Genomic DNA, 62,472 nt, shown 5'->3' on the forward strand with positions numbered 1-62,472 from the left:
GTAGGCTGGAAGTGAGCATTAAGGGTGATAAACTGGAGGAAGTGGATAATTTCAAATACTCGGGTGTGAATGTGACAGGAAAGGGAGGAGTGGGGGTGGAGGTAGAATGTAGATTGAGAGAAGCGAGTAAATGCCTTGGTGGATTAAAAAGTGTAATGAAAAATAGACATCTGGGAATGGATGCTAAGAGGAGGTTATATGAAGAAATGATTGTGCCAACAGAAATGTATGGGGCAGAGACATGGAACATGAGAGAGGAAGAGAGAAGGAGTTTGAATGTGTTTGAGATGAAATGTCTGAGAAGTATGATAGGGGTTACTAGGCTAGATAGAGTGAGAAGTGAGGAGGAGAACAGGGGTGGAAAAGGAGCTGATGAAAGAGTATTAGGATGGTTTGGACACATGGAAAGAATGAGTGAAGAAAGATTAGTAAAAGAAGTGTGGAAGGCGGAGGTGGAAGGAGTGAATATGAGGGGGCGTCCTAGGATGAGATGGATGGATGGGGTGAAAGGGGCTTTACAAAAGAGAGGAATGTCTGTAGAGGAAGGATGGGAGAGGACAGAAGATAGGGGTGAATGGAGAAGGGTTGTGTATAGATGAGGCTGTGATGCATGTGGGGGAGTGGGTGGGGGAGGGAGGTAAGGAAGTATGTATGAGAAAAAATTTAAAGCATCCCAAAGTGATTTCTCTCCGTCTTCTTCTTTTTTGCATGAGGGGACGTAGAGGGGGGGTCGCCGAATTTATGAAGAGGCCTTGCTGTGGATATGCTGTCTTGCGACACTGCTTCTGACCCAAGGCAGTGGACAGGATGCAGGGATGACCTGTCATCCAGGAGGTGCCAAGATAGGAAGGTGGAGGGGAGTGGAATATGTGGGAAATGAAATCGGTGGGAGTGATTTCTATGCCTTTTTCTTTTTGGCTACCCCCTGTGTAAGGGGGAAAGAGCCTTTGGTATATGTATGTATGTACCATTTTCTCAGTCTCAGATCTAGCACTCTCCGAATTTTTTTTTTTTTTTTTCCCATCTCCATTCTTTTCTCTTTTTTTTTTTTTTTTTTTTTCCCTTTGCCTCACTTCTCAGTTCCCTATCTTTTTCTAATTCCTCAGCATTCCTTTTTTATCCATACATTTTTTTTATTTTTCACATTTAGCTAGTTTTGCCGCTTTTGATAGTACTTCTGCTATCATTTGTGTTCTTAGTTTGATTTTCATTGGTCTGTGATTTTTTTCTTTTGAGTATGTACCCATCCTGTGTACGTCATCGATTTCTGTATCTAGACTTTGTCCTTCTTCTTGGACCGCTTTTAGAATCTCTTTTGCAATTTCTCTTCCCTTTCCCTTTGGTATTTGTGTACATTATGTTTTTCATTTATACCATAAACCACAATGGATTTCTTTTTGTCTACTGTGTCTCTCACCCAATTTTCCTTTTCTTTGATCACCTTGATCTCTGTTTCCTTTGCATTCTCTTCTACCTGCTGCTGTACAGATAGTTTTTGACTTTCGCATTCCTTTTTCCACTGGTTTTTTTATTTCGTTTAGGTCAGTCTCTGATTCTTCCATTTTTTCTGTTACTGCTTTCAATTGTTCTTTTACCTCTTTTTTCAGTTCATCATTTGCAATCTTAACCTTGATTTTGTTTCTTTCATTTTCTCTTTTTATCGCACTTAGTTCACTTTTTAGTACATTTAATTCTCTTAGTATTACCTCGTTCGTTGTACGTAGGTTGATTACTTCTAGTTGCAAGGCTTTGTAGTCTAATCTTAAATCGATGACTTCATCTGCTAAGTTGTTAATTTCTCTGTTTCGTATTGCTCTGCTAATCCTAAAATCTCTCTCAGTGTCCAAGGTTTTCTCCAGTTTCCCTTTGCCTCTGAAACCCTGAGAAATACTCATCACTTACGTACCTGCTGGTTGCTTTGGGAGTGTTGTTTAAGCATGTTTTTTTCCTGTGTATTACCCCCCACGGGGACTCAATCCTAGATTCGTCTAGTCCTCTCTTCGTTGGTTCATTGATCCTTCCTTCTTCTTTAATACTTTCCATTTTGTATTAAACTAATCACTCAAGAACTGGAGCAGATACAAACCCCGACAGTCCCACGAAAACATACTGTTACTCTCAGGCAATACCAACAAGGCATTTTTCCTGGTGAGCAGTAAATCGCTCGTTTGGAGCACTAATCGTAGTGAAACTTGGAGCAGCTGTTGACACTTCCTTTCTCCTCGACTGCTTACGAGCAAATATATATATACATATGTTCCCAGGGCTCAGTGTTGGGTCCTTTATTGTTCATTTTATATATAAATGACTTGGACAGTGGGGATTAATAGTGATGTTAGGAAGTTTGTGGATGACACTAAAATAGGATGCCATATTAGGTCAGAGGAAGACTCTGGGATACTGTCAGATGATCTTAATTAATTATTTGCATGGTCGGTGAAATGGCAAATGAACTTCAATAACTCAAAATGCAGTGTGTTAAACATTGGTTTATACAACCCAAAAAACGGGTATAGCTTAGATAATACCATTTTAGAGAGAGTGTGAAAATGACTTTGGAGTGTTAGTGAGTCTTGACCTTAAATCTAGGAAGCAGTGCATTAGTGCCAGGAATAGAGCCAATGGGGCATTATGGTTATAGGCAAAAATGCAAATATTCTATCTGGTATTAGACCCATTCTTCTTAACTATACAGTAAAGTTTTGGTCTCTGTTTTATGGAATGGATATTGATTCACTAGAATCAGTACAGAGGAGAATGACCAAAATGATAATGGGCTCAGAAATTTATATTACAAAGACAGACTTAGGCACCTTTATTTACAATCTCTGGAAAAATATAGAGTGTGTGATTTAAAATAGATATGTGGGCTTTAGCAAGGGTGATGCAGACAAAGTCATCATATTAAGGCAGCAGGGCATGACTCACAATAATGGATTCAGATTGGGTAAATTTAGATTTAAGAAGGAAAATAGCAAGAATTGGTTTACCAATAGAGTGGTTAAAGAATGGAATAGGCTTAATCATGTAGTGAATGCTGATTTTTTTTTTTTTTTTTTTAAAGAGGTTACATAACTATGGATAGTAATGATAGGTGGTAATTGACATGGAACTGCCCAGTGTAGGCCTTATGGTCTCATGCCATCTCCTTCATTCTTTTGATATATATACACACACACAGACACACATACATATACCAACAGCTTTTTCCCCCTTACAAGAAAGGTAGCCAAAGTCAAAGGCATAAATCCACTCCCACCCATTTCATCCCCACATACTCCACTCCCATTCACCATCCCTCCTTCCCTCTGTTCTTGGCTCCTAAATGATGGGTCATTCCCTGCATCTCACTGCGCTGGATCAGAAGCAATGTAGCTAAACACAGCACATCCATAGCATGGCCATTTCATTTAATCAGCAACCCCTTCTCAGTCCCCTCATACAGAAAAAGAGAAGACAGGAAGAAATCCCTTCAGGCTGCATCAAAATATCATTCACACATACTCTCTCAACCCCCATCTCCCACCCACTCCCATGCATCACAGCATCATCTATACACAACCATTCCCCACTCACTCCTATCTTCTGTCTTCTCCTTTCATTCCTCAACAGACATTCCCCTCTGTCCTAATGCCCCTTTTACCCCATCCATCCATCTCATTCTTGGTCACCCCCTCATGTTCACTCCTTCCACCTCTGCCTTTCACACCTCTTTTACTAATCTTTCTTCACTCCTTCGTTCCATGTGTCCAAACCATCCCAGTACTCTTTCATCAGTACTATCTCCCAACTCCCTTTCCACCCCCAGTCTCCTCCTCACCTCTTTGTTTCTCACTCTATCCAACCTAGTAACCCCTACCAATCTTCCTCTCTTATGTTCTATGTTTCTGCCCCATACAGTGCTGTTGGCACAATCACCTTTCATGCAATCTCTTCTTAGCATCCATTCCCAAATGTCTATTTGTCATTACATTTTTTAATCCCCCAAGGTATTTACTTGCTTCTCTCAATCTGCATTCTACCTCCACCTCCAGTCCTCCCTTTCCCACCACATTCACACCCAAGTATCTAAAGCTATCCACTTCCTCCAATCTATCTCCCTTAACCCCTTCCATATGGTGACACCTGCATTGGTGTCATGATGCGTGAGTGGGTATGTGAGGATGCTGGCATTGGCATCTTGATTATATTTATGTTGTAGTTGTAGCTGAGTGACCCCCATATTCTGTGGCCTGTCCAGATCATATTTTGTGTGGTTACTGATATTCAGAGTGAAAGAGAATGAGTATTACAGCTGTAACTTTATATTCTATAATGCCAATGTTGTGATGCATCATTGTACATCAGGCAGCTGATGCTGCCTGCAAGAATTTGACTTGTATTGAAGAAGTTAATAATCACTTCCAATTTGTTGCCATCCTTGTACATCTGGTCACCTTACTTTTACCCACATTTATCTTCAACTTCCTTCTTTTGCACACCTTCCCAAACTACGTCACTAACTTCCTTAATCCCTCCTCAAATCGTGCCGCAAGCACTATGTCGTCAGCAAACAACAACAGACTTATCTCCCAATTTTCTCCATTTTTTTACCATCTCCAATCCCCGGCCCATTACCCTTGCATTTTTTTACAATAAAAATAATAGAAACATGTGTTCACAAATGCAGGAGTAATCATCAGCAAAGATGAACTAGAAAGCAGAGCACTTTAGTGTATTTACATCTTCACTACTAGTACAGAGGAGAAATTACAATAGGATGAAAGAAATTACAAAAATGTATGGATGAACAAGCCATGGTGAAGATGAAATGCAGAGAGGTAGGAGAGGCATGCAGGGCACATTACCAATATGGCAGCAAGACCATGTGTACCTCTCCTCCTTTCCCAGGTTTTTTCTTCACTATGGCTTGTTCACCCATGTATTTTTGTAATTTCTTTCTTCATATATATATATATATATATATATAGATATATATATATATATATATATATATATATATACATACACATATATATATATATACATATATACACATATACATATACACAAAGGGCTTTTTCCTCCATACAAGCAAGGACCCACTAGAGGTATGAGAAAACAGTGATGAATTTTGTGAATTTATATCTCTATTTCAGACTATAGCCCTTCATCAGAGACTTGATATGATTATCTTGTAAAATTTCATAGGGTGAAGAAGAACTATGGTCATCTGAAACATTACAAAAGTAAACTGGCACAAGCTCTGTGTTTCCTCATGATGATGATGATATGGTTTAACATTACAAACTCCTCCCTGTCAGGAGGGTAGGACAGTGCCCCATTGTAGTTTGGAATTTAATAAACCCTTTGGTTTGACTTTGCCAGTGGCAGGATATGAACTGCCATCCCTTTGACCCTTGCCCGAAGTAACAGTATCCTAACTCACTCAGTCAGTGAGCTTTGGTCTCATACCTCCACTATTACTTTTCAAAATGTATCTGTCTTGTATCAATCAGTCCTTTGTGTTTTCTCCTACAGAAGACCTATGACCTTTAGGTAACTGGCACTAGCCTCTGGTTCAGGACCATAAGTCACTAAGAGAAGATATATTGTGTTGTCAAGGGAGTGTTGGTGTGGAGATGTTCTTTGATCTGTGTTTGGTAGTTACCCCTGGGAGAATCTGAATCTGTGGCCAGACCTATTCTGTGTACTGTGTTAATGATGGATGGTGTCCAGAGTGGAGACATGCCTGTGTGGTTCTTCTCGGGTGTGGGATTTTTTTCTTTTCTTTTCACTCTCACACACACACACACACACACTCATACTCTCTCTTTCTCTCTCTCTTTCTCTCTTTTTTGGGCTTATGCCCAAATGTTGAAGTTTTGAGTTTGGTGGTCTGTCTTGAAGGGCTTATTTACTGATTATTCATGTATTTTTGTATGAATGTGTTATTTGGTATAGGGATTTTTTTTCTGCATTCTGTTGGTGGTGCCTGTGAAATATATTGCAAATTGTGTGTGGTGTTATGGGCTCTGGTGAAGAATTTTGTTCCAGTCATTTTTATGTGTTCTGTGGGGAAGAATTTTGGTTTCTGGTATTCAATAGGGGTGGTTTATGGACATCCTGTTATAACTCTCAATGCACCATTTTATATATATATATATATATATATTATATATATATATATATATATATATATATATATATATATATATATATATATATATATATATATATATATATATATATATATATATATATATATATCTGTGTGGAGAAAGGAATCTTGTGATGGTTAATTCATGTTGTGTGATCATCTATCACAAAACAACACCTTGAAACTAACACTACAATTATTCACAGAGAACCAAACAGAAACTAGCTAACAAGAGCAGATAAATTAACAAATAAAAAATTAACACATAGCTCCAACTTGAAACAAACTTCCCATCTCTATGCAGAATAGTAACCATAGAAATTCCATCCCATTGCTCTGATTGACCAAGCTCTCACCACCCACCATAGTGCTCTGATTGGCTGAGAAGCCTCGTTATTTTTTGGAATGCACAGCAGGCTGCTACCTCCGCATGTGTATCTTCCACATGAAAGGAAGTCCCCTTACCACGAGAACTCGTCTTGAAATTGGTCTCATGCAGACTGAACTTGAGAACTGGAAATGGATATTGGAATTATTCATTGTCTTACCAGAAAAAGTTGAAGAACAAACTAAAATAAACAGTGCAGTCACTGCTGTAGCCATTAATAGAACCTGCATTTTAAATGGCCTTCTTGCAATAGATATATATGTATGTATATATATATTATATTAAATATATATATATATATATATATATATATATATATATATATATATATATATATATATATATATATATACCTGTGGTACAGGAGAAAGAATACTGCCACTGAGTGACAGACTGGAAAAAGTACAACGGCGAGCCACAAAACTGATTCCAAATATAAAAAATAAATCATACAAAAATCGACTAAAACACATGAATCTGTTTTCCCTTAAAAAGCGTAGACTCAGAGGTGACTTGATACAGGTCTTTAAGATTTTAAAGGGAATTGACAACAAAAGTGACAAAATTTTCACATTGAATGAGAATCAGACAAGAAACAATGGTCTCAAACTGTCCGGAAATAGATTCAATTTGGAAGTGGGTAGAAACAACTTTGCCAACCGTGTAGTTAATGAATGGAATAAACTTCCTGCACAGGTAGTGCAATGTAGTTCAGTTCGAAGCTTTAAGAATCATTTAGATAAATACCTAAGTAAGATGCTGTAATGATTATAATTTATCTTATATTATTTGTTTTTGTTTTGTTATCATTTGTCTGTCTGATTTTCATTTATTATTAGTTATATGTCAATTTATTATTATTTACTATTTACCTGTTTGTTTATTATTTAACTACCTATGCATTTATTTATGTATTTTATTTGTTTACATTATTATAGTTTTTATTTATCATTTTATTATTAATATGATTTTTTTTCGCATCTGACCTAGATATGAATCAAAAGGTCTCCTGTCGGTATGCTCCGCCTTTGTAATCCTTTGAGTGTTTCCACTTAAGTCGTAAAAGGCGACAAAAATGGGGCAGGAATTAGGACTAGGTATCCTACTCTCTGTAGCCCCAAAGGGGACATTCCTAAAAAAAGCAAAAGCATAAGAGGGTCTGGGGGGAGCTTTCCAACCAGAACCCTAAGGTTTGGGTCTTTTAATGTGTGTGGATGTGGTACAGACAAGAGTAAAAGGGAAGAGTTAGACATTATGTTTGTGAGAAGAAAGATGGAAGTGTTGGCATTAAGTGAAACTAAGTTGAAAGTGAGAGCTCAGTTTGAATTCGGAAGTACAGTTGGTAGGGTGTCAGGAGTGAAAAGAGGACAAGGGAGAGAAAGGGTGGCTATACTAATAAGTGAAGAGATGGATAAGCATGTGGTGGAGTGGAAGGAGGTTTCTTCAAGGTTAATGTGGATGATGGTGAAACTGGGAAGAGAGATGTGGGCAATCTCCCTCTAATTTTTTGCTGTGAGTGTGTATTTACCTAGTTGTAATATACGGGAGGGGAGCTATGCTCGTGGTGACCCGTCTTTGTATCTCTCCGCATCAAGTTTTATCTTAAATTCTTGTATAGTGTTTGCACATACTGTTTTGTTGTCTAATTTGTTCCATGTATTAATCGCTCTGTGTGGGAAACTGTTCCTTTTCAAGTTTTTTCTATAGTTATCTTTTTTCAGTTTTTTTCCGTGTCTCATTTTACTGTTGTCCCACACTAACAGGTCGTTCCTGTCTAAAACTTCCATTCCTTTCATTATTCTGTAGATAGTCAGCAAATCTCCTCTTTCTCTTCTTTGTTCCAGAGTTGGTAGGTTCAGTTTGGATAGTCTTTGCTCATATGTTAGTTCGGCGAGAGTCGGTGATAGTTTTTTCTTGCTCTTTGTAATCTTTCTAGTTTCTTAATATTCTTTTTGGTACTGGGTGTCCAAAGTGATGCTGCGTACTCAAGTTTTGGTCTTATTAGTGTAGTTAGTATTTTCTTTATCATTTCTTCATCCATATAAGTAAATGCCACTTTGATTGACCTCAATAAATTGTAGGTTTCTCCGAATATTTTATTTATATACTTATCAGGTTTCATGTCCTTTCCAATTATCACTCCAAGATCTTTTTCAGAGTTTCCTTTTTTTATTTTTTCTTCTCCAATTCTGTAATCTTTTGATATTCTGTTTTTACTCTTTCCAAATTCCATTATACTGCATTTCTTTATATTAAATTTCACTTCCCACTTTTGAGTCCAATTCCATATCGCACTCCACGCCTTCATTCATGTTATTAATGTATACAGCTAACATGATTGGGGCCAGTACCGATCCTTGCGGGACACCGCGTTTTACTTCTTCCCAGTTGGAGAATTTTTCTCTAATTACAACTCTCATTTTCCTCCCAATCAGGAAGTCTTTCATCCATTCCAATAATTTTCCTCTGATGCCCTTTGATTCTATCTTATTTATTAATTTCCTATGAGGTACCTTATCGAATGCCTTTTGCAGGTCCAGAAAAGCACAGTCCACCCATCCATCTCTTGTATTATGTCTACTAATCTTGAGTAAAAGCAGATCAGATTTGTTGTACATGATCTCCCTTGTCTGAATCAAAATTGATTTGGGTTCAGTATATTTTTCTTCCAGGCATTTAACCCATCTGTTTTTGACAACTCTTTCACAAATTTTTGCTATTTTGCTTGTTAGTGAGACCAGTCTGTAGTTAGATGGATCTTCTTTATCACCTCCCTTATAAATTGGTACAATGTTTGCCTTTTTCCAGTCCAATGGTACTTTTCCTTCTTTAAGTGAGGATTTAATTATATATATTTTGTCAGTTAATTCTTCCATACATTCCTTCAGTTTCCAGTTTGCAATTCCGTCTGGGCCATGTGATTTTCTGACATCAAGGGTAATTTGATCACTTATTTCTTTTTGTGTTACATTTATTTCTTCCATTGCTGGGGATAATTCTCTCTCTCTATCTACACTGTTAGGCGAGTTTTCTATTGTGAATACTGATCTGAAGTGGTGGTTCATAATTTCAGCCATTTCCAGTTCTTCTGTATATTCCTTTTTATCTTGGCGCAGTTTTTCTATTTCTTGTTTGTTTTTTAGTTTTCCATTTACATATTTGTAAAATAGTTTGGGTTCTTCCTTACATTTGTCTATTATCTTTTTTTCATAATTCCTCTTTACATCTCTGCGTATTTTTACATATCGAGAAGGCATAAGAGGGTCTGGAAGTTCTCGGACCAGCACCCTAAGGTTTGGGTCTTTTAATGTGTGTGGATGTGGTACAGATGAGAGTAAAAGGGAAGAGATAGGTAGTATGTTTGTGAGAAGAAAGATGGATGTGTTGGCTTTGAGTGAAACTAAGTTGAAAGGGAAGGGTGAGTGTAAGTTTGGGAGTGTAAGTGGGAGGTTATCAGGAGTGAAGAGAGGGCGAGGGAGGGAAGGGGTGGCTATTCTAGTAAGTGAAGAGATAGGTAAACAGGTAGTGGAGTGGAAGGAGGTTTCCTCAAGGATAATGTGGATGAAGGTAAAACTGGGGAAGGAGATGCGAGTCTTTGTAAGTGCATATGGGCCTGGCAGTGAGAAGAGTGTAGAAGAAAGGGAGGCCTTTTGGATAGATCTAAATGAGTGCATAGAGGATTTAGGAAGAAATGTCAATGTAATAGTACTGGGAGACCTTAATGCTAGGGTAGGAAATGGTCCAATCGATGGAGTGGTTGGGAAATGTGGAGTTACAGGAAAGAATCGTAGTGGAGAGTTGATGGTGGAAATGTGTCTAGAGAGTTGATGATAGCAAATACAGTGTTTCGGAAGAAAGTCAAGCATAAATACACATGGGAGAGGGTGGTGGAGTGAAGGGTGGTAGATAGAGCACTAATGGATTATGTAGTGGTAAATAGGATTATGATAGGAAGAGTTAAGGATGTACATGTGCTAGGAGAAGGAGTATGGAAAGAAGCTGAAGGAGGAATGGGAGGGAGTAAAGGATAGAGTAGAGCTGGGTGTGGAGGAGGAATGGGGATGGTTCAAGGAGGGAGTCATAAAGTGTGCAAGGATGGTGTGTGGAACAAGAAGGACAGGGGGAAATAGAAGAAAGGGTAGTGAATGGTGGGATGAGGAAACAAAGAAGGTTGTAGAAGAGAAGAAGCGAGCTTTCACAGATTGGTTACAAAATAGGACGAGGGAGTCATATGAGAGGTACAAAGAAAAGAGAAGAGAAGTAAAGCAAAAGGTAAAGGTTGCAAAGAGGAGAGCAGATGTGAAATGGGGTAAGAGTGACAGAAAATTTTGAAAGTAATAAAAAGATGTTTTGGAAAGAAATTAAAAGAGGAAGAGGAGGCAAATCAAGTAGAGAAGAAATGGTAAATGGTGCAGATGGAGAGATAATAATGGAAGAGAAGGCAGTAAGGGGAAGATGAGCAGAATATTTTAGGGAGCTGCTAAATGTGAAGGAGGATAGGGAAGGAAAGATGCAGTGGGAAATGCAAAGAAAATGAGAGTGAGGAGTGAGGAGAAATAAGGAAGGATGAGGTGAACGCAGTTGTTAAGGTGATGAAAGCAGTTAAGGCACCTGGTCTGGATGGATGCCATGTAGAATGTCTGAATAAGGGAGGTACAGTGATGGTGGACTGGTTGGTGAGGTTATTTAATGTTTGCTGGAGAGAGGGTAGAGTGCCGGAAGACTGGAGGAGTGCCTGTATAGTTCCTCTTTACAAGGGAAAAGGGGACAAGTGTGAATGTAGTAGTTTCAGAGGGATTAGCTTGTTAAGTGTAGTTGGGAAGGTTTATGGGAGGATCTTGATTGAGATGATTAGGAGAGGAACAGAAGGAGTAATTGGTGAGGAACAGTGTGGATTTAGGACAGGTAGAGGTTGTGTAGATCAGATCTTTGTGGTAAGACAGATATGTGAGAAAGCTATAGGAAAGGGGAAGGATGTTTTTTGGACTTTTATGGATCTGGAAAAGGCTTATGCTAGGGTAGACAGGAAGGCACTGTGGGAGGTTATGCAGATATACGGGATAGGAGGAAAGCTTCTGGGAGCTGTCAAGAGTTTTTATGAGAGTAGTAGAGCTTGTGTCAGGATTGGAAATGAAGAGAGTGAGTGGTTCGTGGTAAAGGTGGGACTTCATCAAGGATGCATTATGTCGCCCTGGCTGTTCAACTTATACATGGATGGGGTGGTGCGAGAGGTAAATGCAAGGGTAGTGGGCAAGGGATTGGAGATGGTTAAAGAAAATGGAGAAAAGTGGGAGGTGAGCCAGCTGTTGTTTGCGGACGACACTGCACTTGTGGCAGGATCGGAGGAGGGATTGAGGAACTTGGTGGCAGAGTTTGGGAGAGTATGTGATAGGAGAAAGCTAAAGATATATGTGGGTAAAAGTAAGGTGATGAGATGTACAAGGGGTGAAAGTGGCAGTAGACTGGAAGTGAGCAGTAAAGGAGAGCGACTGGAGGAAGTGGATAGTTTTAGATACTTGGGTGCAAATGTGGCAGGGAAAGGTGGAGTGAAAGTGGAGGTAGAATGTAGATTGAGAGAAGCGAGTAAATGCCTTGGTGGATTAAAGAGTGTAATGAGGAATAGACATTTGGGAATGGATGCTAAGAGGAGACTGTATGAAGGAGTGATTGTGCCAACAGCACTGTATGGAGCAGAAACATGGAACATAAGAGAAGAAGAGAGAAGGAGTTTGAATGTGTTTGAGATGAGGTGTCTGAGAAGTATGATGGGGGTTACTAGGCTAGATAGAGTGAGGAATGAGGAGGTGAGGAGGAGAACAGGGGTGGAAAAGGAGCTGGGAGATAGGGTTGATGAAAGAATATTAGGATGGTTTGGACACATGGAAAGAATGAGTGAAGAAAGACTAGTAAAAGAGGTATGGAAGGCAGATGTGGAGGGAGTGAACATGAGGGGACGTCCTAGGATGAGGTGGATGGATGGGGTGAAGGGGGCTTTGGGGAAGAGGGGAATGTCTGTTGAGGAAGGACGGGAGAGAACAGAAGACAGGGGTGAATGAAGAATGGTTGTATATGGATGATGTTGTGATTGCATGAGGTGCAATGGGCGGGGGGATGGGGGGTGAGGTAGTATGTGTGAGCAAATTTTGACACAGCCCAAAGGGATTTCTCCCCGTCCTCTCCTTTTATGCAATGGGGGGACGGAGAGGGGGGTCGCCGATTTAATGAAGTGGCCTTGCTGTGGATGTGCTGTGTCTTGCGACACTACTTCTGACCCAGGGCAGTGGACAAGGTGCAGGGATGACCCGTCATTCAGGAGGTGCTCAGATGGGAGGGAGGGTGGAGGGGTGTGGAGTGTATTCAGGGATGGAATGGGTGGGAATGAGTTCATGCCTTTTTCTTTTTGGGTACCTCCCTGGTAAGGGGGAAAAAGCCTTGGTATATGTATGTATGTTTCTTAGTTTGATGTACATTTGCCATTTGCTTTGTTTCTTATCTCTTTTCCACTTTTTCCAAGCTTTGTCTCTTTTTTCCTTAGCTTCACTACATCTTTTGTTGTACCAGCTCTTTATGTATGCCTTTTCCATTTTTTGTTGTGGTACATATTTGTTCACTCCTTCATTATAAATTTCTTTTAATATGTTCCATTTTTCTTCTATCCCTGTATCTTCGTTTTGGAATTTTTCCCAGTTTGCATTGCGAAAGAATGTTTTAAGTTTCTCAAAGTTTGTTTTGTTATACATAGGTCTTCCTATTCTATGTTTATCATTTTTGCTTTGGTCCATTTGTTCTTTCAATTCCATTTCTATTAGTACGTGGTCACTTTTTCCTATCGGAGTTTTATAATCAATTTTTTCAATAATCTCAGGTTCTGTTGTAAGTATTAAGTCCAATTTTGAGGGTTCTTCATTTCCTCTGTATCTAGTATTTTCTTTAATCCACTGGGTCATTGTGTATTCAATGGTCAGGTCAAGGACTACATTGCCTCAGTGTTTCTCTCCCCCCTTCACTGTCATTTCTTCCCAGCATATTTCTTTTGAATTAAAGTCACCCATAATTACTGTATTTCCTCCATCTTTCAGTGTTTCAATTAATTCATCTTTTGTATCTTCTAGTAACTCGGAATGATCCCTTTCTGTCCAGGCTTGTGTTTTAGGAAGTACATATACCACTGCAAATTTTCTTTTCTTCATTTGTTTACCTTCGACTTGTACTGTAATTGATTCTACATTGTTTTTTCCTTCAGTTATTTTAGTTACAATCAAATCTTTCTTGGTTAATACTAGAACTCCTCCGCCCTGTTTGTTCTTTCAATTCTTTGTCCAACAGTTGTATACACCTTGTCCCACAGTGTGCAGAAATTTGTTTGTGTGCAAACTTTGCCTTCTCTGAAAAGTATGTGTGCACCCATGTGAGTCACTTCAGCCAGGTGGCAAAGTTATTTTGTTTGCAATGGAAGCACTAGAGTTAGAAGAGGAAAAAACAGACCAATTATTGGTTTGATGGTTGGCAAGTTACCATATTTTTAGAGAATTTATAAGTTGATGTTTGGGTGGAACTTCTTTATTGAATGGCTTATCATTTGAAAACCTTGTGTGCCTACATTTTTTCTTTATGTATGCTAGTTGTAAAACATGTGCACTCACACATGCGCACAGCTTAGAGGGAATGTTGGATGTGGGTCTTTGTAAGTGCATATGGGCTTGGTAGTGAGAAGAGTGTAGAGGAAATGGACACTTTTTGGATAGATTTAAATGAATGGATAGAGGGTTTAGGGAGGAATGTCAATGGAGTGGTATTTGGAGATTTCATTGCTAGAGTAGGAGACGAACCAATAGATGGAGTGGTTGGGAAGTGTGGAGTTCCAGGAAAAAATTGAAGTGGAGAATTGATGGAGATGTGTCCAGAAAGAGGTGATGATAGCAAATACAGTGTGTAGGAAGTCAAGCATAAATACACATGGGAGAGGGTTGTGGATGGAAGGGTGGTTGATAGTGCTTTAATGGACTATATAGTGGTAACCAGGTGAAGAGTAGGAAGATTTTTGGATCTACATATTCTAAGGGGAGAGAGTAGGGAAATATCAGATAATTTTTTGGTGGAAGGTAAGTTGAGAGTGGAGGATAGATGGAGAAAGAGAAAAAGGACAGAAGGTAGGGAGGTGCTTAGAGTAAACTGGTTAAATGAGAAAGAAAAGAAGTACAAGATGAAGCTGAGAGAAGAGTGGGAGGGAGTGAAGGATGGTAGAACAAAGAGTGGAGGAGGAATGGGGATGTTTCAAGGAAAGAGTCGCAATGTGTGCGAAGATGGTGTGGGGAACAAAGAGGATAGGAGGAAATAGAAGGAAGGGTATTGAGTGGTGGGATGATGAAGCAAAGGAGGTTGAAGAAGAGAAGAAACTAGTAATCACAGATTGGTTACAAAATAGGATGAGGGAATCACATGAGAGGTATAAAGAAAAGAGAAGCAAAGCATAAGATAAAGGAGGCAAAGAGGAAAACAGTGTGAAATGAGGTAAGATTATGACAGAAATTTTTTAAAGTAATAAAAAGATGTTTTGGAAAGAAATTAAAAGGATGGGGAGGCAAACCAAGTATAGAAGAAAAAGTAAAAGGTGCAGACAGAGAAATGATAATGGAAGAGATGGCAGTAGGAGAAAGATGGGTAGAGTATTTTAGAGCTGCTGAATATGAAAGAGGATAGGGAGGGATGAATGAGGAAGATGGAGGAGAAATAAAGAAGGATGAGGGGAAACCAGTTATGTAAATGATGAGAGTAGGTAAGGCACCTGGGTTAGATAGGTGTCATGCAGAGTGTCTAAAAAAGGGAGGTACAGTGACGGAAGACTTGCTAGTGAGGTTGTTTATGTTCGTCTAAAAGAGGTAGAGGACTGGAGGAATGGATGTATAGTTCCACTTTACAAGGGAAAAAACGACAATTGTGTAGTGGTTTCAGAAGGATCAGTTTGCTGAGTGTAGTTGGGAAGGTTTTGATTGAAGGGATTAAGAGAGAAGCGGAGGGAGTAATTGGTGAGGAGTAGTGTGTGTTTAGGAAAGGTAGGGGTTGCATAGATCAGATTTTTGTGGTAAGGCAGATATGTGAGAAAACTTTAGGGAAAGGTAAGATGTTTTTTGGGACTTTATGGATTTGGAAAAGGCTTATGACAGGGTAGACAGTGAAGCACTGTGTGAAGTATTGCAGATGTATGGGATAGGAAGAAAGCTGTTAAGAGCAGTCAATTTTTTACAATAGCAGTAGAGCCTGTGTTAGAAATGGAGAGAGTGAGTGGTTCGAAGTAAAGGTGGGACTTTGCCAGGAATGTGTTATGTCACCTTGGTTGTTCAATTTATATATGGATGGGGTGATACAAGAGGTAAATGCAAGGGATTAGAGATGGTTAAAGAAAATGGAGAAAAATGGGAGATAAGTCAGTTCTTGTTTGATGACGACATTACTTGTAGCGGGATCAGAGGAGGAATTAAGGAAGTTAGTCATGAAGTTTGGAAAGGTGTGTGAAAGAAGGAAGTTGAAGATAAATGTGGGTAAAAGTAAGGTGATGAGATGTACAAGGGAAGACGATGGCAGCAAATTGGAAGTGAGTATTAAGGGAAAGAGACTGGAGGAATGGATAGCTTTAGATACTCAGTTGTGAATGTGGCAGGAAAGGGAGGATTGGAGGTAGAATATAGATTGAGAGAAGCAAGTAAATGCCTTGGTGGTATTAAAAAGTGTAATAAGAAATAGACATTTGGGAATGGATGCTAAGAGAAAATTGTATTTACCTAGTATTACATGGGAAGGGAGCTGTGCTCATAGTGACCTGTCTTTGTATCTTTCAGCAGGAAGTTTGTTCTTTGATTCTTGAATATGTTTCCACACACTGTTGCCTTATCTAATTTATTCCAGGTATCTACCACTCTGTGTGGGAAGCTATTCTTTTTCAGATCTCTTCTATAATTATCATTTTTGGGTTTCTTTTTATGTCCTCTTGATTTTCTGTTGTGCCAGCAGCACTGTATGGAGCAGAAACATGGAAAATGTGAGAGGAAGAGTTTCAATGTGTTTGAGATGAAGTGCCTGAGAAGTGTGGTAGGGATTGCTAAGCTGGATAGAGTGAGAAATGGGGAGGTTAGGAAAAGAGCGGGGGTGGAAAGGGAGTTGGAAGGTAAGGTTGATGAAAAAGTATTGAGATAGTTTGGACACATGGAAAGAGTGAGTGAAGAAAGAGGTGTGGAAGGCAGAGGTAGAGGGAGTGAACATAAGTGGGTGAGCAAGGATGAGATGGATGGATGGGGTAAAAGGGGCATTGGGAAAGTGGTGACTATCTATAGAGGAAGGGAGAAGACAGAAATTAGAAGTGAATGGAGAAAGGTTGTGTATGGATGATGCTGTGATGCATGGAAGGGAGTGGATGGGCAATGGTGTGGTGAGGGAGTATGTGATTCACCATGTTCTTGGATCACATGTTTGACATGTGATCGACAGCTATTACCCTCTCAAAAAAGAGCTCATATATGACTGAACTATAGGTAATGTTATGACCTTACATGCACCCCCTAACTCCATGCCCACGAGAGTTGGAGTAACGACTCACAGTGCAGTGATTTTAAAATTATTTCAGCCCTAGGTAGGATTCAAACCTGGACCACCATAGTGGCAGCTGTGAATGCTACCACTGTGCCATCAAATCATATGTGAATGATATTTTGACACAGCACAAAGTGATTTCTCCCCATCTTCTCTTTTTCTGCATGAGATATTGGAGAGGGTAGGGTTGTGGTTTAAATGAAGTGGCCTTGCTGTTGATGTGCTGTGTCTTGCTGTGTTGTTTCTGACCCAGGGCAGTGGGTAAGGTGTAGGAATGACCCATCATTGAAGAGGAGCCAAGAAAAGAGGGAGGGAGGGGTGGTGAATGGGAGTGGAGTATGTGGGGGCAAAATGATGAGAGTAGATTTATTATTTTAACTTTGGCTACCTCCCTTGTAAGGGGGAAAAATCTGTTGGTATATGTATGTATATATATATATTATGGAACAATACATATATATAATATATATTGGATGGGGTGGTGTAAGAGGTGAATGCAAGGCTGGTGGGTTGGGGATTGGAGGTGGTTAAAGAAAATGGAGAAAAGTGGGAGATAACCCAGTTGTTGTTTGCTGACGACACTGCGCTTGTAGAAGGATCAGAGGAGGGATTGAGGAAGTTAGTGACAGAGTTTGGGAAGGTGTGCGAAAGAAGGAAGTTGAAGATAAATGTGGGTAAAAGTAAGGTGATGAGATGTACAAGAGGAGAGAGTGGCAGCAGGCTGGAAGTGAGTATTAAGGGAGAGAGACTGGAGGAAGTGGATAGTTTTAGATACTTGGGTGCGAATGTGGCAGGAAAGGGAGGAGTGGGGGTGGAGGTAGAATGTAGATTGAGAGAAGTGAGTAAATGCCTTGGGGAATTAAAAAATGTAATTAGAAATAGACATTTGGGAATGGATGCTAAGAGGAGATTGTATGAAGGAGTGATTGTGCCAACAGCACTCTATGGAGCAGATTCATGGAGCATAAGAGAGGAAGAGAAGGAGTTTGAATGTGAGATGAAATCCCTGAGAAGTATGATAGGGGGGTTACTAGGCTAGATAGAGTGAGAAATGAGGAGGTGAGGAGGAGAACAGGGGTGGAAAGGGAGTTGAGAGATAGGCTTGATGAAAGAGTATTAGGATAGTTTGGACCCATGGAAAGAATGAGTGAAGAAAAATTAGTAAAAGAGGTGTGGAAGGCAGAGGTGGAAGGAGTGAACATGAGGGGGCGTCCTAGGATGAGATGGATGGATGGGGTAAAAGGGGCATTGGGAAAAAGGGGAATGTCTATTGAGTAAGGATATAAGATAAGGGTGAATGGAGAATGGTTGTGTGTGGATGATGCTGTGATGCATGAGGGGGAGTGGGTGGGGGATGGGGATGAGGGAGTATGTATGAGAAATAAATTGACAGAGCCTGAAGGGATTTCTCCTCGTCTTCTCCTTTTCTGCATGAGGGGATGAAGAGAGGGGGTCGACAAATTTTACGAAGGGGCCTTGCTGTGGATGTGCTGTGTCTTGCAACACTTCTTCTGACCCAGGGCAGTGGACAAGATGCAGAGATGACCCATCATCCAGGAGGTGCCAAGATAAGAGGGAGGGAAGAGGGTAGAAGAGAAGTGGAGTATGTAGGGGATGGAATGGGTGGGAGTGGTTTCTATGCCTTGTCTTTTGGCTACCTTGCGTGTAAGGGGGAAAAAAGCCTTTGGTATATGTATGTATATATGTATACAAATACATATATATATATATATTCTTCTTTTCATGGGGATGATGAAAGTTTACTGGAATCATTTGGATATATGAAAAGAATGAGTGGAGAAAGATAAATAAAAGAGGTGTGGAAAGCAGAGGTGGGTGGAGTGAACTTGATGGGCTGACCGAGGATGAAATGGATGAATGGGGTGAAAGGAGCTTTTAGCAAGAAGGGAGTGTCTCCTGAGCAAGGAATGGATAGGGATGAATGGAGAATAGTTGTGTATGGATGATATTTTGATGCAGCCCAAAGGGTTTATACCCATCTCTATTTTTTGCATAAGGGGACAAGGAGGAAGTTTCCATGTAAATGAAGCAGCCCAGCTGTAGATGTGCTTTGCCTTCCTACATTGCTTCTGACCCAGGCAGTGGATATAAGACAGGGATAATATTTTATCCACATATTGCTAAGATAAGAGGGTGGTGGATGGGAGTAGAATGGGTGGTAGTTGGTGCATGCCTTTGACTTTGCTACCTCTTTTACAAGGAAGAAGATGCCCTTGGTATATAGATAGATGAAACAAATAACTTATTGCAGTGATATATTTCAAATAACCAAAGCTGGCAGTCATGGAGCCTTGGTCTCAGGCCCATATGATCAGAAGTCCTATCTGCTACCATCTTGCCACTGATATGTAGGTCAGTGGCAGATCCACAATTGAGTGGGATGTCTGAGGGGTCTAAAGCCCCCCCACCCCCAAATTTGTTCTTTCATCACTTCATTGCAGAGGTTGAGAAATCTGCCTCGTGTGTGTGTGTGGCAAAAAGCAGTAATACAGGGGCAGAATTTTTTTCCCCAGCATTTAATTAAACCCTTCAGTGAGAATAATTGGAAGGATATTCCAATACAAATAACCAAAGCTGGCAGTCATCATGGAGCCTTGGTCTCTGGCCCTTATGATCAGGAGTCCTGTCTGCTACCATCTTGCCACTGATATGTAGGTTGAGAAACCTGCCTTGTGTGTGTGGCAAAAAGCAGCAATACAGGGGCAGAGTTTTTTTCCTAGTATTTAATTAAACCTTTCAGTGAGAATAATTGGAAGGATATTCCAACACATTACTGAGGGTAAATCTTTAAAAATGTAAGATTAAGTATTACTTTTGCCTAATATTTTGAATTAAATCAAATGAGAACATATACTTCAATTTATATTCAGAATTATTGTTTTTGTGCTACAGAGTACATCTGAATAAAAATGTCATCTATATTTACAAAATTTAGGTCAGGCCTCCACCCCTACAAAGCGTCATCTATATAAAATTCCGTTTAGCCCCCCCCCCCATTTTTTTATTCTGGATTCACCACTGGTGTAGGTATATATGTACATTATGAATATATATATATATAATGTATATATGTGTGTGTATTCACCTAGTTGTATTTTGTGGGAGGAGAGCTATGTTCGTAGTGACCTGCAGTTGTAACTTTCTGTATCTAGTTCTTGCTTAAAATCATTTCCACATGGAAAGCTCTCTGTGGAAAGCTTTTTTTTTTTTTTTTTTTTCCAGATCTCTTCTGTAACTGTCTTAAGTTTCTTCTGTCCTCTTGTATTTTTTATGTCCCAATTTAGTATGTCATCCCTATCAAGAATTTCCATCCCTTTCTCTTTGTTCTTGGGTTTATAAGTTTAGTTTGTCCAGTCTTTGTTCACATGTCAACTTGCAGTGTTGGTGCCATCTATGTCATTGCTCTTTGAATTCTTTCTAGTTTTTTTTTTTATACTAGGTGTCTATAGAGGCGCTGTGTATTCCAACTTTGGTCTTACTAGTGTAACTAGTATCTTCTTTACCATTTCCTCACCCATGTAGTCAAAGGCCAAATTCATTGATCTTATTAAGTTATAAGTTTCTCCAACTATTTTGTTAACATGTTTGTCTGGTGTCATGTCATTTGAGATAATTACTCCTAGATCCCTTTCCGAGTTTATTTTTTATAACTTCCTTTTTACACATTTTATATTGACGCAATATTCTATTTTTGCTTTTTCCAAATAACATTATACTACATTTTTTAATGTAATTCATTTAATTCCCAGACTTTGTCCAGGTCTTCTTGAAAAGATTTGCATTCTTCTGTACTTACTCTCTTCAATAGTTTTGCATCATCTGCAAAGAAGTTCATATAACATTCCACTCCTTCATGTCATTATGTAAACAGCAAACATTATTTGAGCCAATACAGAGCCTTGGGGTACTCCACTTATCATATCTAACCAATTTGAGTTCTTTTCTCAATGTACCACCCTCATTTTTCTTCTGTTCAAGAAATCTTTCATCCAGTCCAGTAATTTTCCTTGTAGTCCACCTATTGTTTCAATTTTTCTTAGCTTTTTGTGTGGTACTTTGTCAAAAGCCTTTTGTAAGTCCAAGAAGGCACAGTCTGCCCAACCATCTCTTTCATGTATTATTTCTATTAATCTTGAGTAAAAGCATATCAAGTTTGTAGTACATGATCATCCATTTCTAAATCCAAATTGTTTGGGGTTCAGTATGTTGTTCTCTTCCAAGTGTTTAATCCATTTTTTTTAATAACTCCTTTGCATATTTTTGCAATTGTACTTGTAAGGGATACCGGTCTATAGTTCGTTGGATTTTCTTTGTCTCCTCCTTTATATAATATTGGTACAATATTTGCATTTTTCCAATCTTGTACTTTTTCTTCTTTGAATGAGAAGTCAATTGTGTATTTTATCTCTAAGTTCATCTATGCATTCTTTCAATATCCATTTCACTATTCCATCAGGCCCATATAACTTTCTGATGTCAAGGTTCTTTATTTGGTCCCTTATTTCATTTTGGGGGATCCTTCTCTGTCCTTCATCCCACATTTGTGAGCTTTCAGTTGTAAATATAGACTTAAAGTGTCTGGTCATTACTTCAGCCATTTCTACATCTTCTATATATTCTTTGTTTCCTTCACGCAGTTTCACTATTTCATGTTTGTCTTTTAGTTTATCATTTACATATCTGTAAAATAGTTTAGGTTGGTCTTTGCATTTATCTATTATATCTTTTTTGTATTTTCTTTTTTCCTCTCTGCATATATCTACATATTCATTTCTCAGTTTGATGTATGTTTGCCATTTAGTCATTTTTTTTTTCTTTTCTTTTTTCTTCAATTTTTTCTGGGCTTTGTCTCTTCTATCTTTAGCATCACTACACTTTTTGTTATACCAACACTTTATGTAAACACTTTTTTGTTTCTGCTTAGGTACATGTTTATCTGTTCCTTGGATTTTTCTTTAAAAATGTTCCATTTCTCTTCCATCTTTGTTTCTTCATTTGAATTTTTTTTCCAGCTAGCTCTTTGAAATTCTTTCTAAGTTTTACAAAGTCAGTTTTGTTGTACATTAATCTTCTTTCTCCATGTTTCTCATTTCTTCTCATATAGTTTTGTTCCTTAAGCTCATACATTTTGTCCACTATTTCAGGCTAAGTAATGAATATCAAGTCTAGTCTCAATGGTTCTTTATTGTGTCTATATCTAGTGTTTTCTTTGACCCATTGAGTCAATGTATAATCAATGGTCAGATCCAGTAGGATGTTGCCCCAGAGTTCCTCTCCATCTTTTATTGTGAGTTCTTCCCAATTTATTTCCTTTGCATTAAAGTCACTCATAATTACTATGTTTTCTTCATATTTCAGTGTCTCAGTTAATTCATTCTTTGTGTCTTCCAGTAATTTTGAGTGTTCACTGTCAGACCAAGCCTTAGTTTTTTGGGGGCACATATACAACTATAAATGTTCTGCTTTTCATACTGCTATTTTTGACTTTAATTGTAATCAATTCCACATTTTCTTTACCTTCTGCTATCTTTTATTACATTTAAGCCCTTTCTAGTCAATAACATGATCCCCCCCCCTGTTTATCCATTCTATTTTTCAACCAAAGGTTGTAAACCTTGTCTCACCATACTTGATTGTATAGGACCTTTCAGTTTTGTCTCTACAATTCTAATTGTCTGGTTTCTCTATTGACAAAAAGTCATTTAATTAATTTATTCCAGAAATCATACAGTCCATGTTTGTATATGCCATTTTTTTTTTTTTTTTTTTTTCCCATTTTTCTGATGTACCATTTTCTTAGTGTCAGATCCAGTACTCTCTCTCTCTCTCTCTCTCTCTCAAAAAAAAAAAAAAAAAAAAAAAAAAAAAAAGTCTCCGATCTTTTCCCGTTTTTTTTTCCTTGGTTTCATTTCTCAGTGCCCTGTCTTTCTTTATTTCCTCATTCATTTCCTTTTTTATCCACACATTTTTGTAATTTTCAGTTTACTAGTTTTGCCGCTTTTGATAGTATTTCTTCAGCTATCATTTGAGTCCTTAGTTTGATTTTCATTGGCCTGTAGTTTTTTCTTTTGAGTATGTACCCATCCTATGCACGTCGTTGATTTCTTTCTCCAAATCGTGCCCCATGTCCTGAACCACTTGTAGTATGTCCTTCACAATTTCTTTCTCTTTTTCTCTTTGGTATTTGTGTACATTGTGTTTTTCTTCAATACTGTAAGCCACAATGCATTTATTTTTCTCCACTGTGTCTCTTACCCAGTTTTCCTTTTCTTTGATTACCTTAATCACTGTTTCCTTTGCATTCTCTTCTACCTGCTGCTGTACTATTTCTTTGAATGAGAGTTTCTGATTTTCACGTTACTGTTTCCACTGATTTTTTATTTCATTAACCACTTCACTCCAGGCCAAAATCTCATGGGCAGCATTAGCTGCCAGACGTACAATGTTGCGTCATAATACTCGCATCATAAAAAAATAGTCACCGCTTATATCGATCGTTCTCTCTTTCACCCGTGAATTTTGATAACCATAGAAAATGTGATGAAGCCAGTTTAGAGAGTATGTCAGTTACACAGGGACAACTACAATAAATATAATCAAGATGCCAATATGGCAGCCTCGCGTATCCACTTGCTCCTCATGCCGCCTACGTAGGTGGCACCATATGGAAGAGGTTAATATCTGTCTCTTTGACTCTTCCATCTTTTCAGTTACTGTTTGTAATTGTTCTTTGACCTCTTCAGTTTTTCATTTTTGTTTCTAACCTCATTTTCCCTTCTTTTATTTTCTCTTTTAATCATACTTAGTTCACTTTTTAGATCATTTAATTCTCTTATCTCATTGTTAGTTCTATGTAAATTTGATACTTCTAATTGCAAAGCTTTGTGGTCTATTTTTAAATCAATCAATTCTCCTGCCAAGTTGTTGATGTCTCAATTCCTTATTGCCCTGCTAATCCTAGTATCTCTTTCTATGTCCACAATTTTATCCAATGTTCCCCTTTCCCTCTGAAGTCCCGAAAATACTTCAGAATCATACCTATAAGTCATCTTTGGAGTTACGCTAATACATATTTTCTTTGGAATCACTCCCAGTGGTGACTCCACTCAAGTCATATCCAATCCCCTGTTAGTTGGTTCCCTGATTCTTTTTTCATCTTTGCTACCCTCCATTCTGTGCTAAAAACTATATTTTCCAAGAACTGGATTGGATACATTTCTGGTCACACGAAAACATAATGCTTCACCCCAAAAATAATAACAAGGCATTTTTCCTGAGTCAGCAGCAAAGCACTAGGTTGGAGCTTGATGTTTGGACCTCCTTCCTCTATGACAACATGTGAATGTGTGTACATATATATATATATACATACATATATGGTTGGGTATGGATCATATTTTGATGCAAGCTGATGGGATTTCTCCCCGTTTTCTCTATTTTCCGCATGAAGGGATGGGGAGGGGGGTTGCTGTGTAAGTGAAGCAGCTCTGCTGTGGATGTTCTGTGCCTTCCTGCATTGTTTCTGACCCAGCAATGGGCAGGAGACAGGAATGACCCTTCATCCATGAGGTGCTATGGTAAGAGGAAAACAAAGGTGGTGGATGGGAATGGAATGGATGGGACTTGTATGCCTTTGACTTGGCTACCTTCATTGTAAGGGGGAAGAAGCCCTTGGTGTGTAAATATATATATCTATATATATATTTTATATGTATATACAGTATATATATAAATTTTATATATATATATATATATATATATATATATGAAGGCTGTTAAAATACATATGCGGACTGATGTCATAAAGTAAAATGTACTTTATTTAGAAGTTACACATATGGGTTCCCTTCAAAGTACTCTCCTCCCCAATGCACTTACTTATCCCAACGGTGTTTTCACTCGTTAACAGTCCTGGTATGCTTCTTTGCTTCTTTTGTAATGACCTTCAGTTCCTTCATCGCATTTGCCTTAATCTCGGGAATCGTCTCAAATCTTCTTCCTTTCAAGGGTCTTTGGAGTTTGGGGAACAAGAAATAATTGCAAGGAGCAAGGTCAGGTGAGTAGGGGGGCTGGGGAAGAACAGTGATCAAGTGTTTGGTAAAAAACTCATGAGTTCTGAGGGTTGAATGGGTTGGAGCATTGTGATGGAAAAACCAGTCGCCACTCCACATTTCTGGCCATTTGTGACGGATGGCATCCCTCAGACATTTCAGAACTTTAGTCTAGTAAGTCTGGTTCATTGTGGAGCCTTTGGGGAGGTACTCATGGTGAACATCACCCTTAGCATCAAAGAAAACTATCAGCATCACCTTGACTTTGGATCGAACTTGATCTTTTTTGGGTCTGGGGGATGTTTCACTCATCCACTGGGATGATTGGACCTTCATTTCAATGTCAAGACCATAAACCCACTATTCATCACCTGTTATGATCCTGGACAAGAAGTTTTCATCTTCTAAACGATCAAGCAGTTCCTGACAAACCTGGACGCGATGGGCTTTTTGTTCGTCCGTCATCAGGCATGACACAAATTTTGCAGGAACGCGGTGCATCTTCAATCTTTTTGTCAAAATCTTGTAACAAGATCCAACTGATATCCCACACTCTTCAACAAGCTCTCTGACAGACGTCAATTTGCCTGCACCAGGGTGTTGATTTTGTCGACGTGTAAGTCATCGGTTGACATGGAAGGACGTCCAGGATGCTCATCATCTTCAATGGAATTTTGACCACCCTTAAAAGGCTCATACCACTTGAAACATGCCATACGCTTCATAGCAACATCACCGTAAGCCGTGTTAAGCATACCAGAAGTTTCAGACGCAGATATTCCAAGTTTAACACAAAATTTCACATTAAGTCGTTGCTCCTTCACGTCATTCATTCTGAAATCCACCAAAAGAAAAAATCACACTTCACTAATAACTGTGTAGCTAATACACAAATAAAGATATCTGCAATCAGGAAATGGCATCATAATCAGCTGATCTGTGTGAACCTAGCAATACCAAGTGGATTCCCCTGAAACCAACTGGAGCTGCGCATTTCAAAGTCTGCATATTTTTTTTAACAGACCTTGTATATATTATGTATGTATATATATATATATATATATATATATATATACATACATATACCATTATATATACACACACATGTATATATATATATTATATATATACATATATACCATTATATATACACACACACACACACACTTCAACGAATGGATGGCTTAGAAGACGTTCTGAAGAAAATTGAAGTTTCGTGGATCCCAACGCAAAGAGAAGTGCCTATTGTATTTACAGGGTGGGGGAAATTGCTCGTGGGGTAGTGGGAAAGTAGGGAAAGAGGAGAAGGGGAGGGATTGCTGAGGGAAATGGAAGGAAATGAAGAAGGAGAGGACTTGGCCCAGGCAGACAGGCGAAAGGTAAACAAACGGCCCCCCGACCAGCTGAGCGACGATGAAATGTCTAATAAAAATGTAAAGATTAGAAGTATAGATAAGAGCAATACAGTAGAAAGTGATGAGAATATTTTCCAGGGATTTAAAGAGGGTGGGGGGGACACAAACCCCCCCGACTGACAAGACTAGAAGAGAAGGTCGATAAGATGATCGAGGACTTGGAGCGTAGGTTCGGTCATGTTAACAACATTGTACGGAGAGTTGAAAAATTGGAAGAACTAGAGAAGGCGAACAAAAACTTAACTAAGGAAATTGAAGAATTAAAAAAAACAGTTAAAAGAAGTAAAAGAAGAGAATAAAGTCTTAAAGGAGAATAATAAGGAGAACAAGGAGGGTTGGAAAAAAATCCAAGAAAATAGCAAAGTTGCATTCACTGACAATCAGACAGCAAATGAATGAACAAACTGAAAACTCGGTTATTAAAGTGATGAGACAGAAGGAGAATATAGTAAGAGACTTAGCAGACAGAAAGAAATGTATAATTATATTAGGAATGGAAGAGAAACATAACCCAGATAGAACCACAAGAATCAAAGTGGAAAATGAAAAAGTAAGAAATTTACTAGAATTAGTTCAGGAAGATGAACCAGAAATAATGAAACAAATCGAAGAGAAATTCAGGCTCGGGAAATATAGTACAGACAAGACCAGACCAATTAAGATTAAATTCAGGTCACAAACTACGGCTGAGAATATCTTATCCAAAACAGGGAAACTAGCAACAAGTGAACAATATAAAAAGGTATGGATAAAAAGGGAAATGAATAAAGAGGAAAGAGAGGAAGAAAAACAGAAAAGACTTGCTAAGGAAAAAAACGAGATAAGAACGGAGTCAGAAAAAGAGAGATTCTATTGGAGAGTAGTGAATATGAAACTAAAGAAAGTCGACATACAAGAGAAAAACAAAAGGGAAACAGAGAACACAATGGAAGTGGCAGAAAACTAAGAGTGTCTTACACAAATATAGATGGATTAATAACAGGATTGAATGAGCTGAATGATTATTTGAAAAAGAACCTGACATAATGGGAATTGTAGAAACAAAATTAAAAGGTCCACTACCACCCAACAGTGTAGGACATGATGCATATAATTATTGGATTAGAAACAGAGTGAAAAAGGAAGGGGGTGGAGTTATGTTCCTGACTAAGAAGGATATAAACGTGAAGTGTGTCACATATGGAAAGAATACAGTAGAGATGATAATGATGGAAGTAGAAGACAGAGATAAGAAGAGCAGAAAGTTTGTGATAAATTATGTGCCCCCGAAAAAAGCCTCATGGGAGGAGAGTGAACATAAAAGTATGTTAGAGGACACAAAGATAACATTAAACAAGATAATGGAAGAGGGAGGAAGAATAGTTATGATGGGCAACTTTAATTGCAAAGAAATCTGCTGGGAAGAAATGACAGTAAAGGGTGGAGACGGCTCATGGGGAAACGCTCTACTTGAGATGGTTACTGACCATACAATGACACAATGGATACAGGAGAACACTAGGTATAGAAATGAAGAAGAGCCGTCGAGACTAGACCTAATCATTACATCTGAATGTAGAATAGTGGACAAAATTGAATATAAAACACCAATAAGTAAAAGTGACCACATATTGATTGAACTGGAACTTAATGAAGAAAAATATATGAAAAGAAATGAACAATATAGAAAAGGAAGAATGATGTATGAAAAAACAAACTTTGATAAAATAAGAGAATTCTTTCAAAAGGAAAACTGGGAAGAAATATACAAAGAAGAAACAACAGTAGAAGAGAAATGGAATATTTTGACAAAAATTTACAAAAAAGGAGTGGAAAAGTATGTCCCAAGAGAAAACAAGAAAAAGAATATGTAAAATGCTGGTACAACAAAAGTTGTAGGGAGTTAAAAGACAAAAGAGACAAAGCCTGGACCAGATGGAAAAAAGACAGAAGACCTGAAAAATGGAAAATATATACCGGTTATAGAAATGAATATGTACAAACTTGCAGAGAGGAAAAGAGAAAATATGAAAAAGATATCATAGAAAAGTGTAAAGATCAACCAAAACTATTCTACAGATTTGTAAACAATAAACTGAAAAACAAACAAGACTTGGAGAAATTAAGACAAGAGGGAGTTGAATACACTGAGGAAATGGAAATGGCGGAAATTATGAACAAACATTTTAAATCAGTGTTTACAAGGGAGAACATACAACCTGAAGAGAACGAATGGAAAGAGAAAGTCCCCCCTATGGAAGAAATAGAAGTAACAAAGAATGAAATATTAACACACTTGAGTAATCTTGATGTCAGAAAATCGCATGGACCAGATGAAATAGCAAACTGGATACTGAAAGAATGCAGGAATGAACTGGCAGACAAAATACATAGCATACTAAATAGTTCCTTGAAAGAAGGAAAAGTTCCAGAAGATTGGAAAAAAGCAAATATAGTACCTATATATAAAGGAGGAAATAAAGAAGAACCTACCAACTATAGACCAGTCTCTCTAACAAGTACAATAGCAAAAATTTGTGAAAGAATTATCAAAAGTAGATGGGTAAAATATTTAGAAAAAAACAAAGTGTTAAATCCAAGGCAATTTGGATTCAGACAAGGACGATCATGCGTCACCAATTTAATATGTTTCTATTCAAGGCTAATAGATATAATACAAGAAAGAGATGGATGGGCGGACTGTGCATTTCTAGACCTAAAGAAAGCTTTTGACAAAGTACCACATAAGAAGTTGCTTAAGAAATTAGAAACTGAAGGAGGAATACAGGGCAAACTACTAAATTGGATGGAAGACTTTTTGCAAGAAAGAAAAATGAGAGTAGTGATAAGAGACCAGCACTCAAAATGGGATGAAGTAATAAGCGGTGTTCTGCAGGGAACAGTTCTGGCCCCAATAATGTTTGCTATATATATTAATGATATGGATGAAGGAATTGAAAGCTATATGAGCTTCTTTGCAGATGATGCAAAACTACTGAAAAGAGTGAAAACTGAAGAAGATTGTGAATCACTACAGAGAGATCTAAATAAAGTACAGGAATGGAGTAGGAAGTGGGAGATGGAGTTCAATACAAAAAAGTGTAGTATAATGGAATTTGGAAAAAACAAAAACAGAATAACAGGAGCATATAAATTGGGAGAAGAAGGAATAAAAAAAGTAGAAAATGAGAAGGACCTGGGAGTCATTGTTATGAATAATATGTCACCTGAGAAACATATAAGATTTTTGGAGAAACTTATAATTTAATAAGAACAATCAAAGTTGCATTTACATACCTGGATGAAGAAATGGTGAAGAAAATCCTAATCACCCTGATAAGACCAAGATTGGAATATGCAGCAACGATATGGTCACCAAGTACAAAAAAATGTATAAAAAAACTTGAAAGAATACAAAGAGCAATTACAAAATTGGCACCAACACTCTCAAAACTATCATATGAAGAGAGACTAGAAAAACTTGAACTACAGACACTAGAGCAAAGAAGAGAGAGAGGAGATTTGATAGCTATTTACAGAATCATGAAAGGCATAGAAATTACTGATAGAGAGAATCTGATAAAATGGGATGAAAGAAATACAAGAGGACACGGAAAGAAAATAAAAAAAACAGCTATAGAAGAGATTTGAAAAAGAACAGCTTTCCTCACAGAGTAATAGACATTTGGAACAAGTTAGATGAGAAAGTGGTGTGCAAAAACAATACATGAATTTAAAAATAGTTTAGATAAAATGAGATATGAAGACGGGACCCCACGAGCATAGCTCCCCTTCCCGTAAAATACAACTAGGTAAATACACACACGTTTGTCGGATGGACAGCGAGAATTGGAATTCCGAAGAAAAAGGAAAATCTACGTAGATCTCAACGTCAAGGAAGTACCTTGTATTTATAGGGAAGGGGAAAGCTCGTGGTGTAGTGGGAAAGTGATAAAAAAGGAGAAGGGGAGGGATTATTGAGGGAAATGGAAGGAAATGAGGAAGAGGGGGACATGGTCCAGGAGGCCAGGCGTCTTGTAAACAAAAGACGGACCGATGATGACGATGATTTCGGTGATGACAGGATCAACAAAAATGTAAAGATTAGAAATATAGATAAGAGCAGCACAGTGGAAGGTGATGATAATAGTTTCCAGGGATTTAAAGAGGGTGGGGGGGATACCAACCTCCCCCGATTAGCAAGACTAGAGGAAAAACTTGATAAAATGACCGAGCATTGGGAAAATAGGTTCGGTAACATAGCCAAGATTCTGCAGAGAGTTGAAAGATTGCAAGAACTAGAGAAGGCGAACAAAAACTTAACTTTAGAAATAGAAGAATTAAAAAGACAATTAAAAGAATTTAAAGAAGAGAATGAGGAATTAAAGAGAAATAATAAAGACAATAAAGAGGCCATAGCAAAGGAAGCACAGGGCTGGAAAAAAATCCAAGAAAACAGTAAAGTTGCATTTACTGACATAATTAAGCAACAAATGAAGACTCGGTTATTAAAGTGATGAGACAGAAGGAGAATGTAGTAAGAGACTTAGCAGACAAAAAGAAATGTATAATTATATTAGGAATGGAAGAGAAATTGAACCAAAATAGAACCACAAGAATTAAAGAGGAAAAAGTAAACAGTTTACTAGAATTAGTTCAGGAAGATGAACCTGAAATCATGAAACAAATTGAAGAGATGTTTAGACTCGGAAAATATAGTACAGCTAAGACCAGACCAATTAAGATTAAATTCAGGTCACAAACAACAGCAGAGAATATCTTAGCAAAAATAGGGTAACTAGCAGCAAGTGAACAATATAAAAAGGTATGGATAAAAAGAGAAATGAATAAAGAGGAAAGAGAGGAAGAAAAAATGAAAAGACAAGAAGCTAAAGAAAAAAACGAGAACAGAACGGAGTCAGAAAAAGAATTCTACTGGAGTGTAGTGAATATGAAAGTGAGGAAATGGACCATAACAGAAACAAAAAAGAAACAGAAAATACAATGGAAATAACAGAAAGTTAAGAGTGTCCTACACAAATATAGATGGATTAATAACAGGACTGAATGAACTAAACGAGTATCTGAAGGAAAAAGAACCGGACATAATGGGAATTGTAAAGACAAAATTAAAAGGTCCACTACCACCCAACAGCATAGGACACAATGCATATAATTATTGGATTAGAAACAGAGAGATAAAACAAGGGGGTGGAGTTATGTTCCTGACTAAGAAGGATATAAATGTGAAGAGTGTCACATATGGAAAGAATAGAGATGATTATGATAGAAGTAGAAGACAGAGATAAGAAGAGCAGAAATTTTGTAATAAACTATATGCCCCCAAAAACAGCCTCGTGGGAAGAGAGTGAACATAAAAGTATGTTAGAAGACACAAGAATAACATTAAACAAGATAATGGAAGATGGAGGAAGAATAGTTATGATGGGCGACTTTAATTGCAAAGAAGTCTGCTGGGAAGAGATGACAGTAAAGGGTGGAGAAGACTCATGGGGAAATGTTCTACTTGAGATGATTATTGACCACACAATGACACAATGGATTCAAGAGAACACTAGGTATAGAAATGAAGAACCATCGAGACTAGACCTAATAATCACATCAGAACCTGAAATAGTGGAAAAGATAGAATACCAGGCACCAATAAGTAAAAGTGACCACATATTGATAGAACTAGAACTAAATGAGGAAAAATACATGAAAAGAAATGAACAATATAGAAAAGGAAGATTGATGTATGAAAAAACAAACTTTGATAAAATAAGAGAATTCTTTCAAAATGAAAACTGGGAAAGAATACACAAAGAAGATACAACAGTAGAAGAGAAATGGAATATTTTGACAAAAAATGATAAAAAAGGAGTGGAAAAGTATGTCCCAAGACAAAAACAAGAAAAAGAATATGTAAAGTGCTGGTGCAACAAAAGTTGTAAGAAGTTAAAAGACAAAAGAGATAAAGCTTGTACCTGGAAGAAATACAAAAGACCTGAAAAATTGAAAATATACACTAGTTATAGAAATTAATATGTACAAGTGTGCAGAGACGAAAAGAAAAAATATGAAAAAGATGTCATAGAAAAATGTAAAGATCAACCAAAACTATTTTACAGATTTGTAAACAACAAACTGAAAAACAAACAAGAATTAGAGAAACTACGACAAGGAGGAGTTGAATACACAGAAGAAATAGAAATGGCAGAAATTATGAACAAGCATTTTAAATCAGTGTTTACAAGGGAGAACATACAACCTGGAGAGATCGAATGGGAAGAGAAAGTCCCCCCTATGAAAGAAATAGAAGTAACAAAGAACAAAATAATGAAACACTTGAGTAATCTTGATGTCAGAAAATCGCATGGACCAGATGAAATAGCAAACTGGATTTTGAAAGAATGCAAGAATCAACTGGCAGACAAAATACAAATCATAATAAACAGTTCCTTGAAAAAAAGGAAAAGTTCCAAAAGATTGGAAAAGAGCAAATATAGTACCTATATACAAAGGAGGAAATAAAGAGGACCCTACAAACTATAGACCAGTCTCTCTAACACGTACAATAGCAAAAATCTGTGAAATAATTATCAAAAGTAGATGGGTAAAGTATTTAGAAAAAAACAACGTACTAAATCCAAGGCAATTTGGATTCAGACAAGGACGATCATGTGTCACCAATTTAATATGTTTCTATTCAAGACTATTAGATATAATACAAGAAAGAGATGGATGGGCTGATTGTGCATTTCTAGACCTAAAAAAAGCTTTTGACAAAGTACCACAGAAGAAGTTACTTAAGGGAGAAAAATTAGAGTAGTGATAAGAGACAAACACTCTAACTGGGATGAAGTAATAAGCGGTGTTCCCCAAGGAACAGTTTTGGCCCCAATAATGTTTGCTATATATATTAATGATATGGATAAAGAAATTGAAAGTTACATGAGCTTCTTTTCAGATGACGCAAAACTGTTAAAAAAAGTGAACACTGAAGAAGATTGTGAGTCACTACAGAGTGATCTCAATAAAGTATGGGAATGGAGTAGGAAGTGGGAGATGGAGTTCAATACCAAAAAAGTGTAGTATAATGGAATTTGGAAAAAGCAAAAAAAGAATAACAGGATCATATAAATTGGGAGAAGAAGGAATAAAAAAAGTAGAAAATGAGAAGGACCTGGGAGTCATTATTATGAATAATATGTCACCTGAGAAACAAATAAACAAGATTTTTGGATAAACTTATAATTTAATAAGAACAATCAAAGTGGCATTTACATACCTGGATGAAGAAATGGTGAAGAAAATATTAATCACTTTGATAAGACCAAGATTGAAATATGCAGCAATGATGTGGTCACCAAATACAAAAAAAATGTATAACAAAACTTGAAAGAATACAAAGAGCAATTACAAAATTGGCACCAACACTCTCAAAACTATCATATGAAGAGAGACTAGCAAAACTTGATCTACAGACACTAGAGCAAAGAGAGAGAGGAGATTTGATAGCTATTTACAGAATCGTGCAAGGCATAGAAATTATTGATAGAGAGGATCTAATAAAATGGGATGACAGAAATACAAGAGGACACGGAAAGAAAATCAAGAAAGACAGCATAGAAGAGATCTGAAAAAGAATAGCTTTCCTCACAGAGTAATAGACATTTGGAACAAGTTAGATGAGAAAGTAGTGTGTGCAAAAACAATACATGAATTTAAAAATAGTTTAGATAAAATGAGATTCAAAGACGGGACACCACGAGCATAGCTCCCCTTCCCGTAAAATACAACTAGGTAAATACATATATATATATATATATATATTATGTGTGTGTGTACACACACATAATATATATAATATGGAGTGAACATGAGAGGGCAACCTAGGATGAGAAGGGTGGATGGGGTGAGGGGGGCTTTGGGGAAGAGGGGAATGTCTATTGAGGAAGGACGGGAGAGGACAGAAGATGGGTGAATGGAGAATAGTTGTGTATGGGTCATCTGATCAATGAGGTGGAATGGGTGGGGGGAGAGGGAGTGTGTGTGAGAAAAATTTGATGCAGCCTGAAGGGATTTCTCCCTATCTTCTTTCTGCATGAGGGGACAGAGAGGGGGGGGGTGCCGATTTGATGAAGTGGCCTTGCTGTGGGTGTGCTGTGTCTTGCAACAATGCTTTTGACCCAGGGCAGTGTGTGGGATGCAGGGCCGTCATTCAGGAGGTGCCAAGATAAGAGGGTGGAGGGGAGGGGAGTGTGATAGGGATGGAATGGGTGGAAGTGGTTTTTATGCCTTTGTTTTTTTACTACCTCCCATGTAAGGAGGAAAAGGGCCTTTGGTATGTATGTATGTACTTACTGTCTACAAGTTTCCCTTTTTTGGTTATTTTGCATATGTATATATGTAATATACACATATAATAAATGAATATATATATATATATATATGAATATATATATACATATATATATACATATATATATATATATATATATATCAAGCAATCACATCACTGATATGAAAATGCAATCACATCACTGATATGAAAATGTAATCACATCACTGATATGAAAATGCAAAATAACCACAGAAGGGAAACTTGTAGACAGTACTTTCATATATTATATCTTCAGAGTTTAGTCTGAAGATGTAATATACGAAATTACTTACTGTCTACAAGTTTCCCTTCTCATGTGGTTATTTTGCATATAATATACATATACATATATATATATACATATATATATATATATATATATATATATATATACACATATACATATATATAGTGTGTTTGGGATAAATTTCACACTTTTTTCAGAAAGGAAAGAAAAACATCATATCTTGGCCAAAAACTGGTGTATTCTCAAAATTTAAAGTGCCCTGAGCCTCCACCACAGCCTCCAGGCAGGACCTGAACCTACAATGTACGGCCTTCACGGTCTCCTTCTAGAGACGCCTCAACACCAGTTTGATCCTGGCAATCAGGTAGTCCTAGGTGTTTTAGGCAGTACAATTGGTGTCTTCTTCAACTGCGCCTGATTGCAATCAGGCAAGTTGGGGGGCCAGATGTTGGGATTGAAGTCGTAGAAGTTCTCAGACATAAGAACATAAGAATGAAGGAGACTGCAAGAGACCATAAAGCCTACACTAGGCAGCTCCGTATCCATCACCACCTGTCATCCCCATCCATAAAGTTGTCTAATTGTTTCTTAAAATAACTGATAGTTTCAGTGCTTACTACATGGTTACTAAGTTTATTCCATTCGTCAACCACCCTATTAGTAAACCAATTCTTGCCTATTTCCTTTTTAAATCTAAATGTGTCACACCTCTGGGTTTTCCTGGAGATGTGACATAGAGCTGAGTCCTGCTGCCACATGTATAGTCTTCCCACAGCCACCCTCTCCACCCAGTGCTTGACAACAGTGGACAGCAACTCAATATAGCCATCTGAAGGCCTCAAAGACGTGGCCTTCACTGGAAACACACCCAAAGACCATCACAGTTTGAGGGAACTTGGTCTTCATGAAGCACAGAACTTCATGCAGACTGTAGGCTAGCCACTTATTCCTCTGCGCGTTGTGCAACTGATCCTGGCAGAAGTTTTTCTCGTCTGAGAAGAACCAGAGCATCTCTTGCTCAACTGGGTTTTGACCTTGTTGAGGAACTTCTTGGCTTTCGTAAGGTGGTTCTCTTGGGCCTTGGCGGTGAGTAGTTGGCCCTTGTGCCTTTTGTATGAGGAGTAGCGATCCTCATTCGACACTTTCTTCAGTTGCCACTCCGATGCCCATCTCTCTCCCCAAAGTCCACATCGCCTTGCCTGGATCTTGCCACACATTTTTTTTGCAGCTTCTTGAATTTTGTTGTTTGGACAGAATCAGAATGCCTGCTATAATCCTTCCTACTAGCCACTGCTTCCACATCTCCATTGCAGTTCTCCAGCTCACATCTCATGGCCTTCATGGTATTCAAGGAGCACTGAGCTGCAGCAGAGTTTTCTGAATTTTTTAATCCAGCAAATCATCATGATGTAGGTCACTTCCAATATTCTGGTGCTTTCCAGTCGTCCATGCTCTCTAGCTCTTACATCCACCCATAATTCACAGAATCAGCTATCTGTTGCACTTTACCACTATTAAATCCTTGAAATGGTTCTGAAATGACAGATCAAATAATGATCAAGTTTGTCCTGAACACCCTACATATGTATGTATATATTTATGTATATAAATATATATATATATATATATATATATACATACATACATACATACATATATATATATAATGTGTATTAGTTGTATTTTACGGGAGAAGAGCTATGCTCGTAGGGACCCGCAGTTGTATCTTTCCACATCCAGTTCTTTCTTTAAGTCATGTATAGTTTTAGCATTCACTGTTTTCTCTTTCAATTTATTCCATGTATCTATCACCTTTATGTGGAAAGCTATTCTTTTTCAGCTCTCTTCTGTAACTGTCCTTCTTAAGTTCCTTCTTGTGTCCCCTTGTATTTCTTCTGTCCCATTTAAGTAAATCATCCCTGTCAAGGATTTCCATCCCTTTCATAATTCTATATATGGATACCAAATTGCCTCTTTCTCTTCTCTGCTCCAGAGTTAATAAGTTTAGTTTCCCCAATCTTTATTAATATGTCAGCATGCTGAGTGTTGGTACCATCTTTGTTAGTGTAGTGCTCTTTGATTTTTTTTTGTACTGGGCATAGTGATGCTGCATAGTCTAATTTTGGTCTTATCACTGTAACTAGGATTTTCTTCACCATTTCCTCGTCCATGTAGTCAAAGGCCACTTTCATTGATCTTATTAAGTTGTAGGTTTCTCCAACTATTTTGTTTACCTGTTTGTATGGTGTCATGTCATTTGAAATGATCACTCCTAGATCTCTTTCTGAATTTACTTTCTTTAGTAACTTCTTTTGTTCCAATTTTGTATTTACCGGATATTCTATTTTTGCTTTTTCCAAATTCCATTATACTACATTTTTTAATGTTGAAATTCACTTCGTTCTTTGTACTCCAATTCCAGACTTTGTCCAGATCTCCCTGAAAAGATATACAGTCTTCTTCATTACTCTCTTCAATAGTATTTCATCATCTGCAAAGAACTTTATATAGCATTTAATTCCTTCATTCATGTCATTTATATAAATAGCAAACATTATCAGAGTCAACAGAGAGCCTTGGGGTACTCCACTTATCATGTCTACCCATTTTGAGTTCTTTTCTCTAAGTATCACTCTCATTTTTCTTTCAAGAAGTCTTCCATCCATTCCAATAACTTTCCTTGTATTCCACCTATTAGTTCAATTTTTCTTAGTAGTTTTTTGTGTGGTACTTTGTCAAAAGACTTGTAGGTCCAGGAAGGCACAGTCTGCCCAGCCATCTGTTTCTTGTATTATGTCTTGCAATCTTGAGTAAAAGCATATTAAGTTTGTTGTACATGATCTTCCACTTCTAAATCCAAATTGGTTAGGGTTTAATATTTTGTTCTTTTCCAAGTGTTTAGTCCATTTGTTTTTAATAACTTTTGCATATTTTTGCAATTGTGCTTGTAAGGGATACTGGTCTATAATTTGTTGGATTTTCTTTGTTTCCTCCCTTACATATTGGTACAAAATTACCATTCTTCCAGTCTTGTACTTTTCCTTCTTTGAGTGAGAAGTCAATTATCTTGTGTATTTTGTCTGTGAGTTCGTCTTTGCATTCTTTTAATATCCAGTTCGCTATTCCTTCTGGCCCATGTGACTTTCTGACATCAAGTTTTTTTTATTTGGTCCCTTGTTTCTCTCTGTGTCACCATTATTTCTTCCATTTTTGGGGATCCTTCCTGGTGACTACCATCCCACAATTGTGAGCTTTCAATTGTAAAAACAGACTTAAAATGTCTGGTCATTACTTCAGCCATTTCTACATCTTCTGTGTATTCTTGATTTCCTTCACGCAGTTTTATTATTTCGTGTTTGTCTTTTAGTTTGTTGTTTACATATCTGTAGAACAATTTGGGTTGGTCTTTGCATTTTGCTATTATATCTTTTTCATAGTTTCTTTTTTCCTCTTTTCGTATGTCTACATATTCATTTCTCAGTTTAATGTATGTTTGCCATTTAGTCTCTTTTTTGTCTCATTTCCATCTTTTCCAAGCTTTGTGTCTTCTATCTTTAGCATCGCTACACTTTTTATTATGCCAGCACTTTATGTACTCCCTTCTCTGTTTCTGCTTAGGCACATATTTGTCTGTTCCCTCTTTATATATTTCTTTGAAAATGTTCCATTTCTCTTCTGTCTTTGTTTCATCATTTGCAAATTTTTCCCAACAGGCATTTTGAATTTTTTTTTTTTGTAAGTTTTACAAAATCAGTTTTGTTGTACATCAATCTTCCTTCTCTATGTTTCTTGTTCCTTCTTACCACATTTTGTTCCTTAAGTTCGATCTCTATTAGTATGTGGTCATTCTTCCCAATTGGTGTTTTATAATTCATTTCTTTCACTATTTCTGGTTCAGAGGTGAATGTCAAATCTAGTCTCGATGGTTCTTTAACCCATTGCGTCAATGTGTAATCTATGGTCATATCCAGTAGGACATTTCCCCAGAGTTCGTCTCCACCTCCCATTGTCAGTTCTTCCCAATTTATTTACAAATGTTGTATAATCCTTGTCCCACCATACTTGATTGTATAGGACCTTTCAGTTTTGTCACTGCAATTCCCATTATGTCAGGTTTCTCTATTGATAGTCATTCAATTCATCTAATCCTGATATACCGTCCATATTTGTATATGCCACTTTTAATTTTTTTTCCTCTTCTCTTTTTTGGTTTAAGTTTCCATTTTTCTGATGTACCATTTTTTCAGTCTCAGATCTAGCACTCTCCAAAAAAACGAATTTTTCCCCGTCTTCATTCTTTTCTTGTTTTTTTCCTTAGCCTCACTTCTCTAATTCCTCAGCATTCATTTCCTTTTTTATCCATATATTTTTGTATTTTTCACTGTTTGCTAGTTTTGCTGCTTTTGATAGTACTTCTGCTATCATTTGTGTTCTTAGTTTGATTGTCATTGGTCTATGATTTTTTTCTTTTGAATATGTACCCATCCGTATGTCATCAATTTCTGTACCTAGACATTGTCCTTCTTCTTGGACCACTTTTAGAATCTCCTTCGCAATTTCTTTCTCTTCCTTTTCCCTTTAGTATTTGTGTATATTGTGTTTTTCATTTCTACCATAAGCCAGAATGCATTTCTTTTTGTCTACTGTGTCTCTCACCCAATTTTCCTTCTCTTTGATCACCTTGATCACTGTTTCCTTTGCATTCTCTTCTACCTGCTGCTGTACTATATCTGTGATAGTTTTTGACTTTCGCATTCCTTTTTCCATTGGTTTTTTATTTCGTTTAGGTCAGTCTCTTTGATTCTTCCATTTTTTCTGTTACTGCTTTCAATTGTTCTTTTACCTCTCTTTTTTCAGTTCATCATTTGCAATCTTAACCTCGTTTTCCTTTCCTTTTCTCTTTTTATTGCACTTAGTTCACTTTTTAGTTTGTTTAATTCCCTTAGTATTACCTCGTTCATTGTATGTAGGTTGGTTACTTCTAGTTACAAAGCTTTGTAGTCTAATCTTAAATTGATCACTTCGTCTGCTAAGTTGTTAATTCATCTGTTTCGTATTGCTCTGCTGATCCTAAAATCTCTCTCAATTTCCAAGGTTTTCTCCATTGTTTCCCCTTGCCTCCTAAACCCTGAGAAATACTCATCACTTACCTGCTGGTTGCTTTGGGAGTGTTGTTTAAGCATGTTTTTTCCTGCGTATTACCCCCCCCTGGGGACTCAATCCTGGCTTCATCTAGTCCTCTCTTCATTGGTCCGTTGATTCTTCCTTCTTTATTACTTTCCATTTTGTATTAAACTAATCACTCAAGAACTAGATCGGATACAAACCCCAGTGGTCCCACGAAAACATATTGTTACTCTCCACAATACCAACAAGGCAATTTTCCTGGTGAGCAGTAATGCACTCATTCGGAGCACTAATCGTAGCAAAACTCGGAGCAGCTGTTGACATTTCCTTTCTCCTCGACTGCTTACGACCAAATGTGTGTGTGTGTGTGTGTGTGTATGTGTATGTATATATATATATATATATATATATATATATATATATATACAGGGTGCATACGGTAATTGTTTAATTGTTTCAGGGACACTGGAAATATGTGGGTAACCACACCACTCAAAACAAAAGGAACTGTTCAGTATACATCAAGACTTTGTCCCAGCAACACCTTGCATTCATGAAGAGCTTAAAGTGGCTGAACAGTTTGTCAGGACTGTCAGGAGAGAGTTGATTTCTTCTGACTACGAGTATGAAGGTGTTGCCAAGAGGAAACATCATTCTTGATGATTGTACACCATCAGGGATGCTAAATTTGTCACTCAATTGCAAGCCATGGTTGATGAAGATCCCAGACAGTCCATGAGGTCCAGTGCCAGAGAGTTGCAAGTGTCTGAGGGCACTGTAAGGAAGTGTTTGCATGAAGATATTAGATAAAAGTCATACAAGATGTGTAAGGGTCAACTCCTCTCCACAAAGATGCAGAACTGCTTCAAGAAGAGCAACAAGATGCTCAACAAACTGAAGCACCCTCTGGAGAATGACATGCAACTGTCATGGTGTTTGGGGTAGTCTGCAACAAGGGCCAATTCATGCCCCCGTTCTTCTTTCCACAGGGGCTCACGGTGAGCACTGAAGTGTACATCGACATCCTACAGACCCATGTGAAGCCGCGGATTGAGGAAGTAGCTGCTGGTAGACCCTATGTGTGGCAACAGGACTCTGCACAAAGTCACACCTCTAGAAAATCTCAGAAATGGTTCTCTGACAATTTCTTTGACTTTGCTGCCCCTGATGTGTGGCCCCCTAACTCACCTGACCTCGACCCTATGGACTATTTTGTATGGGGCACAGTTGAACAAGATACTAACAGTACTCCATCCAAGAGTAAGGATGATCTGATCAGTTGGATCAATGTTGTCTTTGCTAGTCTTTCCAATGAGGTTATGAAGAAGGCCTGTGCCAGGTTTCAAGGGCGTGTTGAGGATGCTCATTGATGCCAAGGGCAGATTCATCAAGTAATGGGACACCAGAAGCATGCTGATACAGAGTCTTTTTTTTTTTTTTTTTTTTTTTTTTTTTTTTTTTTTTTTATTATAATTTTTAATAAATGCATTTTCAACTAAATTGCGACTTTTTTGTGACCCTAAAAAATTAAACAATTACCATATGCACCCTGTATATGTATATACACTTGAACCTTGTTTTTCCAGACTAAATGGTGCAGGAACCGGTCCAAATAATGAAAAACTCTGGATAATACAAATGTATATATATTTATAATGCAAATAAAATTAAATAACCATTCTGAAAAAGGTAAAAGACAACAGATCTATATTTTTGCTTACCTTAACAATATGTACAATGTATTTACACTGTTTACAGGACCAAGAAAACTTGTTCTTGGTCCATGGCCTCACTATCTGAATTAAAGCCCTCAAAGTGACCACAGGCACCAAGCTCAGGGATGTCTGGGGCTGTAAGACCAGATGGACCAGGTTTGGGGCTGTCTTTCGACTTTTTAATGTCCAACACGGTTTGCTTGGCCACACCATACTCCTCACAATCACTCATAACATTAGCTCCTTTCTCTAATTATCTTATTAATTCCAGCATTTGAGCCACAGCTAGGGCCATTCGCTTATGCTTAATAGACTTGGGAGGCATAATTAAGGGTTTAAGGTATCTATTTGTACTGAAAAATGCACAAAATTGTTCACTGATACTGGACAAAACATGGTTTACAAGCATCGGCCAAACTTGGTTTACAACTGCCTGCCACCACCTATCAGGCATTTCTGGCAGTATGCAAGGCATGCATTGTTTGAATTTATTTGTCAGCCATCTGGATTGAAATTATTACCTAGACACTGTCCAGATAAACTGAAATCCAGATTAACAAGATTAAATGAGGGTCTAGTATATATATGTATATATACTGTATATATATATATATATACATATAGGGACATGAAGCTCTACTGAAAAAAAAATTGCTATGACTCTGACCAATGCTTGCACATATGCACAAACAGTTGATATCACTAGACTTGTACTACACACATGGAAATGAAGTGCATTTATGTTGCTGACTATGCAGTATAAGTGTTATGCAGCTTAAAATATAGCCAAAACCTCTATTAATTCTCATTTAATAGAGTTTAATAAACCCTCCTTTGTATCAGGAATGCATGCACATACATGAACAGTGTTATTTGTGATGTTCACAGAACATTATTCATTACCAGAAACCAGTTTAAAAGGTGCAATTTCCTACTGTCTAATCCAACCCCCCCCCCCCTGTTTACCATTGTTATTTATGGAAAAATAAAACTATGATCTATTTATGCAGTTACCACTTGTACAAGATTTTTAGGAATGTATCCTTCATGTAAATGGAAAGTTACCCATACACACACACACACACCAGTTGAAGTGACAGCAAAGTTTGGAACTCCAGGAAAACTTCAAGTTTCGTCGATCTTAACGATGAGGGAGTACTTTTGTTGTATAAGTAGGGAAGGAGAAAGCTCGTGGTGTAGTGGGAAGGTGAAGAAAAAGGAGAAAGGGAGGAATTACTAAGGAAAATGGAAAGAATTGAGGAAGGGGACGAACGGGCTCTCCTAGACGTCAGAAGAAATGTCAACAAGAGGGCTGCAGATGACACAGGTGAAGTCGAAAATATCAGTAAAGGCACTAAAATTAGAAATATAGATAAGAACAACACAATAGAAAGTGGAGATAATTTCCACGGATTTAATGAGGGAGAGGATGCCAACCTCCCCCAATTAGCAAGTCTATAGGAAAAACTAGAGAAAATGATTGAACACTGGGAGGTTAGGTTCAGCCAACTTACACAGATTACACAAAGAGTTGATAAATTGGAAGAACCAAAACCTAACTAAAGAAATAGAAGAATTAGAAAGACAAAAGATTTAAAAAATGAGAATGAGGACTAAAAGAATAATAATAGAATAAAAGAGTCCATAGCAAAAGAGGTACAGGGTTGGAAAAAAGTCGAAGAGAACAACAAAATTGTATTTAGAGATATAGTGACACCACATATGAAAGAACAAACTAAGGACACAGTTTTTAAAGTGATGAGAGAGAAGGAGAATATAGTAAGAGACTTAGTGGACAAAAAGAAATGTATAATTATATTAAGGATGGAAGAGAAGCATAATCCAAATAGGACTACAAGAGTAAAAGATGAGTAGGAAAAGGTAAACAAGATATTAGAAGTAATTCAAGAGGAACAAGAAACAGGGAAAGAAATTGAAGAAATATATAGAATAGGGAAATACAATACAGATAAGACCAGACCAATTAAGGTTAAATTCAGGTCACAAATGACAGCAGAGAATATCTTAGCAAAAACAGGGAAACTAGCAAAAAGTGATCAGTATATACAGGTGTGGATAAAAAGAGAAATGAATAAAGAGGAAAGAGAGGATGAGAAAAAAGACTAGAAGCTGAGGGGGAAAAAACGAGAAAACATAGAAATTCTATTGGAGAGTAGTGGATATGAAAGTGAGGAAATGGTTCATAGCAGAGAAAAACAGAAGGGAAACAGAAAACAGGATGAAAGTAGCAGAAAATTAAAAGTGTCTTACACAAATATGGATGGCTTAATAACAGGCTTCAACAAACTGAATGATTACCTGAAGGAAAAAGAACCAGACATAATGGGAATTGTAGAGACAAAATTGAAAGGTTCACTATCACCCAGCAGTGTAGGACATGGTGCATATAATTATTGGATTAGAAATAGAGAGGTAAAATAAGGGGATGGAGTTATGTTCCTGACTAAGAAGGATATAAATGTGAGGAATGTCACTTATGGAAAGAATAGAGATGATTATGATGGAAGTGGAGGACAGGGATGGGAAGAGCAAGAACTTTGTAGTAAATTATGTGCCTCCTAAAACAGCTTCATGGGAAGAGAGAGAACACAAAAATATGTTAGAAGACACAAGGATAACACTGAGTAAGATAATGGAAGATGGAGGAAGAATAGTTATAATGGGTGACTTTAATTGTAAAGAAATCTGCTGGGAAGAGATGACAGTGAAGGGTGGAGACGACCTATGGGGAAATATACTAATTGATATGATTATAGAATATACAATGATGCAATGGATACAAGAGAATACTAGGTATAGATATGAGGAAGAATCATCGAGACTGGACCTAATACTCATATCAGAACTGGAAATAGTGGACAAGATTGAATATAAGACACTAATAAGTAAAAGTGACCACATACTGGTTGAACTGGAACTAAACGAGGAAAAATACATGGAAAAACAAACAATATAGAAAGGGAAGATTGTGTGGAAAACAAGTTTTGATAAAATAAGAGAATTCTTTAAAAAAAGAAGACTGGGAAAGGATAGACAAGGAGGAAACAACATTAGAAGAGAAATGGAATATTTTGACAAAAATTTATAAAGGAGTGGAAAAGTGTTCCAAGACAAAAACAAGAAAAAGGATATGTAAAGTACTGGTACAACAAAAGATGTAGGGAGTTAAAAGACAAAAGGGAGCTTGGATAAAATGGGAAAAAGACAAAAACCTGAAAATGGAAAATATATACTAGTTATAGAAATGAGTATGTACAAGTGTGCAGAGAAGAAAAGAGAATACACGAAAAAGATATCATAGAAAAATATAAAGATCAACCAAAACTATTTTACAGATTTGTAAACAACAAACTGAAAAACAAACAAGAATTAGAGAAAATACGACAAGGAGGAGTTGAATACACAGAGGAAATAGAAATGGCAGAAATTATGAACAAGCATTTTAAATCTGTGTTTACGAGAGAGAACATACAACTATCAAGTGGGAGGAGAAAGTCCCCCCGATGAAAGAGAAGTAACAAGGAAAGAAATAATGAATCACTTGAGTAATCTTGAAAATTGCATGGACCAGATGAAATGGCAAACTAGATGTTGAGAGAATGCAGGAATGAACTAACAGACAAAATACATAATCTAATAAGCAGTTCATTGAAAGAAGAAAAAGTTCCAGAGGATTGGAAAAGAGCATAGTACCAATATATAAAGGGGGAAACAAGGAAGACCCTACTAACTATAGACCACTCTCTCTTACAAGTACAATACCTTAAATTTGTGAAAGAATGATCAAAATTAGATAGATATGGCATTTGGAAAAAACAATGTACTAAATCCAAGATGATTTGGATTTAGAGGACATTCATGTGTCACAAACTTAATGTGTTTCTATTCAAGGCTAATACATGTAATACAAGAAAGAGATGGATGGGCTGATTGTGCATTTCTAGAGCTGAAAAAAGCTTTTGATAAGGTGCCACATAAGAAATTGTTAAAGAAATTAGAAACTGCAGGAGGAATACAGGGCAAACTGCTGAAGTGGATGGAAGACTTCTTGCATGAAAGAAAAATGAGAGTGGTGATAAGAGACACTCTAATTGGGATAAAGTGATTAGTAGAATTCCACAAGGAACAGTTTTGGCCCCAATAATGTTTGCTATATATATTAATGACATGGATAAAGGAATTGAGAGTTATATGAGCTTCTTTGTGGACGATGCAAAATGTTGAAAAAAGTGAAAAATGTAGAAGATTATGAGTCGCTGTAGAGTGATCTCAATAAAGTATGGGAATGGAGTAGGAAGTGAGAGATGGAATTCAATATTAAGAAGTGTAATATAATGGAATTTGGAAGACCCAAAAAAAAGAATAGTGGGATTATATAAATTGGGAGAGAAAATTAAAAAAGTAGAAAATGAGAAGGGCCTGGGAGTCATTAATATATATATAATGTATATTATATATACATATATATATATAAAATGTTTATATATATATATTACATATATATGTACATATATATATGTATGTGTACACATACACACACACGAATAAGTTAGATGAGAAAGTAGTGTGTGTAAAAACAATACATGAATTTAAAAATAGTTAAGATAAAATGAGATGTAAAGACGGGACACCACAAGCATAGCTCCCCTTCCCGTAAAATACAACTAGGGACCACTAGGTAAATACATATATATATATATGTTGAGACATTTTGACAGGTTGATGTAAGCGGAATAGGAAACACAGGAGTCTTAGTCTTGAGTTTATAATATACATATAATATTGTACATATATATATATAAGTACATATATATATAAGTACATATATATATTATAAATATATATATATATATGCATGAGAAATCACATAAACTCATGATTCTAAATATGCGGAAAAACCACCAAGGAAAAAGATAAACTGATGACCAAGCGCTTTCGTCTATTCGTACCCTGAGGATGTCTGAATAGACGAAAGCGCTTGGTCATCAGTTTTTCTTTTTCCTTGGTGGTTTTTCTGCATATATATATATGTATATATTGTGATATGACTGTTGTATGAATGGTAAGAATGGAAAGACATGATTGAGAACAAGAGATTTTATTCCTGACTGGTTTAGCCTTAGAGGCTTCTTCAAAGGCGAAACCGGTCCATTCTTACCATCAATATATATGTGGTATATATATATATATATATATATATACGTATTATATACATATGTATATATATATACATACATATAGCAAAGGCTTTTTCCCCCTTACATGGGGGGTAGCCAAAAAGAAAAAGGCATAGAAATCACTCCCACCCATTTCATTTCCCATATATTCAACTCCTCTCCACCCTCCTCCCCCCCTCCTATCTTGGCACCTGGATGACAGGTTATCCCTGCATCCTGTCCACTGACCTGGGTCAGAAGCAGTGTCGCAAGATACAGCACATCCACAGCAAGGCCACTTCATAAATTCGGCGACCCCCATCTCCGTCCCCTCATGCAGAAAGGAGAAGACGGGGAGAAATCCCTTCGGGCTGCAAAAAAAAAAAATCTCATACATACTTCCTCATCCCCCACCCACTCCCCCTCATGCATCACAGCCTCATCTATACACAACCATTCTCCTTTCACCCCTATATTCTGTCCTCTCCTGTCCTTCCTCTACAGACATTCCTCTCTTTTGTAAAGCCCCTTTCATCCCATCCATCCATCTCATCCTAGGATGCCCCCTCATATTCACTCCTTCCACCTCCGCCTTCCACACTTCTTTTACTAATCTTTCTTCACTCATTCTTTCCATGTGTCCAAACCATCCTAATACACTTTCATCAACCCTATCTCCCAGCTCCCTTTCCATCCCTGTTCTCCTCCTCACCTCCTCATTTCTCACTCTATCTAGCCTAATAACCCCTATCATACTTCTCAGACATTTCATCTCAAACACATTCAAACTCCTTCTCTCTTCCTCTCTCATGTTCCATGTTTCTGCCCCGTACATTGCTGTTGGCACAATCACTCCTTCATATAACCTCCTCTTAGCATCCATTCCCAGATGTCTATTTCTCATACATATACATATATATATATATACATGATATATCAGAATGGGTGAACCAAAGACAAAAAAAAAAAAAAAAATGGAGAAAGAAGATAATTGAAAGTGGTCTATACCAACATCGACAGATTAATTTCAGGACTGAATAAACTTAATGATTACTTGCTAGAAGAAAAACCAGACATAATGGGAATTGTGGAGACTAAACTAAGGGATGAAATACCATCCATCGATGTTGGACATGGACTATACAATTACTGGATTAAAAACAGAGACAAGATACAGGGAGGAATCATGTTCTTGGCCAAGAAAAACTTGAATGTGACAAAAATTGTGGAGGGCAAAGGTAATGTAGAACTGATCATGATAAAAATAGAACATGAAAAGTAGAAAGTTTGTGGTGACTTATGTGCCCCCAAAATACGAATGCTTGGAAAGAGAGCAAGCATACGAAAATGCTAGAAGGTACAAGGCAATCATTAAATGAGATACTAATGGGCGGGGGTAATCTGGTAATTATGGGGGACTTCAATTGCAAAGAAATTTATTGGAAGAACATGACAGTGAGAGAAGACTTTTGGGGTAATGTACTACAGGACGTGACCATGGAATATACAATGACTCAGTGGGTCAGTGAAAACACCAGATACAGAAAAAACGAGCTGTCGAAACTAGATTTGATGTTTTCAACAGAACCTGAAATTGTGGATAAATCCAATACAAGACACCAATGGGAAAGAGTGACTGTATACTCATTGAGACTGAACTAAAGGAAGAAATATACATGGAGAGAAATGAAAAGCATAGGAAAGGAAGATTGATGTACAACAAAACGGACTTTGCAAAACTAAAGAAATTCTTCCAGAATGCAAACTGGGAAAATTTTTACATAGAAGAGGGAAAAGTGGAAGAGAGATGGGATATCTTGATGGATAATTACAATGAAGGGGTGAATAGGCATGTACCAAGACAGAAGCTAGAGCGAATATACATTAAATCCTGGTTCAACAAAAGATGCAGTGAGGCAAAGATAGAAGGGACAGAGCTTGGAAAAGATGGAGAAAAGATAAAAAACCTGGAAAATGAGTATGTTAAAGTGAGGAGAGGAAAAAAGAAACCATGAAAAGGATATTATAGATAAATGCAAAGAGCAACCCAAGCTATTCTATCAATACATGAATGGTAAACTTAAAAACAAACAGGAAATGGTGAAACTACACCAAGGGAATATAGAATACACAGAAGAATTAGAAATGGCCAAAGTCATGAATAATCACTTGAAATCTGTCTTCATGAGAAAGCACAATATTGGGATGAAGGTAATGAAAGGAAATCTCCCCCCATGAGCGAGATAACAATAACACAAAAAGAAATATTGGAACATCTATCAAACCTCGATGTCAGGAAATCACATGGCCCGGATGGAATTGCAAATTGGATTCTAAAAGAATGCAAAGAAGAACTAACAGACAAAATACATAATAAGTTGTTCATTTAAAGGAGGAAAAATACCAAAAGACTGGGAAAATGCTAACATTATACCAATATATAAAGGAGGAAACAAGGAAGAATCAACTAACTACAGGCCAGTCTCACTAACAAGGACTATCCCCAAAATTTGTGAGAAAATCATCAAGAATAGATGGGTAAAACACCTGGAAGATAATAATATAATAAATCCAAGACAATTTGGGTTCAGACAAGGAAGATCATGTACCACAAACTTGATATGTTTCTACTCAAGATTAATAGACATATGTTTCTACTCAAGATTAATAGACATATTGCAAGAAAGGAATGGATGGGCTGATTGTGCCTTCCTGGACTTACAAAAAGCTTTTGACAGTGTACCACACAAAAAATTATCAAAAAAAATCTGGAACATATAGGAGGGATACAAGGGAACCTATTAAAATGGATGGAGGATTTCTTGATTGGTAGAAAGATGAGAGTAGTACTCAGAGAAAAATATTCAGGTTGGAAAGAGGTGATCAGTGGAATACTGCAAGGATCTGTATTGACTCCAATAATGTTTGCTATTTATGTAGATAAAATGGATAATGATGTGAAATGTTACATGAACTTCTTTGCAGATGGCACCAAACTGTTAAGGAAAGTAAAAACTGAAAAGGATTGTGAATCACTGCAGGAAGACCTGAATAAGGTATGGAATTGGAGTCAGAAATGGGAAGTGGACTTCAATATTAAGAAGTGTAGCATAATGGAGTTTGGAAAAAGCAAAAATAGAATATCAGTACTATAAAATTGGAACCAAGGAGGTAAAGAAGGAGAAATCTGAAAAAGATTTGGGTGTAATTATCTCAAATGACTTGTCCTATGATAAATAGATCAACAAAATTGTCGGAGAATCCACGCCCACAAGTGATGGAGTAGCGACTCAGAGCACAGCGATACTGAAATTGTTTCAGCCCTGGGTGGGATTCGAACCCGGACCGCCGTAGTAACAGCCCAAGACTATCAACCACGCCACTGAGTCGTGTGTGTATTTACCTAATTGTATTATACGGGAAGAGGAGCTATGCTCGTGGTGTCCTATCATCATACCTCGTTTTGTGTGTGTGTGTGTATTGACCTAGTTGTATTTTACGGGAAGGGGAGCTATGCTCGTAGTGTCCCGTCTTCATATCTTGTTTTATCTAGACTTTTTGAATTGGTGTATCATTTTTGCACACACCACATTTTCACCTTAAATGTCTATTTCTGTGTGGGGAAAGCTGTTTTTTTTTCAGGTCTCTTCTATAACTGTTTTTCTTGATTTCCTTTCCATGTCCTCTTCTATCTCTACTATCCCATTTTATTAGATCCTATCTATAAATAGTTTCAATGCCTTTTATGATAATATAAATAGTTATCAAGTCACCTCTCTTCTTTGCTCTAATGTCTGTAGCTCAAGTTTTGCTAGTCTCTCCTCATATGATAGTTCTGAGAGTGTTGGTGCCAATTTTGTACGGTAATTGTTCTTTGTATTCTTTCAAGTTTTGTTATACATTTTTTTCTACTTGGTGACCACGTCATCACTGCATACTCCAATCTTGGTCTTTTCAAAGTGACTAGTATTTTCTTCACCATTTCTTCATCCAGGTATGTAAATGCCACTTTGATTGTTCTTATTAAATGATAAGTTTCTCCAAAAATTTTGTTTATATGTTTCTCAGGTGACATATTATTCATGATAATGACTCCCAGGTCCTTCTCCTTTTCTACTTTTTTAATTTCTTCCTCTCCCAATGTATATGATCCCACTATTCTTTTTTTGCTTCTTCCAAATTCCATTATACTACACTTTTTTAAACAATTTTGTATCGTCTGCAAAGCTCATATAACTTTCAATTCCTTTATCCATATCATTAATATATATAGCAAACATTATTGGGGCCAGAACTGTTCCTTGTGGAACTCCACTAATCACCACTCTCATTTTTCTTTCATGCAAGAAGTCTTCCATCCACTTCAGCAGTTTGTCATGTATTCCTCCTGCAGTTTCTAATTTCTTTAGCAATTTCTTATGTGACACCTTATCGAAAGCTTTTTTCAGGTCTAGAAATGCACAGTCAGTCCATCCATCTCTTATATTACATCTTTTAACCTTGAGTAGAAACACATTAAGTTTGTGATGGATGAACGTCCTTGTCTAAATCCAAATTGCCTTGGATTTAGTACGTTTTTTTTTCCAAATGCCTTACTCATCTAATTTTGATCATTCTTTCACAAATTTTAGCTATCGTTTGTACTTTGTACTTTGTCTATAGTTAGTAGGTTCTTCCTTGTTTCCTCCTTTTTATACTGGTACTATATTTGCTCTTTTCCAATCTTCTGGAACTTTTCCTTTTTTCAATGAACTGTTTATTAGACTATGCATTTTGTCTGTTAGTTCATTCCTGCATTCTCTCAAAATCCAGTTTGCCATTTCATCTGGCCCATACGATTTTCTGACATCGAGATTACTCAAGTGATTCATTATTTCTTTCCTTGTTACTTCTATCTCTTTCATAGGGGGACTTTCTCCTCCCACTCGACATCTTTAAGTTGTATGTTCTCCCTCATAAACACCAATTTAAAATGTTTGTTTGTAATTTCTGCCATTTCTATTTCCTCTGTGTATTCAACTCCTTGTCGTAGTTTCTCTAATTCTTGTTTGTTTTTCAGTTTGTTGTTTACAAATCTGTAAAATAGATTTGGTTGATCTTTACATTTTTCTATGACCTCTTTTTTGTATTTTCTCTTTTGTTCTCTGCACACTTGTACATATTCATTCCTATAATTAGTATATATTTTCCATTTTTCAGGTCTTTTGTCTTTCCTCCATTTTATCCAAGCTTTATCCCTTTTGTCTTTTAACTCCCTACATCTTTTGTTTTACCAACACTTTACATATCCTTTTTCTTGTTTTTGTCTTGGAACATACTTTTCCACTCCTTTATAAATTTTTGTCAAAATATTCCATTTCCTCCTTGTGTATCCTTTCCCAGTCTGCTTTTTGAAAGGATTCTCTTATTTTATCAAGATTTGTTTTTCCATACATCAATCTTCCTTTTCTATATTGTTAATTTTTTTCCCTGTATTTTTCCTCATTTAGTTCCAGTTCAACCAATATGTGGTCATTTTTACTTATTGGTGTCTTATGTTCAATCTTGTCCACTATTTCAGGTTCTGATGCGATTATTGGGTCCAGTCTTGATGGTTCTTCCTCATTTCTATACCTAGTATTCTCTTGTATCCATTGCATCATTGTATGTTCTACAATCATATCAAGTAGTACATGTCCTCATAGGTCGTCTCCACCCTTCACTGTCATCTCTTCCCAGCAGATTTCTTTACAATTAAAGTTACCCATTATAACTTTTCTTCCTCCATCTTCCATTATCTCATTTAGTGTTATCCTTGTGTCTTTTAACATATTTTTGGGTTCTCTCTCTTTCCATGAAGCCGTTTTAGGAGGCACATAATTTACTACAAACTTCCTGCTCTTCCCATCCCTGTCCTCCACTTCCATCATAATCATCTCTATTCTGTCCATATGTGACATTCCTCACATTTATATCCTTTTTAGTCAGGAACATAATACAACCCCTTTGTTTTACCTCTCTGTTTCTAATCCAATAATTGTATGCACTATGTCCTACAGTGTTGGGTGGTAGTGGACCTTTCAATTTTGTCTCTACAATTCCCATTATGTCTGGTTCTTTTTCCTTCAGGTAATCAGTTCGTTCAAGCCTGTTATTAAGCCATCTATATTTGTGTAAGACAATTTTAATTTTTTGCTACTTCCATCGTGTTTTCTGTTTCCCTTCTGTTTTTCTCTGCTATAAACCAATTCCTCACTTTCATATCCATTACTCTCCAATAGAATTTCTTTTTGTCTGACTGTTTTTTTCTCTTTTTTTCCCATAGCTTCTAGTCTTGTTTGTTTTCTCCTCTCTTTCCTCTTTATTCATCTTTTTATCCATACCTGTTTATACTGATCACTTTTTGCTAGTTTTCCTGTTTTTACAAAGATATTCTCTCCTGTCGTTTGTGACCAGAATTTAACATTGATTGGTCTGGTCTTATCTGTATTGTATTTCCCTATTCTATATATTTCTTCAATTTCTTTCCCTGTTTCTTGTTCATCCTCTTGAACTACTTCTAATATCTTGTTTGCCTTTTCCTTCTCTTTTACTCTTGTAGTCCTATTTGGATTATGCTTCACTTCCATCCCTAATATGATTATACATTTTTTTATCCACGAAGTTTCTTACTATATTCTCCTTCTCCCTCATCACTTTAGTAACTTTGTCCTTAGTTTGTTCTTTCATCTGTTGTTTCACTATATCTCTAAATTCAATTTTGTTGTTCTCTTGGACTTTTCTCCAACCCTGTACCTCTTTTGCTCTGGACTCTTTATTCTTCTTCTTTAATTCCTCATTCTCATCCTTTACTTCTCTTAACTATCTTTTTAATTCTTCTATTTCTTTATTTAGGCTTTGGTTTTTCTTTAGTTCTTCCAATTTATCAACTCTTTGTGTAATCCGTGTAAGTTGGCTGAATCTAACCTCCCATTGTTTGTTCGGGGGAGGTTGTCATCCCCTCATTAAATCCATGGAAATGAATATCTCCACCTTCTATTGTGTTGTTCTTATCTATATTTCTAATTTTAATGCCTTTACTGATATTTTCGACTTCACCTGCGTCGTCTGCAGCCCTTTTGTTTACATTCCTTCTGGCGTCAGGGGGAGCCTGTTCGTCTCCTTCGTTATTTTCTTTCATTTTCCTCAGTAATCACTCCCATTCTCCTTTTTCTTCACCTGCCCACTACACCACGAGGTTTCCCCTTCCCTATTGATACAACACAGGTACTCCCTCGTCATTCAAATCTACGAACATTTCGTTTTTTCCAGAGTTCCAATCGTCGCCGTCTCTCTGCCGATCGTGTTTGTGTGTACATAGAGGTATTCTCTGTCAGATCAACAATTGGCTAACACCCTCATTTCTCCGATTTTGCTAAAGTTTTGTTTATAGGTAGTTTTAGTCTAAATACACTTATGAAATTTTAAGGTCGATCGGAACAACTGTTCAGGAAATATGACTTCAGATATTTTGAGGTCATATGAGAGGTCACTAACATATGGTGACCAATAACTAGGGTAATAAAACTCATAGTTATAGAAATGTATGTATATTTGGGGCACATGAAGAATTGTCACCCCAGAATGCCCACATGAAGAATCGTCACCCCATGAGATCCCACCTGAAGAACTGTCACCCCATACGCCGAATATTAACAGTGGAATAAAGATTAGGTTACGTTATGTTAGGTTAGGTTAAGTTATTTTACGTTAGGTTAGATTAGGTTATGGTACGTCAGGTCAAGTTAGGTTAGGTTGAATGTAGGTTATGATTATTATCATGAACTTATACAAACGAAGAATCGTAAACCCAGGATGGCCCACATGAAGAATTGTCACCCTATAGAAGTCTGGGGTGACAATTATTCATGCAATCATATTTAAAATAAGAAAAAGACAAGGAATCCAAATATCAAGAGTTAGAACTTTAGGTTGAAAAAAAAAATCCACTTTAGCAAAAATTTGAGGCCGAGATTTGACTCCTGGGGTACCAAAATTTGAATATATATATATATATATATATATATATATATATATATATATATATATATATATATATATATATATACATATATATATATATATATATATGATGTAAGTGGAATAGGAAACACAGGAGTCTTAGCCTTGAGTTTATTCCTGACTAGTTTCGCAGGTATGCTTTTTCCTATTCCGCTTACATAAACCTATCAGAATGTCTCAATATATATATAGATAGATAGATAGATAGATATATATATATATATATATATATATATATATATATATATATGTATGAGAAAAATGAAGGCATAAGCTTTGGCTATTAGAATCAGTAAAAAAAAAAGAGTTGTTTATATTAGTATTTGTGATTCAAAAGTACTTGTGCGTCGATGACGTCGGTTCTTCGGTTTCGGTCGCTCCTGGGTGGGCCCTTACATTCGTTTGTGGCACACTCTCCACTTCTCTAGCCTAATTCCCTACCTCCTAACCATTAATGCTAGCTTACCATAACCCCCTTTCCGGGTACTGTACACTCCACTCACACTCGCATTCACCCCACCACCCACGCACGGTCCTTGTTCGGCACTGCGCCACCCAAGCCAACGTGAGGCCATCCCCCCACATTAGGGTGGGAAGGGGGATACCAGCGCCCGTGCCCTTTGACCCCCTCTCCCCCCCCCCGAAAGAGGGGGAGGGGGTGCCAACCGTCCGTCCCCGTCCGCGCCATACACTCCCCCCCCCCTTGATCTAGAGATCAACCTACTCCTCGTCTTCTCCTTCCTCTACATCGTAGTCCTGTAGCCACCTTGGCGGGCGTCTTTCGCGCTGGGGTCTCTGAGACACCCCATCCTCTTCTGTTGTCGCCCCGTGGCCTTCCTCCTCATCTTCTCCTTCACTCACTACCTGCCGTATATCCAAGATATGTCGTGGCACTCCCTCAACAGAAACATTGTTCCGGGAGTTCACCTCCGTCACTGTCCCTCTCGTCCACTGTGACGTGCACTTCCTGTCCCTTGGTCTCACCCATACCTCCTCCCCCACCTGCACTGAGGCGGGGCCTTCTTCGGCATTAGCCGGCAGTTTCGGTCCCTGCAGCGGATGCCGCCAATCATATTTGAACACAGGCTTTTGCGGAACCGAGCGGTCGTCTTGGCCTGATCTGGGGGAGATATTATACCAGAAAACTGCCTCCGTCGGCGGTATTCGCGCCCTCTCAGCTATGGCCTTAATTGTACGATGGTGTCGTTCTACTATCCCATTTCCGCTCGGCCGGTACGCTGCCCGGAAGAAGCGTCTTGTGTTCCACTTGTCCAATGTACCTTTCAGTGCCTCCGACCGAAACGCCGTGCCGTTGTCCATCAGGACTTCATCCACTGGGCCCCGCTCCAAAAATACCTCGTTCATCACCCGCGCAATCTCTTCTCCAGTCTCCGCCTTCAGTTCTCGCCAAATGCCGAACCGCCCTGGGCCGCAGTCGACCATCGATAAGTATCTGGTGCCTTGATAGTGGGTTACGTCAATTGCCAGCCGCCCCCAGTTCTCTTCCACGCAGAGCTCCCCCTCTGAATGCGGTCTGGGGGCTGGGTTTATGGACTGACAGCGGGCACACGCCCTCACCGCATGCCGCACTTCTTCCCTTGATATGTTCGGGTTAACCTTCCTTGCCAGGAACAATGACCTATCGACCCCTAGATGATGCGTTTCGTGTAACTCTTTCGCACGAAAGGACACAGCGGCGCACATCTCGAGCTTCTCTTCCTGTTCTTCCTTCGCTTTCAGCCAGCTCTTCTTTACTCTGGTAAGCGCGTCCGCTTTGTTCGCCTCCGAGGATACCTTCCTCACCCTTATCTTCATGCCGAACTCGTCGATTAACTCTCTCAGGATCCCGAGGCGGCGCTTCACCAGGATCTCTGCAGCTCCTTTCGTGCGTACTTACTTTTCAGCCGTCAGCACCGAGTTCATCCACCCCGCTACCGTGGCTGAGTCCGTCCTGATCTCGATCTCACGCAGCCCCCATTTCAGCGCCAAATTTGTTCCTTTTATGACCGCGTCCAACTCTGACACGTTAATATGGTGGTAGTCGTCCTTCTTCCGCTGCCACGCTCCATCTTCGACTATCACGTTCCCTATCTCCAAGACGGCGCCGGTTGCGATACTACTCGCGTCGCACCATACTACGCCATGGCTCTGCTGGGGCGCATTCCACTGTCCTCTCACAGGATCATCGTGCATCGTCCTCTGGACAACGTCGCGTATCATGGTTAGCGTGTCCTCATCAACCTTCTCTCCCCAATCTTTCGATCCCACCCTCCTCTTAATGTAGCTACATGCCGTACGAAGCCATCCGGCGATCGGGTAGTGGCCCACTAATTTGCCGCAAAGGGAGAAAAGTTCTCGTTTACACATTTCGTCCGTCACCTTCGGGATCTCGTTCCCTCGCTTGAACATCAGCGTTCCTGCCGCGTTCCTTTCCAGTCGCAGTCCCAACACCGCTCCTCCCTCCAACGGCTCCGGTTCCTTAGCTGTCAATCCGTACCGAGCCAGATGTTCCACCACGTTCGACGTTGATACTATGCCATCGTCCACCAGTATGTCGTCGAGGTACGAGTCAGTGCCCTTCTTCATCGCTTCAGTCTTCTCCAGTACCGTCTTCAGGATTCTCGTCATGATCCTCGGGGCCGAGCTGAGCCCAAAACCTAGTCTGGTCAAGCAGTAAATTCTCCCTTTGTATTTTACTAGCTGGTACTTCCATAGCTTCTTAGTCACGTGAATTTGCAAGTAAGCCGCCCGCAAGTCTACAACGGCGGACGCCTCCCTCCTTCGGCGCCACCTGCGTAGGGTCTCACTACATACATCTACAAAATCGTCGCCAGTATGACACTTCACGAACTGGTTCAGCTCTCGGAAGTCCAGCACCGGTCGTACCTTTCTCTTGGTTGGCTGCACCACTGCCATCAAGGGCAGGATTCCGCCCTCCACTGGTTCCTCCCAGGGACTCAAGATTCCCTCCTCGATCCATCGCTCCACTTCGAGGTCAAAGTCCTCCCTCACCCCCTCTTTGAGGGTCCGTGTGTAGCAGTCGACTTTGTTCTTCAAGACGGGCGAGCTTTCCTTCAGATACCACTCTACTTCCCACTTCCGGCCGTCAAATTCTGCCCGGAAGTCCTCGTCCTCAATCGTGCACGGCGTCGCCCTCTCCCCAGGGTCGAGCTTCGGGCCAGCACCGCCCTCCGCGGCTCCCATTGCCATTCCTACGTCCTCACCCGGCCTCGGTCGGTTCTTCATCCTCTCTTCCGAGTCCTGCCTCATTCCAATCCGTACGAGCCCACCGATGAACGTGACTTCTCCAAGCTGGGTAATTCCGTCCATTCCCAGCACCACGTCAATTCCCTCCATAATCGTTCTAATGACGAGCACTCTTAGTCGTATCGGGATACCCTCCACTATCATTTCAATTTCCTGGTCGCCATCGCATATCGTCTCTCTCCCGTCGACTGTCGTCAGGGCCACATCTCCCCTTCTGAACTCTTGAACTATATCGGTCCTCACAATCGTGGTTGAACAGCCAGAGTCTATCAGCGCCCTCGCGCGTCTCCCTCTCACCCAAATATCCACGATCGGCATACAACTGAACGGTGTCCTTACATGTCCTCGGCGGCCCCTCGCATAGTGGCCGCCGATGTCCCGTTTCCCTGACTGCAATTTCGGGCCATGTGCCCTGGCTGATTGCACGAGTAACAGATAAGCTCTACCTCCTTACAGTCCCTTGCCAGGTGACCCAGTCTCCGGCACTCGTAACAACGGACCCTCGACAGCCCGCGCCATCTGTTGTAGTCACCCCCGAGCTCACCCGTTCTCCCTTCTCGGTCAGTGGCCACTGTTCTCGCCCGCGCGCCCTCTCCCGCCGAGGGCACTCTCCTTTGTGTCTGTTCGTTGGCCACAGCCACCATCGGCCCTTCATCCTTAGCCTTAGTCAGGAGCCTGGCGCGGGCTATAAGTTTGCTCATGTCTGCCTTTGCTGCATTTTCCATTGCCTGCAGCCCAGTCGATATGTAATCCGGAAACCCATTCACGAAAGCCATTCTCACTACCATCTCCAGGGAGTTGCCTTCGAGATTTATCAGGCCTGCCAATCGCCTAATGTCATTTGCGAACACGTCAACCTGTTCTCCCGTCCACCGCATTCGCCGTAGTTTGCAGTACGCTTCAAAGGGACTCTCGCCAAAAACTTCCTGTAACCTCTCCTTCACCTTTTCCACTTGTGATCTTCGGTTGCCATCTCCATGTAGACGGATAAAGCCACGCCCTCTAAATTTAGCGCGATGTAACTCGCCACATCCTTTACTCCCGTTAGCCGCGCGACCAAGGCTGCCTTTGTTAGCCACACGGAGACATCTCCTGTCCCGTCAAACGGCCTTAAGGTGACACTATTCATCTTGAACGGTTCGTTTCCACTCTCAGGTGCGGACATTGACGGCCCGTTTCCACTTACGGGTGCAGTCATTTTTGCGGTGCCTAGATAGCTTGTGATTCAAAAGTACTTGTGCGTCGATGACGTCGGTTCTTCGGTTTCGGTCGCTCCTGGGTGGGCCCTTACATTCGTTTGTGGCACACTCTCCACTTCTCTAGCCTAATTCCCTACCTCCTAACCATTAATGCTAGCTTACCATATCCCCCTTTCCGGGTACTGTACACTCCACTCACACTCGCATTCACCCCACCACCCACGCACGGTCCTTGTTCGGCACTGCCCCACCCAAGCCAAAGTGAGGCCATCCCCCCACATTCGGGTGGGAAGGGGGATACCAGCGCTCGTGCCCTTTGACCCCCTCTCCCCCCCCCCCAGAAAGAGGGGGAGGGGGTGCCAACCGTCCGTCCCCGTCCGCGCCATACTCACTCACGCTCACACCACAGTATTCTTCATATAATTAACACACAAGTGAGTGCCATATTTATTCACTGTCCATCAACTGTACATATTTTTCACAATTAAGCTCCTAATCGAATTACCTTTATTTTAATAATAATAAAAAAAACTATAAGTCAACACCATGTATACAAAAGCATAGGCATATTACAACAAACATAAATTAGGTTTGCATAAAATTGTATTGGAAACACTTTTGGCATGTTCAATACTTTCATGAATTTTTTTCTGAAGAAAAATTTAGATAATTCAACTGCCTCCTCTTAGTCTAGGAGAACTCATGACAGATAATATATTATAACCTGGCACTGAACATGAATCTTTATTTGATAGAGACTGATATGCACTTGCTCCTGAAGACCCAGATGGATGTAAAAAGTTTACTGTATAATCATCAAATTCATCATAATATTCCTCCACAACTCCAATCCAGATTTAACTATCATAAATACAACTAACATACTCTCCTGGTTTGACACATTTAACGTTATAAACCTGTAATTGGGAAAGGTGATTTACTTGTTCTCCATAGAAATCCCGTTCCTGTGGTTGCTCCTGGGTCAGTCCTTAATCCTCCCTGAATACACACGGCACGGTTCCTATGCTAATTTTCCTACCGTCTAAATTCTAACACCTTCATTCACACAAGAGGATCTAATAAAATGGGATAGTAGAAATACAAGAGGACACGGAAAGAAAATAAAGAAAGACAGTTATAGAAGGGACCTGAAAACGAGCAGCTTTCCCCACAGAGTAATAGATCTCTGGAACAAGTTGGACGAAAAAGTGGTGTGTTCAAATACAATTCATGAATCTAAAAACAGTTTAGATAAAATGAAATATGAAGACAGGACATCACGAGCATAGCTCCCCTTCCCGTAGAATACAACTAGGTAAATACACACACACACACATGTCGGTCGAAGTGACAGCGAAGTTTAGAACTCCAGGAAACTTCAAGTTTCATCGATCTCAACTACGATGGAGTACCTTGGTTGTATTAGTAGGAAAGGGGAAAGCTCGTGGTGTAGTTGGAAGGTGAAGTAAAAAGAGAAAGGGAGGGATTACTGAGGAAAATGGAAGGAAATGAGGAAGGAGACGAACGGGCTTCCCCGGACGTCAGAAGAAATGTTAACAAGAGGGCTGCAGACGACGCAGCTGAAGTTGAAAATATCAGTAAAGGCACTAAGATCAGAAATATAGATAAGTAGATAAGAACAACACAATAGAAAGTGGAGATAATAATTTCGATGGATTTAATGAGGGAGGGTATGACAACCTCCCCCGATTAGCAAATCTAGAGGAAAAAACTAGAGAAAATGGTCGAACACTAGAAGGTTAGGTTCAGCCAACTTACACGGATTACGCAAAGAGTTGATAAATTGGAAGAACTAAAGAAGGAGAACCAAAACCTAACTAAAGAAATAGAAGATTTAAAAAGACAGTTAAAAGAAGTAAAAGATGAGAATGAGGAATTAAGAAAAAAAAAAGAATAAAGAGTCCATAGCAAAAGAAGCACAGGGTTGGAGAAAAGTCCAAGAGAACAACAAAATTGTATTTAGATATATAGTGACACAACAGATGAAAGAACAAACTAAGGGCACAATTATTAAAGTGATGAGGGAGAAGGAGAATATAGTAAGAGACTTAGCGGACAAAAAGAAATGTATAATTATTTTAGGGATGGAAGAGAAGCATTATCCAAATAGGACTACAAGAGTAAAAGAGAAGGAAAAGGTAAACAAGGTATTAGAAGTAGTTCAAGAGGAACAAGAAACAGGGAAAGAAATTGAAGAAATACATAGAATAGGGAAATACAATACAGATAAGACCAGACCAATTAAGGTTAAATTCAGGTCACAAACGACAGCAGAGAATATCTTGGCAAAAACAGGTAAACTAGCAAACAGTGATCAATACTAACCGGTATGGATAAAAAGAGAGATGAATAAAGAAGAGAGGAGAAAAAAAAAAGACTAATAGCCAAGAAAAAAAAAACGAGAAAAGAACAGACAAAGAGAAATTCTATTGGAGAGTAATGGATATGAAAGTGAGGAAATGGTTCATAGCAGAGAAAAACAGAAGGGAAACAGAAAACACGATGGAAGTAGAAGAAAATTAAAAGTGTCTTAAACAAATATAGATGGCTTAATAACAGGCTTGAACGAACTGAATGATTACCTGAAGGAAAAAGAACCGGACATAATGGGAATTGTAGAGACAAAATTGAAAGGTCCACTACCACCCAACAGTGTAGGACATGGTGCATATAATTACTGGATTAGAAACAGAGAGGTAAAAGAAAGGGTTGTATT

General features: G+C 38.4%; 2 protein-coding genes across 2 annotated transcripts; both read right to left on the bottom strand.

Moving 5' to 3' along the window:
* Positions 1-55,989: 55,989 nt before the first annotated feature.
* Positions 55,990-57,084, bottom strand: LOC143023155 (uncharacterized). Its single transcript, XM_076181670.1, has one exon. The coding sequence runs from the start codon at positions 57,082-57,084 to the stop codon at positions 55,990-55,992; it is 1,095 nt and encodes a 364-aa protein (XP_076037785.1).
* Positions 57,085-57,162: 78 nt separating this feature from the next.
* On the bottom strand, positions 57,163-58,479 carry LOC143023156 (uncharacterized). Its single transcript, XM_076181671.1, has one exon. It carries the CDS (start codon positions 58,477-58,479, stop codon positions 57,163-57,165), a length of 1,317 nt encoding a protein of 438 aa, XP_076037786.1.
* Between the last annotated feature and the right edge of the window lie 3,993 nt (positions 58,480-62,472).

This window comes from Oratosquilla oratoria, unplaced genomic scaffold (assembly GCF_046742065.1).
Source record: "Oratosquilla oratoria isolate Oo_2021 unplaced genomic scaffold, ASM4674206v1 SCAFFOLD45, whole genome shotgun sequence".
Lineage (NCBI taxonomy): Eukaryota > Metazoa > Arthropoda > Malacostraca > Stomatopoda > Squillidae > Oratosquilla > Oratosquilla oratoria.

Excerpts from the sequence above, each read along its gene's own strand:
- LOC143023155 (XM_076181670.1), bottom strand. The coding sequence starts at position 57,084 with ATGAAGATAAGGGTGAGGAAGGTATCCTCGGAGGCGAACAAAGCGGAC.
- LOC143023156 (XM_076181671.1), bottom strand. The coding sequence starts at position 58,479 with ATGGCAATGGGAGCCGCGGAGGGCGGTGCTGGCCCGAAGCTCGACCCT.